At 45.2% G+C, this 72089-nt stretch overlaps 1 pseudogene; it reads left to right on the forward strand.

Moving 5' to 3' along the window:
* The first annotated feature begins 48582 nt into the window (after positions 1-48582).
* Positions 48583-49403, forward strand: LOC144495492 (large ribosomal subunit protein eL19 pseudogene; annotated as a pseudogene).
* The last annotated feature ends 22686 nt before the right edge of the window (positions 49404-72089 follow it).

Here is a 72089-nt window from a genome sequence, read left to right on the forward strand (position 1 = left end):
CTTGGGTCATTGTCTGTGTGGAGTTTGCACGTTCTCCCCGTGTCTGCATGGGTTTCCTCCAGGTGCTCCAGTTTCCTCCCACAGCGCCAGGTACCCGGGTTCAATTCCCACCTTGGGTCATCGTCTGTGTGGGGTTTGCACGTTCTCCTTGTGTGTTTCCTCCGGGTGCTCCGGTTTTCTCCCATGGTCCAAAGATGTGCGGGTTAGGTTGATTGGCCATGCTAAATTGCCCCTTAGTGTCAGTGGGACTGGCAGGATAAATATGTGGTATTACAGGGATAGAGCCTGGGTGGGATTGTTTTTTGTGCAGGCTCGATGGGCTGAATGGCCTCCATCTGCACTGTAGGGATTCTATGAAGGCAAGGCTTCTAGCAATATTAGGGGCAATTCTCCCAAAAGTGCTGAATTGGCAAGAAAACTGGTCTAGATCACAACTATTTTTTCAGTGCAACTTCAGACCCGAATCTCCCCACTCTGTGCAATGCAGAGGTCACAATTGTGAATATCATTAAAAACTCAGGGGGTGGGACCTATTCACACCAAAGAGCCTGAAATGGGTGGGATGAGCAGGAACCTGCGCATGCACACATCACTGGGAGATCGCTGAAAAGGCCTTCCAGCATCCAGATCACTACCATCCATCCTCCACAGACATCGCTGGCCTCATCGCTGGCCCCCACAACCATCACTGGCCTCATTGCTGCCCCCCACAACCCCCCCACAGACATGGCTGGCCTCATCGCTGGCCCCCATAACCCCCCCACAGCCATCACTGACCTACAACCCCCATACAGACGTCGCTGGCCCACAACCCTTATACAGATGTCGCTGGCCCCCTCCCCCTCACAGACATCGCTGCCCCCCACCCTCTCCCCCCACACACAGACATGGCTGCCCGCTCACCCCATGGATCTGGATAATGCGGGTACCCCATCCTTCCATCCCTTGAACATACTGACCTCACTGCTGCCCTGCAGAGAACTTGCGTTTTGCTGACATGCACAACCCCAGCTTGCTAGCATTCCCTCTCTTGAATGGGAGCCTTGAGTATTGCACTCCCGCCGGGCCATAGCAGCCTATTGAATGGCAACCAATCAGCACCCCAAGGGATGCATGACACTCAATTGAAAGCAGCCTTCAAAATTTCTCACAATGATTTGTTGCCAACTGGCCCTTGATTGGCCGCACTCACTGCACCTGCACTCCCCGAATAAGCCAGAGCTGTATATAAGCTGCAGGAATGGACACACAGCCAATCACGCCACAAAGATGTCTGCGCGCAAACCTACACCCAGATTCACAGAGGCCGACCTGCTAAATGCTGTGGAGAAGAGGCGTGAGCGGATCTTCCCCGGCCAATGCCTTCACCCAAGGGGTGCATCCCCCATGGCATTGTGGGAGGAGGTGGCAGAATGGTGAATGCCAGAGTCTGATACTACAGTCTGGCCAGCAGTGTCGGAAAAAAATGTACAACCTCCTTTGAGCAGCAAGGGTGAGTGAGCATCCCACTTGGAACCCTGCACATGTTTGGCACGGATCTCAAACCCTGCTTAGACACCTGAAGGGCATGCAACAAGTTACCCTTCTCCCAGAAACAGAATCTAACCCCTTCCCCTCACCCCTCAATGAGCATCCTTTCCCCGAAACTGCCAGCACAACACCCGAGACACAGCGCACGCATTGCACACCATGGACTGCAATATATTAATGCTAGCTATCTGCCTTATGATCCCACAGGAAAAGAACATTCACAACTTATGTGAGACGACACAGACTGGTGGTGGTGTGCCTGACCTGCGGCAGCTGACCAGCATCGAAGAGCGTGCCATGGAGCTGGCAGGGGGTGATGGGGCATCTTGAATGGTTACGGACAGCCAGGTTGGTGTCCAGCATGCAAGTGAGCAAAAGTGTACCCTCAACCTAGGTCCTTCTCGATGTAAGTGCGATGCTGCATAGTGTTTTACCTCCCTTCCCCTAATGTGTGTTTTTATTGCAGCTCTGGACCCAGAGGAACCCGGCCCTTTGGGTGTTGGCTGTGCTGCTCTGGAGCAAACTGCCCACGACCCCCTGGATGACACCTCAGAAGGTGGCATTGAGGAATCCTCCAAGGGCATTGGCATGTACCACACAACCCACCAACATAGAGACTATCACCATGGTGAATACTTTTAGTGTTGATACTTCTGGGTCACGAACTGGTGAGCACATCACAGACACTGATGCACATCAGGTGGAGGCAGGTACATCCAAGGGCTCGGGCACATGGAGGTCTGTCAGAGGCCAGGATTCAGCTGTCCCTAAGCCAGATGCCGGGCCTCGGTGTGTTCCTCCCAAGGCTGGTGGAAATGTATCAGCAAAACCGGGGAGTTGTGGAGTTGTCAGCAACCATGCTGTGACTGCAAGGCTGTTTAGGGGAGTCCCGATGTGGAGATGCCGGCGTTGGACTGGGGTAAACACAGTAAGAAGTTTAACACCAGGTTAAAGTCCAACAGGTTTATTTGGTAGCAAAAGCTTTTATTTGGTAGCAAAAGTGTGGCTTTTGCTACCAAATAAACCTGTTGGACTTTAACCTGGTGTTGTTAAACTTCTTAGGGGAGTCCCAACAGAGTGCTGTTGCAGGAGGTGGTGCTGACACAGCGTGCGAACCAGGCCAACACTGCAAGGGTGGTGACCGCAGTGGAAACTCTGGCTCAGGGGTCTGCCCTCATGGGTGACAGGGTCCAGGCCATCCTGGAGACACAACGGGCCAATGGCGAGTGAGTTTCCGGCATCCAGGAGGCACAGCATTCCATGGGTGAAGGGGGCATGTGGAAGACATTGCTGGCCATGGCTGGGACTCTCGCTGGCATTCTGGAGCCATGGCTATGAGCCTCGACAACTTAGCCCAGTCTCAGAGGGCTACTGCTGAGGGGCTCCAGAGGCTGGCTTGCTTACAGAATGCTGTAGCGGAGGAGCTCCAGAGCTCGGCCCAGTCTCAGAGCCAGGGATGAGGGATCACAGATGCATCTAGGCCTCCAGGCCTGGCAGAGCCAGGTGATGCTGAAACTCAGACCAGCTATCCTGGCGTCCCATGGAATGTCCTCAGGGCCTCTGGGCACCCCAAGGGAGAAGGAAGGGCTTGAGCCCATGCCGGGGCCTTCCACCCAGGAGATCCCGGACATCCCGAGATCCTCTGGATTCTCCCCCCCCCCCCACCTTCTTTCCTCACACCAGGGCATCTCAGGGCCAGCAAGATGAACAGGGTGGCACCGAAACAGTGCCATCTGCAAGTCAGCCGGGGGACTCCGAGTCCCGGCCACCCAGCAGACATCCACCAAGGGCATCAAAGGCAACAGGGGGTGCATCACAGTTGGACACCTCCACCTCCGATGTGCATCCTGGGGTAGCATCTAGAAGAAGCATTAGACGGCACAAAGTAAGAAAATTGTAGTTCACTAGGAGGGCACGGGTGAAGGTCACCAGTAGTCAGGATTTATTCATCACTAATGTTAAGAACACAAACTTTTAATTGCACCTCACAGCTGTGACTAATGAGTCTCTGATTCCCCGCACCCCACCCCTCCCTTTGGCCGCTCCGATTCAGTGGCAGGCGGGATGGTAGAATTCCGTGACATTACATCTTGCCCTTCATTGAATACTCCCTTGTCTTGTTACTACTTCCAAAGTGCATCACCTCACACTTATCAGGATTAAATACCACCTGCCGCTGTTCTGCCCATATGACCAACCCATCTATATCTTCCTGTAACCTACGACCTTCTTCACTATTAACCACCCTATCAATCTTGGTGTCCTCTGCAAACTTGCTTATCGTTCCCTCCACATTGTCATCTATATCATTTATGTGTATAACAAGCGATAGGGTCCCAACACTGAACCTTGTAGTACGCCATTGGACACTGGCCCCCAATCACTCAAACAACATTCTACCACCACCCTCTGTGTTCTATTACTAAACCAAGTTCGGATCTATCTCACCAAGTGGGGAGACTAAACACAAATCGGGTGACCACTTTGAGGATCATACTCCTCCAATTCTGCTTAACAGTAATTCTGACCAGCCGTACTTTCCTATCGGTCTGCTTCAGTGATCCTGACCTGTTGCACACTCCTCCGGTCTGCTTCACAGTGATCCCAATTCCTGCTTCACACTCTGTCTCTTCACAGTGATTGAAACCTGCTGTCCACTGCTCCCGGTCTGCTTCACATTGATCCTGACCTGCTTCACATGCCTCCCGATCTCAAGGGGATGGACTGAACATTAGTTGGAGTGTTTATATGGATGGAAAAATTTATGAAAATTTGTGAATTTGGAGGAGTGTAAGATGAATCAAGATAGTGGAATCATTTAGAATCGGGAGTTGCTTCAGTGTATATGTTGTGGGAGGATATCTCAACGAGAACCTCACTCAGCATGGGATATAAGGATGCATTAAGGGAGGGGAGTAAAGTGCAAGAAGAAATTGGAGATGCATTTGGATGTATAAAGAGTGCTTCTTTGAATTTGTGATTGGAGCAGAAGAATGGGTTCCTGTGAAGTTGGAGTATTTTTTAATCCATTAATCATCTGCTGCTAATGGGTGAAAAGTGTACAAACAATTAATTTTTACTAGCAAATCATGAACAGTTTTCAATAAATTTGAGAAAAATGTCTCTTTTTGGGTAAGACAAAAAGTTCACTGTGGATTCCAATACATTAGAAAATGCAACATTGTTTGGGGTGACATCTTACTAGATAAGATATCCTATATCCTCAACCACATATCCCTTCAGGTTATGCTATTTTTTTCTTTTCCTGTCAGTAGAAGTGAAATAATGTTGGGTCCATCTATGCCTTAAGTTACAAGTCCATGTCCCACTGCAATTTTCAATGCAATTACTTGTTTTCACATAACTTGGTTTGCAAATTGTCAGCTTTTATGGTGCTGTTGCTTAGTTTTGCTAATTTCCTGAGTTATGATAGATGTGCTGCTGCTGGATTATAATTTATTTTGTTTATTAGAAAAGGAACTACATATCAATTATGATTATATCATGAATATTATAATATACTGCAGTTCTGTCAAAGGGGCATCAACCTGAAAAACTAACTGTTTCTCACTCCTCAGATGCTACTAAATATCCTGAGTATTTCTGGCATTTAATGTGTTTATTTCAGATTTCCAGCAACTATAATGTCTTACTTTTGTACTGCAGTTAGTGCTTGACAATATACTGCTTTAGCAATGTGAACAACATAAGATTGGGTCTGCTATTAGCTTGGGATATTTATCTAATGAGTAGCAGAGCCATATAGACCAGGAAGGTTCTGAACTGACTGATCTCTGGCCTCTGCTGATTCAGTTGACGTCAGACTAAGTTGCAATAAATTTGCTATAATTGGTCTCAGAACTTCCTGTGGCATAGTGGGCTAGGTCACTGAACTGGTAAATGGCAAAGCTCTGGGGTCCCTGGCTTGACCACCATAATTTTTAAAAATCTGCACAAACTATGTTGGTATTCTTAACCTTGACTGCTCTCCAGTGACTCCTGTTGGAAGTTTAAAAGATGGCTGAGCTAATGATTAACACTCTTCTCCCGCGCCCCTCCCCCCATCAACGAGAATGCATTTATTGACATGACAACACTAAGGCAACACTCTGTGCACATGGTTCCCATTCCCCAATATTTTTAAGATGCAATAGAAAGTAAATGTGGCACCGTTGGGAGAAATAATAGTTCGGTGGGATTAGATTTAAAGGTAAATAACGAAGTAAGAAAGCGATTGAAAAATCAATAACAAATGAATCTTGGAGAAAATCCAAATCAATCTTGGACATGGCACTGGAAAAGAAGAATTTCAACTCCACCTCAGACATTCAATTTATAATTTTTTAATGAGTTGGCAAAAATCAATAAAAGCGTATTTTGACTAAAATAGCTCTTAAGAAAAAAATTTAGCACCCAAAATAGGGCTCAAAACCATGCCCCAAGGATGAAGACTTCTATTATTTACCAACCAAATCTAGACAGTTAGACAAACTATGTGCTACTTAGATATCTTTATGTACCAATTCAGTTCTCAAAGTGGTGAAAGCAATTAGTATTCTTTCACTCTCATTGACAATCTAGAACTCAGAGAATTTCAGGGATAACTTGATCATCCAGTTGTGTTAAGGTTGGGGGAAGCCATTTTCAACCATTCAACCAAACTACTTAAAAATCAGAAGAAAAAAGTAGTTTTAAAACTTGATCATTGACATTCCATTTGTGTTAACATTGCAGTATTAAACAGGCCTGTGGATACCATTTTGGTGGGAGAATCTCCATATGCACCTGCAGCAGCAGTGTGGACCGAGTGCACATGATCCAGGTGAATGGTCGGTTACGATCAAGAGTTACAATTAACCTATCAGCTTTCACTGTCAAGATTCATATTTGTTTTGTATCATAGCATTAGTGATGGAGGAGATGTTGGAGAAACTTGGGGGTTTATTCTTACTGGAACGACAGACATGGAGGGGCAACCTGATAGAAGTCTACAAGATTATGTAGGGCATGGATAGCGTGGATAGTCAGAAGCTTTTTCTCAGGGTGGAAGGGTCAGTTACTAGGGGCACAGGTTTAAGGTGCGAGGGGCAAGGTTTAAAGGAGATGTTCGAGGCAATTCTTTTTACACAGAGGGTGGTGGGTGCCTGGAACTCACTGCTGGGGGGAGGTAGTGGAAACAGATAGGATAGTGACTTTTAAGGGCGTCTTGACAAATACATGAATAGAATGGGAATAGATGGATATGGTCCCCAGAAGAACAAAGAACAAAGAATAGTACAGCACAGGAAACAGGCCCTTCGGCCCTCCAAGCCTGTGCCGCTCCTTGGTCCAACTAGACCAATCGTTTGTATCCCTCCATTCCCAGGCTGCTCATGTGACTATCCAGGTAAGTCTTAAACGATGTCAGCGTGCCTGCCTCCACCACCCTACTTGGCAGCGCATTCCAGGCCCCCACCACCCTCTGTGTAAAAAACGTCCCTCTGATGTCTGAGTTATACTTCGCCCCTTTTACCATGAGCCCGTGACCCCTCATGATCGTCACCTCCGACCTGGGAAAAAGCTTCCCACTGTTCACCCTATCTACCCTTCATAATCTTGTACACCTCTATTAGATCTCCCCTCATTCTCCGTCTTTCCAGGGAGAACAACCCCAGTTTACCCAATCTCTCCTCATAGCTAAGACCCTCCATACCAGGCAACATCCTGGTAAACCTTCTGATGCGCTATCAATAAGGCGAAAGACTACCGATATGCCAATATAAGTGTAGGCTTTTATTCACAACAGAATCAGGAGCAGATCCCAACAATTAACAGACCTGGACTGAACAAGGGGGAGGAGACAGCCACCTTTATACTAGGTGCTGAGGGGAGGAACCAAACTGGAAGGGGATGTGTCCAGGTATGACAAACACACACAACGGTGGTCCATATAGGACAAAGGCACAACTGAGGTCCACCACATTCACCCCTTCCTTTTAAAAAACAACACGGGGGTGAAGCGGAAACAATATCACAAGTCCAGACGAACCGGTGGCTTGATCCGTCGTCGCGATCGTCGTAGTGCAGGTCGCAGAGTCGACCGAGCCGGGAGCGATGTCGGCCCAGGCTCCGTACAGTGAGCGTCGAGAGAAGGCGCTGGGTGGTGTGAAGCGGACCGATCCGTCGTCCCGTCCAGTCGTCGGGTACTGCGTGGCGACGGCTCCGGCGACTCAAGTGAGCTGTACATAGGGGCGAGAGGAGCGAGCAGTGGCCCTGGTGGCGTATGGGGAACAGTGGGAACCGGAGCTGGGGGGTGGGGGGCTGCAACAGGCTCTGGGCGCACTACATTGGGGACAGGGACTGAGGGAGGAAGAGGCGTAGCAGTCTCCGAATGGACGACACCAGGGACCGTGGGGCGGAAGGACGTGGTGACCTCCGGGGCACCCGCGGGTGCCAAGTCACGGACAGAAACCGTGTCCTCCCGCCCATCAGGGTACGCTACATAAGCATATTGGGGATTAGCATGGAGCAATTGGACCTCCTCGACCAAGGGATCTGCCTTATGGGTCCGGACATGCTTCCGAAGCAGGACGGGTCCCGGGGACATCAGCCAATCCGGGAGCGAAGTACCCGAGGAGGACTTCCTGGGAAATGAAAACATCCGCTCGTGAGGGGTCGTATTGGTCGCTGTGCACAAGAGTGACCTAATGGAATGTAATGCGTCCGGAAGGACGTCTTGCCAACGGCTGACTGGAAGGCCCCTAGACCGTAACGCTAATAGAACGGCCTTCCAGACGGTTGCGTTCTCCCGCTCTACTTGACCATTGCCCCTGGGGTTATAGCTAGTGGTGCGGCTGGAGGCAACGCCTTTGGCGAGCAGGTACTGCCTCAGCTCGTCACTCATGAAAGAGGACCCACGGTCGCTATGAATATAGGCTGGGAAGCCGAACAGGGTGAAGAGCTTGTTCAGGGTCCGAATCACTGTAGCCGTGGTCATGTCCGAGCAGGGGAAGGCAAAAGGGAAACGTGAGTATTCGTCAATGATATTCAGGAAATAAACATTGCGGTTAGAGGAGGGGAGGGGGCCTTTAAAATCTACGCTAAGGCGCTCGAACGCGCGAGTGGCCTTTACAAGGTGCGCCCTACCTGGCCGGTAGAACTGCGGTTTGCACTCAGCGCAGACCCTGCATTGCCTGGTAATCGTCCGGACTTCCTCAAGGGAGAAGGGCAGGTTACGGGACTTGACAAAATGGAAAAATCTGGTGACACCCGGGTGACAGAGGTCGTTATGGAGGGACTGTAGCTGGTCTAGTTGGGCACTGGCACATGATCCACGGGACAGGGCGTCTGGGGGCTCATTGAGCTTCCCAGGCCGGTACATGATGTCATATCTGTAGGTGGAGAGCTCAATCCTCCACCGCAAGATCTTGTCATTCTTAATCTTGCCCTTTTGCCTGGTGTTAAACAGGAAGGCAACTGACTGCTGGTCCGTAATTAAGGTGAATCGTTGGCCCGCGAGATAATGGCGCCAGTGCCGGACGGCTTCCACGATGGCCTGGGCCTCCTTCTCGACCGAGGAGTGTCGAATCTCAGGGCCTTGTAAGGTCCGGGAAAAGAAGGCCACCGGACGGCCCCTCTGGTTAAGGGTGGCAGCGAGGGCAAAGTCAGACGCATCACTTTCCACTTGGAATGGGATGGATTCGTCCACAGCGTGCATCGCGGCCTTCGCGATGTCCGCTTTGATGTCATCGAAGGCCCGACAGGCCTCCTCCGCCAGGGGAAAAGAGGTCGATTTTAGGAGCGGACGGGCTTTATCTGCGTAACGGGGAACCCACTGGGCATAATAGGAGAAGAAGCCCAGGCATCTCCTCAGTGCTTTGAGGGTAGTAGGGAGGGGAAGCTGCATAAGGGGACGCATACGGGCTGGGTCGGGGCCAAGGACACCATTTTCTATCACGTACCCAAGGATGGCGAGGCGGCGTGTCCGGAAAACACACTTCGCCTCATTGTATGTGAGGTTCAGGAGAGTGGCCGTACGAAGGAATTTTTGTAGGTTGGCATCATGGTCCTGCAGGTCATGGCCGCAGATGGTGACGTTATCCAGATACGGGAAAGTGGCCCGTAGTCCGTGCTGGTCCACCATTTGATCCATGGCCCGTTGGAAGACTGAGACCCCATTGGTGACACCAAAGGGGACTCGGAGGAACTGGTAGAGGCGGCCATCCGCCTCAAAGGCAGTGTATGGGCGATCCTCCGAGCGGATAGGGAGCTGGTGGTAAGCCGATTTCAAATCGATCGTTGAGAAAACCCTATAGTGCGCGATGTGGTTGACTATGTCCGCGATACGGGGAAGAGGATATGCATCTAGTTGGGTATACCTGTTTATGGTCTGGCTGTAGTCAATCACCATGCGGTGTTTCTCCCCCGATTTAACTACGACCACTTGCGCCCTCCAGGGGCTGGTGCTGGCCTGGATAATCCCTTCCTGGAGCAAACGTTGTACCTCGGACCGAATGAAGGCCCGGTCATCCGCACTATAGCGCCTACTCTTGGTGGCTATAGGCCTACAATCCGGGGTGAGGTTATCAAATAACGGGGGGGGGGTGATCTTGAGGGTCGAGAGACTGCAGGTGGTGCGCGAGGGGCGCTGCCGTGACGGCGCCTTGCAGACGGAGAGCGGGGGATAAGGGCCATCATACTGCAGGGTGACGCTTCTATGATGGCTGAGGAAATCTAACCCCAGCAGTACAGCTGCGCAGAGTCGCGGCAGCACGAGGAGCCGAAAACGCTCGTAGACTGTGCCCTGTACTGTCAGCGTCACCAAGCAGCACCCGAGGACCTCCACTGAGTGAGAATTCGAGGCCATGGAGATGGTCTGGCTCCAGGGTCGCACGGGAAGGGCATATTGACGCACTGTGCGAGGGTGTATAAAACTTTCCGTGCTCCCACAGTCAAACAGGCAGTTTTCTGCATAACCATTTACCTTGATCTCCATTATGGACTTGGAGAGTTGATGTGGCTGCGACTGGTCCAGGCAAATCGATGCCACTGTTGAATTAAAGAAGAATCCATCTTCGTCGCCGTCTGATGACGTCACGGTTGAAGCTTCCTGCTCAGCTTGCCTTGATGCCAGTCTCAAAGATGGCGACTCCCGCACTTCCGGTGACCGCATCAAAGATGGCGATTCCCGCACTTCCGGTGACCGCATCCAAGATGGCGATTCGCGCGCAGCCGCCGCCTGCATCAAAGATGGCCGCGCCCTCGGAGCACACATGGCTCCACGAGTCTTCAGAAGCGGCTTTGCTCTGCAGACTTTAACAAAGTGGCCTAGCTTACCGCATCCGGAGCAAATCGCGTCCTTTGCCGGGCAGTGACGCCGAGGGTGCTTAGGGAGGCCACAAAAGTAACATTTGGGCCCTGCTGGAGCAGCCGTCGCAGTGGAGCCGTCGGTGGAACGGGATCCAAGGTAAGACCCGAGATTATGGGAGGCTGCTTCTAACGTTTCAGCCATCGTGGCCGTTTTCCGGAGGTCTAGGTCATCTTGTTCCAGCAGACGCTGCTGGATGTATGTAGACTCAATGCCCGCAACGTAGGCGTCGCGGATCAGATCCTCCGTGTTCTGAGCTGCTGAAACAGCCTTACAGTCGCATGCTCGGGCGAGGACTCGCAGGGCACGCAGAAATTGGGCGCACGATTCTCCTGGCTGCTGTTTGCGGGTAGTTAGGAGGTGTCTGGCGTAAACCACGTTAGGGCTCTTTCGGAACTGCCCTTTTAGGAGTTCGATAGCGTCCGCGTAAGTAGCAGCGTCCCGGAAGATTCCATAGACAGTTTCGCTTACCCGGGCGCGGAGCACGTGGAGTTTAGCAGCGTCGGTGTCGATGGCCGTAGCGGTGTCGACGAATGCTTCGAAGCAGTCCAACCAATGATCAAATTTATCAGAGGCTCCAACCTCTTGAGGGTCTAATGCTAACTTGTCGGGTTTTAGAAACTGCTCCATACTAGTAACTGTTGTGAATAAAATTGATGCGCTATCAATAAGGCGAAAGACTACCGATATGCCAATATAAGTGTAGGCTTTTATTCACAACAGAATCAGGAGCAGATCCCAACAATTAACAGACCTGGACTGAACAAGGGGGAGGAGACAGCCACCTTTATACTAGGTGCTGAGGGGAGGAACCAAACTGGAAGGGGATGTGTCCAGGTATGACAAACACACACAACGGTGGTCCATATAGGACAAAGGCACAACTGAGGTCCACCACACCTTCTCTGCACTCTCTCTAACGCCTCCACGTCCTTCTGGTAGTGCGGCAACCAGAACTGGACGCAGTACTCCAAATGTGGCCTAACCAGCGTTCTATACAGCAGCATCATCAGACTCCAGCTTTTATACTCTATACCCCGTCCTATAAAGGCAAGCATACCATATGCCTTCTTCAACACCTTCTCCACCTGTGTTGCCACCTTCAAGGATTTGTGGACTTGCACGCCTAGGTCCCTCTGTGTTTCTATACTCCTGATGACTCTGCCATTTATTGTATAACTCCTCCCTACATTATTTCTTCCAAAATGCAACACTTCGCATTTATCCGGATTAAACTCCATCTGCCCATGTGACTATCCAGGGGCTTAGGAGAGCTAGGAGGGGACACGAGAAGTCCTTGGTGGGTCGGATCAAGGAAAACCCCAAGGCTTTTTACTCTTATGTGAGGAATAAAAGAATGACCAGGGTGAGGTTAGGGCCGGTCAAGGACAGTAGTGGGAACTTGTGTATGGAGTCAGTAGAGATAGGCGAGGTGATGAATGAATACTTTTCTTCAGTGTTCACCAAGGAGAGGGGCCATGTTTTTGAGGAAGAGAAGGTGTTACAGGCTAATAGGCTGGAGGAAATAGATGTTCGGAGGGAGGATGTCCTGGCAGTTTTGAATAAACTGAAGGTCGATAAGTCCCCTGGGCCTGATGAAATGTATCCTAGGATTCTTTGGGAGGCAAGGGATGAGATTGCAGAGCCTTTGGCTTTGATCTTTGGGTCCTCGCTGTCCACGGGGATGGTACCAGAGGACTGGAGAATGGCGAATGTTGTTCCTCTGTTTAAGAAAGGGAATAGAAATGACCCTGGTAATTATAGACCGGTTAGTCTTACTTTGGTGGTTGGTAAATTGATGGAAAAGGTCCTTAGAGATGGGATTTACGACCATTTAGAAAGATGCGGATTAATCCGGGATAGTCAGCACGGATTCGTGAAGGGCAAGTCGTGCCTCACAAATTTGATTGAATTTTTTGAGGAGGTAACTAAGTGTGTTGATGAAGGTAGGGCAGTTGATGTCATATACATGGATTTTAGTAAGGCGTTTGATAAGGTCCCCCATGGTCGGCTTATGATGAAAGTGAGGAGGTCTGGGATAGAGGGAAAGTTGGCCGATTGGATAGGTAACTGGCTGTCTGATCGAAGACAGAGGGTGGTGGTCGATGGAAAATTTTCGGATTGGAGGCAGGTTGCTAGCGGAGTGCCGCAGGGATCAGTGCTTGGTCCTCTGCTCTTTGTGATTTTTATTAATGACTTAGAGGAGGGGGCTGAAGGGTGGATCAGTAAATTTGCTGATGATTGGTGGAGTAGTGGATGAGGTGGAGGGCTGTTGTAGGCTGCAAAGAGACATAGATAGGATGCAAAGCTGGCTGAAAAATGGCAAATGGAGTTTAACCCTGATAAATGTGAGGTGATTCATTTTGGTAGAACTAATTTAAATGTGGCTTACAGGGTCAAAGGTAGGGTTCTGAAGACTGTGGAGGAACAGAGAGATCTTGGAGTTCATATCCACAGATCTCTAAAGGTTGCCACTCAAGTGGATAGAGCTGTGAAGAAGGCCTATTAACAGGGGGTTGGAGTTTAAGAGCCGTGGAGTTATGCTGCAACTGTACAGGACCTTGGTGAGACCACATTTGGAGTATTGTGTGCAGTTCTGGTCACCTCACTATAAGAAGGATGTGGAAGCGCTGGAAAGAGTGCAGAGATTTACCAGGATGCTGCCTGGTTTGGAGGGTAGGTCTTATGAGGAAAGGTTGAGGGAGCTAGGGCTGTTCTCTCCGGAGCAGAGGAGGCTGAGGGGAGACTTAATAGAGGTTTATAAAATGATGAAGGGGATAGATAGAGTGAACGTTCAAAGACTATTTCCTCGGGTGGATGGAGCTATTACAAGGGGGCATAACTATAGGGTTCATGGTGGGAGATACAGGAAGGATATCAGAGGTAGGTTCTTTACGCAGAGAGTAATTGGGGTGTGGAATGGACTGCCTGCAGTGATAGTGGAGTCAGACACTTTAGGAACATTTAAGCGGTTATTGAATAGGCACATGGAGCACACCAGGATGATAGGGAGTGGGATAGCTTGATTTTGGTTTCAGATAAAGCTCGGCACAACATCGTGGGCCGAAGGGCCTGTTCTGTGCTGTACTGTTCTATGTTCTATGCCACCTCTCCGCCCAATTTTCCAGCCTATCTATATCCTGCTGTATTGCCCGACAATGCTCTTCACTATCCGCAAGTCCAGCCATCTTCGTGTCATCCGCAAACTTGCTGATTACACCAGTTACACCTTCTTCCAAATCATTTATATATATCACAAATAGCAGAGGCCCCAGTACAGAGCCCTGCGGAACACCACTGGTCACAGACCTCCAGCCGGAAAAAGACCCTTCGACCACTACCCTCTGTCTCCTATGGCCAAACCAGTTGTCCACCCATCTAGCCACTTCTCCTTGTATCCCATGAGCCTTAACCTTCTTAACCAACCTGCCATGTGGGACTTTGTCAAATGCCTTACTGAAATCCATATAGACGACATCCACGGCCCTTCCTTCATCAACCGTTTTTGTCACTTCCTCAAAAAACTCCACCAAATTTGTAAGGGTAGGGGGTTTTAGTTAAGTCGGGCAGCATGGTCGGTGCAGGCTTGGAGGGCCGAAGGGCCTGTTCCTGTGCTGTAATTTTCTTTATTCTTTGTTCTCCTTGATAGGTTAATGGAAAGTGACCAGTGCCTGTAGAATGGAACGCGAGCCTTCAGAATAGAAGTTAAATCTCTGTGATGAAATATACTTAATTTGTTCATTGTCACCATATGCCTTTGATATCATCGTGCTGCTTCTCTGGCTTTCTACAAACCTCTGTCAGTCCATGTCTCCACATTATTTAAAGATGATCTGCATGTTTTTTCCATTAGTTCCATAAGGGACGATGCTCCTCAGAGGGAATGACATTGTTTCCCATGTTCATCTAAATAAGAACAGAAAAACTGTTGCTGTGAAAATACAGTGAGCTCAATTTTTCACTCACAAAGCACAAAATATTTGTCTTTGTTAAGCTGCAATAATCTTTACCAAATAATTGTGTGAACTAAAAAGCTCACAAAAATTGTGGGGTGGCACAGTGGTTAGCACTGCTGCCTCACAGTGCCAGGGACCCAGGTTCGATTCTAGACTTGGGTGACTGTCTGTGTGGAGTTTGCATCTGTGTAAGTGTGGGTTTCCTCCAGGTGCTCTGGTTTCCTCCCGCACTCCAAAGATGTACAAATTAGGTGCATTGGCCATGGTAAATTGCCTCTGTGTCCTCAGATGTGTGGGTTAGGGGCATTAGTGGGGTAAATACATGGGGTTACAAGGGTAGGAGCTGTGTGGGATTGGAGAGCCCAACAAGTGAGCTTCATCCATTGAGTTTCAGTACTGCTTTTGGAGACACCCTCCCCCACCACAAGGTTCTGTTATACACAGACTGAAAGACCTCTCCCACTCCCCATCATTGCCAACATCCTCCCTCTTCCCCGTGATCATCGTTGGCATCCCCACAGCTCCCTCGTCCGCTCCCCCCCACCAGCACAAATAAATGAGTCCCTGCACTGAAACTCCCTCCAGGACCCGCCGCTGGCAGTGCCAACATGTGTTAAGGGGTGTTGCCAGGGCATTGTCTGGCCATGTCCCTCTCCTCCGACCTTCATGTCGGCAAGGTACAAAAATTTAGTGAAGGAAAGATCTGGAAAGGGGAGTGGTTAATCATATTTTAATTTATTAAAATGAATGTAAATCAGTTTCTCGTCCATTATGGGCATGATCCATTGTCAGGGGGGTGGAAAAATCAGAAATTGCAATATTGCTGGCGAGATTCACTATTTCTGGGTTTCACTGGATCATAGAATCCCTACAGTGCAGAAGGAGGCCATTTGGCCCATCGAGTCTGCACCAACCACAATCCCACCCAGGCCCTATTCCCACAACCCCACATATTTACCCTGATAACCCCCTGACACTCAGGTCAATTCAGCATAGCCAATCAACCTAACCCGCACATCTTTGGACTGTGGGAAGAAACTGGAACACCCGGAGGAAACCCATGCAGACACGGGGAGAATGTGCAAACTCCACACAGACAGTGACCCAAGCCGAGAATCGGACTGGGACCTTGGCGCTGTGAGGCAGCAATGCTAACCACCGTGCCACCCAAGAGAGAATGTCGGGGTGCGTGGGGTCCTTAATTACACTGGCTGCTTGGTGATGATTTGTAGCCTTCTGGAACTGTGATCATTCCCAAAACCAAAATAATCAGGTTGTCATAAGCTTAAAGATTCTCTGCCACAGGAGTGAAAGGAAGTTGCAAAAATACCTCTGTAGAGTTTACTACTCAATAAAGATATTTTTACACCAACATTGCTGTGAAGCAACACTGAGATGTTCACAATCTCGACTGAGCATTCCTTAAAATGACCTAATGCTTTACTGTGAGTGTTGGTATACACAAACTCTCAGGAGCTTGTTGAGCTGATGAAGTCCTCTGCATCAACTTGCATGCCTTTGCAAAGTGATTTAAGCATGAGTTACACTTTTCTCTCAAATTGCACATGCTGCCATGAATCGATGAGCATTTTTACAAATATGGCACAGTTTAACATTTTCTGACTATGATGAGTCATGGGTTAATGAGATTGAGAAAGTCTTTTTGTCCATAACCCATGCACTTGAACTATTTGGGCAAGTTGTGTCTGCAACCATGAGACCGAGGGCGTATTTCCATGTAATCTCTTTTAATCTAACAAGGCAGATTTGATTTGGACTGCCAAGGAAATGGCTTTTTTCATGCCTAAATCACCATCCTCCATGAGGAGATGTTCCTTAATTCATGGAATTGAAATTGTTTGGTCACAAATTAGTTTGTTGGCTAGTGTACATATAGAAGCTAATTGCCACAACATATATTGTTTTGTAAACTCACCATTTTCCTGGGATGTCTGATGAAATGTATGTGGTTCCATCATCACACTTTTCTTTGGCCCAGATTACGTTTTGAGAGCACTTAACACCATATCAAACCTAGTTGTGTCTTCTGTGAGCTGCTTTAATATTCACTGGTCGCCCACTCCAAAGCAATAGATCAGCATTGCCTTCTTGAGGATCATTGCTACACCCTGATTGTCCACCCCTGTAGTGAGAAATTAGTTTCTGATCTCTGAAACTAATTGATTCCACGGCATTGCTGGATCTCCCAGTGAAAAAAAGAAAGGTGATGGGGCCAATAAATTTAAACTTTTCTCCATCATCCTCATTGTCAGTTGTCGTGTTTTCTGCCTTGGATAGATGCAGAGATGATACACTAGCTCCTATGTGTGTAACAGGAGCTTGATTCGATGCTTTTAAAATGTTTGCTCTTTTCATTTTTACAGCAGCTTACCTCAGTTTAGTTTATTTTTCTCAGTGACCACACCCAGGTTTAACTAATACAAAGTGAGTAGTTAACAGACACACATGATCAAACATCTGAGCACTATATCCCTCAGTACTACATTGGAATGTCAGCCTTGATTTGTGCTGAAGCCCTGGAGTGGGACCTGAACCGAGAACTTTGTAGCTCAGAGGTGAGTGCTACCAATTGAGCCCCTGCTGATAATCTGACTTCATGACTGGTGTATTACAAGACATTTTCAGTTGCATTTTACAGATTGATATCTTTCACAGTGAATATTATCTGGATTTATTTTATTCTGTTTAGCTTTTGTTAAATATGCAATGATGGAAAAGATTAAAGGCTATTAATACTAATAGTATTGTCTTGTCAATCCACATCTCCAAAGATTTAGGACCATTTTGCAGTTTTCCATCTTCTAAAAGAAAATAATTTATATTTATATCTCACTTTTCTTAACCGCATGATGTCCCAAAGGGCTTTAAAACTAATGAAATATTTTTGAAGTGAAATCACTGTTAAATAGAGACACATTTGGCAGCCAATTTACATACAGCAACTCACATTCAACAAACAGTAACTCTCTGCAACACATTTTTTTGTTCTTTATGCTGTTGGCTAAGGATTTAACCAGGTCAATTTTTTTTCGAACGATACATAGGATAATTAGCTGGCAGGCAGTGCAGTTCTCTCTCAGTACTGCATTGAAATATCAGCCTAAATTATATGCTTGCTGAAATTGGGCTTGAACTCTCTGTAGTTCTGTTCCATTTCTGGTATCACGTTGGGCTTCTCCTCATCGCTACTTATTGTTTCTGGCCTGATGCGCTATCAATAAGGCGAAAGACTACCGGTGTGCCAATACAAGTGTAGGCTTTTATTCACAACAGAATCAGGAGCAGATCCCAACAAATAACCGACCTGGACTGAACAAGGGGGAGGAGACAGCCACCTTTATACTAGGTGCCGAGGGGAGGAACCAAACTGGAAGGGGGTGTGTCCAGGTATGACAAACACACACAACGGTGGTCCATATAGGACAAAGGCACAACTGAGGTCCACCACATTCACCCCTTCCTTTAAAAAAAACAACACGGGGGTGAAGCGAAAACAATATTACAAGTCCAGACGAACCGGTGGCTACATCCGCCGTCGCAATCGTCGTAGTGCAGGTCGCAGAGTCGTCCGAGCAGGGAGCGATGTTGGCCCAGGCTCCGTACAGTGAGCATCGAGAGAAGGCGCCAGATGGTGTGAAGCGGACCAATCCGTCGTCCTGTCCAGTCGTCGGGTACTGCGTGGCGACGGCTCCGGCGACTCAAGCGAGCTGTACACAGGGGTGAGAGGAGCGAGCAGTGGCCCTGGTGGCGTATGGGGAACAGTGGGAACCGGAGCTAGGGGGTGGGGGGCCGCAACAGGCTCTGGGCGCACTACATTGGAGACAGGGACTGAGGGAGGAAGAGGCGCAGCAATCTCCGAGTGGACAACACCAGGGACCGTGGGGCGGAAGGACGTGGTGACCTCAGGGGCACCCGCGGGTGCCAAGTCACGGACAGAAACCGTGTCCTCCCGCCCATCAGGGTACGCTACATAAGCGTATTGAGGATTAGCGTGGAGCAATTGGACCTCCTCGACCAAGGGATCTGCCTTATGGGTCCGGACATGCTTCCGAAGCAGGACGGGCCCCGGGGACATCAGCCAATCCGGGAGCGAAGTACCCGAAGAGGACTTCCTGGGAAACGAAAACATCCGCTCGTGAGGGGTCGTATTGGTCGCTGTGCACAAGAGTGACCGAATGTAATGGAATGCGTCCAGAGGGACGTCTTGCCAACGGCTGACTGGAAGGCCCCTAGACCGTAGCGCTAATAGAACGGCCTTCCAGACGGTTGCGTTCTCCCGCTCTACTTGACCATTTCCCCTGGGGTTATAGCTAGTGGTGCGGCTGGAGGCAACGCCTTTGGCGAGTAGGTACTGCCTCAGCTCGTCACTCATGAAAGAGGACCCACGATCGCTATGGACATAGGCTGGGAAGCCGAACAGGGTGAAGAGCGTGGTCAGGCTCCGAATCACTGTAGCCGTGGTCATGTCCGAGCAGGGGAAGGCAAAAGGGAAACGTGAGTATTCATCAATGATATTCAGGAAATAAACATTGCGGTTAGAGGAGGGGAGGAGGCCTTTAAAGTCAATGCTAAGGCACTCAAACGTGCGAGTGGCCTTTACAAGGTGCGCCCTACCTGGCTGGTAGAACTGCGGTTTGCACTCAGCGCAGACCCTGCATTGCCTGGTAATCGTCCGAACTTCCTCGAGGGAGTAGGGCAGGTTACGGAAAAATCTGGTGACACCCGGATGACAGAGGTCGTTATGGAGGGACTGTAGCTGGTCTAGTTGGGCGCTGGCACATGATCCACGGGACAGGGTATCTGGGGGCTCATTGAGCTTCCCGGGCCGGTACATGATGTCATATCTGTAGGTGGAGAGCTCAATCCTCCACCGCAAGATCTTGTCATTCTTAATCTTGCCCTTTTGCCTGGTGTTAAACAGGAAGGCAACTGACCGCTGGTCCGTAATTAAGGTGAATCGTTGGCCCGCAAGATAATGGCGCCAGTGCCGGATGGCTTCCACGATGGCCTGGGTCTCCTTCTCGACCGAGGAGTGTCGAATCTCAGGGCCTTGTAAGGTGCGGGAAAAGAAGGCCACCGGACGGCCCCTCTGGTTAAGGGTGGCGGCTAGGGCAAAGTCAGACGCATCACTTTCCACTTGGAATGGGATGGATTCGTCCACAGCATGCATCGCGGCCTTCGCGATGTCCGCTTTGATGTCGTTGAAGGCCCGACGGGCCTCCTCCGCCAGGGGAAAAGAGGTCGATTTTAGGAGCGGACGGGCTTTATCCGCGTAACGGGGAACCCACTGGGCATAGTAGGAGAAGAGGCCCAGGCATCTCCTCAGTGCTTTGAGGGTAGTAGGAAGGGGAAGCTGCATAAGGGGACGCATACGGGCTGGGTCGGGGCCAAGGACACCATTTTCTATCACGTACCCAAGGATGGCGAGGCGGCGTGTCCGGAAAACGCACTTCGCCTCATTATATGTGAGGTTCAGAAGAGTGCCGTACAAAGGAATTTTTGTAGGTTGGCATCATGATCCTGCAGGTCATGGCCGCAGATGGTGACGTTATCCAGATACGGGAAAGTGGCCCGTAGCCCGTGCTGGTCTACCATTTGATCCATGGCCCGCTGGAAGACTGAGACCCCATTGGTGACACCAAAGGGGACTCGGAGGAACTGGTAAAGGCGACCATCCGCCTCAAAGGCAGATGGGCGATCCTCCAAGCGGATAGGGAGCTGGTGGTAAGCCGATTTCAAATCGATCGTCGAGAAAACCCTATAGTGTGCGATGCGGTTGACTATGTCCGCGATACAGGGAAGAGGATACACATCTAGTTAGGTATACCTGTTTATGGTCTGGCTGTAGTCAATCACCATGCGGTGTTTCTTCCCCGATTTAACTACGACCACTTGCGCCCTCCAGGGGCTGGTGCTGGCCTGAATAATCCCTTCCCGGAGCAACCGTTGTACCTCGGACCGAATGAAGGCCCGGTCATCCGCACTATAGCGCCTACTCTTGGTGGCTATCGACCTACAATCCGGGGTGAGATTATCAAATAAGGGGGGGTGTGATCTTGAGGGTCGAGAGACTGCAGGTGGTGCGCGAGGGGCGCTGCAGTGACGGCGCCTTGCAGACGGAGAGCGGGGGATAAGGGCCATCATACTGCAGGGTGACGCTCCTATGATGGCTGAGGAAATCTAACCCCAGCAGTACAGCTGCGCAGAGTCGCGGCAGCACGAGGAGCCGAAAACGCTTGTAGACTGTGCCCTGTACCGTCAGCGTCACCAAGCAGCACCCGAGGACCTCCACTGAGTGGGAATTCGAGGCCATGGAGATGGTCTGGCTCCAGGGTCGCACGGGAAGGGCATATTGACGCACTGTGCAAGGGTGTATAAAACTTTCTGTGCTCCCACAGTCGAACAGGCAGTTTTCTGCATGACCATTTACCTTGATCTCCATTATTGACTTGGAGAGTTGATGAGGCTGCGACTGGTCCAGGCAAATCGATGCCACCGTCGAATCCAAGAAGAATCCGTCTTCGTCCCCGTCTGATGACGTCACGGATAAAGCTTCCTGCTCAGCGTGTCTTGATGCCAGTCTCAAAGATGGCGATTCGTGCGCAGCCGCCGCCTGCCTTAAAGATGGCTGCGCCCGCGGAACACACCTGGCGCCACGAGGCTTCGGAAGCGGCTTTGCCCAGCAGACTTTAGCGAAGTGGCCTAGCTTACCGCATCCGGAGCAAATCGCGTCCTTCGCCGGGCAGCGACGCCGAGGGTGCTTGGGTAGGCCGCAAAAGTAACATTTGGGTCCCGCCGGAAGAGCCGTCACGGTGGAGCCGTCGATAGAACGGGATGCAAGGTAAGACCCGAGATTGTGAGAGGCCGCTTCTAGCGTTTCAGCCATTGTGGCTGTTCTTCGGAGATCTAGGTCATCTTGTTCCAGCAGGCGCTGCCGGATATATGTAGACTCAATGCCCGCAACGTAGGCATCGCAGATCAGGTCCTCCGTGTTCTGAGCTGCTGTAACAGCCTTACAGTCACAAGCTCGAGCTAGGACCCGCAGGGCGCGCAGAAATTGGGCGCACGATTCTCCTGGCTGCTGCTTGCGGGTAGTTAGGAGATGTCTGGCATAAACCACGTTAGGGCTCTTTCGGAACTGCCCTTTTAGGAGTTCGATAGCGTCCGCGTATGTAGCAGCATCCCGGAAGATTCCATAGACAGCTTCGCTTACCCGGGCGTGGAGCACATGGAGTTTAGCGTCGTCGGTGTCGATGGCCGTAGCGGTGTCGACGAATGCTTCGAAGCAGTCCAGCCAATGATCGAATTTATCAGAGGCTCCAACCTCTTGAGGGTCTAATGCTAACTTGTCGGGTTTTAGAAACTGCTCCATGCTGGTCAACTGTTGTGAATAAAATTGATGAGCTATCAATAAGGCGAAAGACTACCAATATGCCAATACAAGTGTAGGCTTTTATTCACAACAGAATCAAGAGCAGATCCCAACAAATAACCGACCTGGACTGAACAAGGGGGAGGAGACAGCCACCTTTATACTAGGTGCCGAGGGGAGGAACCAAACTGGAAGGGGGTGTGTCCAGGTATGACAAACACACACAACGGTGGTCCATATAGGACAAAGGCACAACTGAGGTCCACCACATGGCCCACATCCCTCGATTATTGTCTTTGGTGGATCTTTTTTCTGCACTCCAATATTTTCACAAGTAAATGACTTTCAAAAATCCCTGCAAATTAAAGGCTAGAGACTGCAGGCTAGGACAGGTCAGGCTAATTAGCATGCCGTTCCTCCATATTTGTATTCCTTTTCTTGTGATCAGTTAGGTTGTCCTGCTGAAGCAATTCTATTAATACAATATTATGTTTTATGGTCAGCATTTGGTTAAAAACCATAAAAATCACATAAATAGATTACTACTGGTTGTGAGGAGATTTAATAGAGGTATTCAAAATCAATAGTGAGGAAGGTCGTAGATTACAGGAAGATATAGATAGGTTGGTCATATGGGCAGAACAGTGGCAAATGGTATTTAACCCTGATAAATGTGAGGTGATGCACTTTGGAAGAAGTAACAGGACAAGGGAGTATTTAATGAGTGGCAGGACACTAGGAAGCTCAGAGGAACAGATGGATCACAGATCGCTGAAGTAGCAGAGCAGGTGAATAGGTTAGTTAAGAAGGCATATGGGACATTTGCTTTTATCAGTCGTGGCATAGAATATAAAAGCAAGGAGGTAATGTTGGAGCTGTACAAGATGCTGGTCAGGCCATAGCTGGAGTACTGTGTGCGGTTCTGGTTACTTCACTACAGGAAGGATATGATAGCACTAGAGGGGGTACAGAGGAGATTCACCAAGATGTTGCTTGGGATAGAGCATTTGAGCTGTTAAGAGAGACTGGATAGGCTTGGATTATTTCTCTGGAGCAGAGAAGGCTGAGCGGGGTCATGATTGAGGTGTATAAGATTATAAAGGATATGGACAGGGTGAATAGGAAGCAGCTGTTCCCTTGGTTGAGGGATCAATCATCATGAAGGAGCATAGTTAAGTAACACTTAACTAGCAAATCTGTTCATTCTACCTTTCAATGTTCTTGATATGCAGCTAGGGAACTGCTGCTCAAAGTCCATTCCCTCTTGTTCATCAATGTGATATTCCAGTAGTCTCCTCATGTAACAGTGAAGAAATCCGCACATTACTGTTTGCCTTTGGTTTGGTCTTTGCAGGAATGTCATCACATCAATCTCAGGAGTTTTAAAATTTATTTGCAATGCTTGCCTGGCCAGTTTGATGTCCAACCTTTAGATTCAGCGATCCACCTATGCCATGGGCAGCATGGTGGCACAGTGGTTAACACTGCTATCACACAGCGCCAGGGACCCAGGTTCAATTCCAGCCTCAGGTGATTGTCTGTGTAGAGTTTGCACGTTATCCCGTGTCTGCGTAGGTTTCCTCCGAGTGCTCCAGTTTCCTCCCACAGTCCAAAGATGTGCAGATTAGATGGATTGGCCATGCTTTGAAGAGCATCTCTTCATGAATAAAAGGGATTGTGAAAATTATGCTCCAGAGGCTGGAGTTGGTCATCTATGCTAAAGGAGGAGGTGACTCAACTGAATATTTTTGAGAGATTCAACCCCAGGATTATTCAGCACATGTTTCAATTTGAGGTGGTCGCTGGTTATCATCTAATACAGGTTTATGAAGCAAAGCATCAATGGTCTGGTTGCTCAGAAATTGTTGTTTGACAGTTTCTTACAACAGTGTAGGTGACAGCCCACCAGTCACAGTATTCACTTTTGTTGTTCTCATGATGATTGAATGTTAAATCGAGATTTTTTTTAGCATTCTTGTACATTAAGTAAATAGAATGATCTGTACTTTCCGCCCATGTTTTCATTATTAATCACCAGTTAAAACAGAAACATCCCATCAAATATGTATTTCCACAAATGCAATTCCACAAACAAGTCATATCCAGCTACATTTGGGGATATACTAGGGCAGAAGTAGTCTGGGACCTAAAATTGCATCTTGGTTTCATTAATTTTCTGGATGAACTGCTGAGGCCTATAACACTTCCACAGGCAGCTCACCCATTTCAAAATGTGAAGAGGTCAATGTGAAGCTGGTGGTAAGTTCCATGAAGAGGTTGAAGTAGCTATGGTGAGGAGGTGGGTGAAGGGGGTGCTATGATCATGAGTGCTGTGGAATCAGGGGACCACTGCTGCTATCCCTGACTCCACAGCAAGAATTTCTGCTGGATAACTTAAACTTAACTCACATTTAGTTGGCAATCGCACAGGCAACTGAACAATCTGGTACTTCCTCCTCTGATTGGCAATCACTGAGGCAGCATGAAATAGGCATTGAGTCTATCATTCTCATATGTAAACAACCTATTGCCTGTTTTAGGCCAAGCAACATTTACAAATATGGTAGTTTCTATGACTCAGGAACTGTGCCCCTCTTTTTTGCCCCTGTTTTCTGATTAAAAAAACAAATGCAACAAGGACCAATTTTTAACCCCTTATAATTTTTAAGAATTGACAGTAAAAATGTTCACTGTATATTTATAAGAGTAATCATTATGTTTTCAAGCCAAACTAAAACATCAGGTTTTGTCCCTCATGGCATTGCTAATTGTAAATATTATTTTAATTACTATCCCTGCCTTGTTGAAAATTCCACTCCCTTATTTCCCATGATTTCCTGGGAGAAGAGTTTTGCAAATACAATGTTTGCAACCAGAAGTTAGTCCACGCCCAAGTAGTAATAGAAAAAGCCAGAACAACCTATTTTGAACATATCCTTTGATCAGTAAAAAAAATACTTGTTGAAAATATGCAATGAACCAGCTTCAGAGTGGGAGGTATTCCCCCCCTCCCCATCTAGTTCACAACCAAAAGTACTGCAATCTTCTGGCACACAGTCACTCTAATGCTTTAAAAACAATTTAGAAACTGTCATCTCTGTAATTACAATAACTAATTACCATCCTCAGCAAACAAATTGCTGAACATAATATGCAAGCTGAATCAATTTTGAAAAAATGCAAATTTCTAGGCAAAAAAGGACATTTTGGCAAACCTGAAAGGGAAATGGGAAAATAATACACTTTGTTTTATCCTCAGATAATTCCAAGGGAATATCATATCATAAATATTTGCATTCAGTTCTTATCAAAACATTTGCATTTGCTTCTTATCCGGCTGCAGACTGGACTCTGCCAGATACTGAGAGGAGCTGAACATCATGCACATATTTCTAATGAAACATGTCTCAAGCTGATATATTTTGGCTAGAACTTTATCATCACAATGGAGAGGTCAGTTACTCTCAGCAATGTCTCATTTTCCAACTGTTCTGTAATGTGATTCATCCAGCATTAATTCTAGGAAACAATATATAAAACATATATATGTTGATTAGTCAATCACCCAAGATAACAATGCTTGAATTCCTGAGCACTTGTTCATATTGTTTCACTATACAAACAAAGAACAATACAGCACAGGAACAGGCCCTTCGGCCCCCCAAGCCTGCGCCGCTCATGTGCCCAACTAGACCATACTATACATAGTAAAAGTTGCTTTTATCACTTTTTTGAATGGTTTGTGTTTGGTTGGGATTATATCCTGTAAGAGAATACGCTATGATTAATATTGAGACAGATTTTTTTCTTATCCCTGCTGTCAGTACTTTGAGAGGCTTTGCACACACTTAGGTCTTTATCTATAGCTGGGAGATTGTGCACAGAATCTGTGGAGGGCTTTTTGTTAACTTACTACTATCAGGGCCAAGGGATGCAGGAAATCCAAAATATTTATAATCGCAAATTGTACAGAGACGTGGGCAGGGCTTCAAGAGGGGACTTGTCTGATTAAATGATGGGAAACATTCAATGCTGAAGTAATGGCTCCGAGTTTCACATTTTTTTGTTTAAAACTTAGCATTGATTCAAAGAAAATAATCTGACAGCTTCATATTTATATCTTAACTTTTGTGTGTTCCCTCCTGACATTATTTGTATTATCACTGATATTAGTACTATATATCTCTTAGTGGAATCTTTGCACTTATATAACATAACATCCTTGAAAGTGACAACACAAGTGGTCAAGAAGGCATATGGCATGTTTGCCTTCATCAGTCGGGGCATAAAATATAAAAGTTGGCAAGTCATGTCGCAGCTGTGTAGAACTTTAGTTAGATCATATTTGAAATATTGCATTCTGATCGGCAGACTATCTGAAGGATGTGGGGGCTTTGGCGAAGGTACAGAAAAGGATGTTGCCTGATTTGGAGGGTATTAGCTATGAGGAGAGATTGAACAAACTTGGTTTATTTTCACTTGAATGTCAAAGGCTGAGGGGTGACCTGATAGAAGTTTACAAAATTATGAGAGGCATGGATAGAGTGGATAGTCGGAATCTTTTTTCCAGGGTAGAAATGTCAACTACTAGGGGAAAGAAAAAAGGGGGAAAGTTTATAGGAGATATGAGCGACAGGGTTTTTAACCAGAGGGTGGTAAGTATCTGGAATGCGAAAGCAAATAGTTTAGCAATGTTGAGAGGCATCTTGACAGATACATGAATAGGCAGGGAATGGAGGGATAAGGTCCACCTAGGGGTAAAAGGTCTTTGGTTTACAAAGGCATCATGTGTTGGCGCAGGCTTGGTGGGCCGAAGGGCCTGTTCCTGTGCTTGTACTGTTCCCTGTTCTTTATTACACAATTAAAGCAGTAATTAAAAGAGAAAATGCTGGAAAATCTCAGCCGGTCTGGCAGCATCTGTAAGGAGAGAAAAGAGCTGATGTTTCGAGTTCAGACGATCCTTTGTTGAAACAGCTGCCAGACCTGTTGAGATTTTCCAGCATTTTCTCTTTTGGTTTCAGATTCCAGCAGCCGCAGTAATTTGCTTTTATTAAAGCAGTAATACTAGGTTGCTTATTACACAGCTCACTAGTAATATTCCTTTTTGTCACCACTGTTTACTGTTATCATTCTGATTATTATTTGGCAGTAACAATTTAAGCTTTTCCAATGTTTTCCCTTTATACAATAAGAACTGTGCAAGTTGAACATTTACCTTACAAATGTTATGGGGCAATAAAATGAAATAAAGCAAAAATTAAAATATTTAAAACATTTAGCTTATTTGAAATAATGTTCCTCTTTAGTTGTGAACAGTTTATTATGAAAATCTCTGATTGCTCACTCTACAAACCTATCGGGCAATGTTTCAATTGCAAATATGTTTTAAGGGAAAGAAAAGTCTTGCAATTGGGTACATGTGATGCTTTATGTGTCCTTAGGACATCCTAAAAAACTTCATAACTGATTGGTTACTTTTGTCACTGTTGTTATGTAATTAACAGACCACGCAATTTGCAAACACCAAATATTAGTTTTTGGTGAGAGGAATACTGGCCTTGTCCCAAGATGAACATTTGGCTCTTCTTTGTAGAGTACCATTGAACATTTAACATCTACTCTAACTGACATTTATTTCTTCACAAAGCCAGTACCTCTCCCTGACAATGCAGAGCTCACTTAGTGCTGCACTGAAGTGTCAGCCACAAAATCACCCACAGTGATTTTGATACAAGTTACATAAATGGCCAATTTTAAGTGCAAAATCATCATGAATAAAATACGGGGGAAGGAAGTTTGGGGGATGGGAAGTATTTGTTACATAGGTTGTCTACTACAAATTAATAGTTATAAAAAATACCTGTTGTTAGCTTAAAAGTATTTATGACTGGAATTTTAACTAGAAGTAGGAAGACATGTATTTCACAAAAAAAGTTCCCCATGATTTATCTTCCCCTTTAGGAAGTAGCTGAGGATTATTTGCTGCATTAATTTGTGGTTTTTTTCTGGAAACCAGTGTAGCCTTGTAAAGATGGTTCAAATTCTAATTTATTGGGAGAAAAGTTAATTATACTTCCGTTCTGGTTATACATACAATTAGCACAATGAAACAGAGGAAGTACTGCCTGAACAGATCAGATGGGTACCACATTGCACCCAGATAACAAATCTAAAATTATTAATGTCTGTTATATTCTGCAGATGCCTGAGCTGCTGTTTACATATCTGGATTGCTCCATGGATACATACATGTGTTGTCAGGTTCCTTCCCAGGTAACTTATTCTCACAATGTCTTGGGTGGTAAAAGCTCCAACAGGAATTGCCGCTTACTTCCAGCATTTTGATTTTTATTCTTTTTGCTAACATTATAAGTCAAGCTTTAACACATTACATTTAACCTTTGTATAATTTATATAATTTAAATCAACATATGAATAAAACTAATAATGATAGTCTTTACTATAAAGATAATATTAGATTATTAATTGCATTGAAATGTAGGCACCCATTTTTGATAATGTTTATAATTTTGCTACAAACGGAGATCCTCCCTTTCAAACCCTCTCCTGTATATCCTTCAGTGATCCCCTTTCCCCCACTGATTTAATTTTATGACTTTGGGGAGAAAAGCATGCCCTGAACTGTTACATTATTTTCAATAAGAATCTCTGCATCTCTAAGAGTCCCATCACCATGTCAGTAAATAGGTCCTAACTCTCAAATCCTTCCATCTGGCTGCAATCATGGTGAAACAGGCAGACACAGAACAGTATTTCACCATTTTCTAATAATCCAATTGAGAAAACAAAAGAAGCATTTGGTGAATATTATGTTTCCAGGTCCTCAGGACTGAAATAAAGTCAAAAAGGATGTTCTTTAACTCGTTAAACACTATCAAATATAAAATGTAACATGAGTCCACAAGCATGCTTAGGTTGTTGTGCTGTCACATAATAACATTTGTAAATTAGAAGTGGAGCAAATGATGAAGAAGCTTTGAATTTCAGAAATGCACCTCCAGCTCAGTAATACAACACTCTCATCCAAGAGTGGAGTTAAGAATCCGCTGGGAAGCTCCAAGTCATTTCCAGTTGACGTTAGGATTGGATTTAGTATTCACTAGAAACTACTTTGAATGTTTAATTTTTTTAATAAGAACCAGCTCGTGAATGCTTCATAAAAGAGAGCTCGTTCAAATGAAAAAAGTATAAGTAGTATAAATGGAATTATTTACCTATAGGCCACCCCCATTTTTCTTGCAACTATATTTATCAATCGAGGGATTGAGGGAGCTCGGTCTTTTCTCCTTGGAGAGATGAAGGATGAGAGGAGACCTAATAGAGGTGTATAAGATGTTGAGAGGCATAGATCGGGTGGACTCTCAGAGGCTTTTTCCCAGGGTGGAAATGTCTGCTACGAGAGGACACAGGTTTAGGCTGCTGGGGGGTAGGTACAGGGGAGATGTTAGGGGTAAGTTTTTCACACAGAGGGTGGTGGGCGAGTGGAATCGGCTGCCGTCAGGGGTGGTAGAGGTGAACTCAATAGGGTCTTTTAAGAGATTCCTGGATGAGTACATGGAGCTTAATAGGATGGAGGGTTATAGGTAGGTCTAGAAGGTAGGGATGTGTTCGGCACAACTTGTGGGGCCGAAGGGCCTGTTTGTGCTGTAGTTTTTCTATGTTTCTATTCTATGTTTCTATATACATTACTTTGCCAGTATGAAGACCCCAACTGTTTCACACACACACTGTGCACACACGCATGCACACACATGCATGTACATATGCACATATACACACACACCACTAGGTCACACACCCTTCCTAATAGCACTTTGTGTGTACTTACACCCCAGGGACTGCAGTGGTTTAAGGAAGCGGCTTTCCAACACCTTCCCAAGGGCAATTAAAGATGAGCAATAATTGCTGGCCCAGCTAGCAATGCACATAGAAACATAGAAAAACTACAGCACAATACAGGCCCTTCAGCCCACAAAGTTGTGCCAAACATGTCCCTACCTTAGCAATTACTAGGCTTACCTATAACCCTCTATCTTACTAAGTTCCATGTATTTATCTAAAAGTCTCTTAAAAGACCCTATCGAATCCGTTGCTGGCAGCCCATTCCACGCACCCACCACCCTCTGAGTGACATCTCCTCTGTACCTACTCCCCAGCACCTTAAACCTGTGTCCTCTTGTGGCAACCATTTCAGCCCTGGGAAAAAGCCTCTGACTATCCACTCGATCAATACCTCTCAACATCTTATACACCTCTATCAGGTCACCCCTCATCCTTCGTCTCTCCAAAGAGAAAAGGCCGAGCTCACTCAACCTATCCTCATAAGGCATGCTCCCCAACCCAGGCAACATCCTTGTAAATCTCCTCTGCACCCTTTCTATGGCTTCCACATCCTTTACATATCTTGTAAATGAATAAATAAATATGCTGACTGCTTATATATGAGACGTCAGTTGGAACAAGTGATGTGTGGGTTCTGCAAAACGTGGTCAAAGTGTCAGCTGCCTGGATCCACCAGGGTTTATCCAATGCCTCAAAGCATGTCATAGAGTCATAGAGGTTTACAGCTTGGAAACAGGCCCTTTGGCCCAACTTGTCCATTCTGCCTTTTTTTTTAACCACTAAGCTAGTCCCACTTGCCCGCATTTGTCCCATATCCTTCTATACCCATCCTACACATGTAACTGTCTAATTGCTTTTTAAAAGACAAAATTGTACTCGCCTCTACTACTACCTCTGGCAGCTTGTCCCAAACATTCACCACCCTCTGTGTGAAATAATTGCCCCTCTGGACCCTTTTGTATCTCCCCCCTCTCACCTAAACCTATGCCCTTAGATTCCCCTACCTTTGGGAAAAGATGTTGACTATCTACCTTATCTATGCCCCTCTTTATTTTTTAGAAGTACTAATAATAAAGAGGTCTTAAGCAGATACCAAAATATGCCTAAAGTCTGTCTAAGAAACAAGTCTCACACCTATGCCGGGGTTTTATGACCTCGCTCGGGCGAGGCTTGTAAAATCCAGCCCGAGGCCAAAGGAGAATTCCGTTCTGCGAGCGGGGCGGCATGCTGGTACAATTCCAAGTCTCCAAGACAAATCACAACACTCCCAAGGTCCCCAGTCCCACCCTCCAACTCCCTTGGGTGTCAGACAAATACAGTTGATTGTTTTTTTAAACTTCTGTGGCAGGTGTTACAACTTTTTAAAAATGTCCAAAGAGGTCAAGGACCTATCCAACAGGGTACCCTACCTCTCCAAAGAACTTGGAAAACTCTAGACATTCTCCTAAAACTACAAAGCCCGCAATTTGTGTTTCATATTCCTTGCTGATGAAGGCAGTTGCAGTTCTATATGCACAGTGAAACTGACACCCACCAGACAAGGTGGAAAATTGCCTGGGTATATCTCACCCATGAAAAACAGAACAAATCCAATCCACCCAAATACAGCCACAGTGGATTACTCATGATCATCAGCAAAGTGATGGAAGGTGTTATCTACAGTGCTATCAAGTGGACCCAGACTGAATTGGGAATCCCCAATTTCCCACGGGATCCCCCACCCCCCCACCTCCTTCCCCTAACTAATCAGACCTCTAAGGTATTCCTCACCCCCAGTGACCCAACTGGACCGCCTCCTCCCCTCCTTTCCCAGGCACAACAGCCCCTGATCTGACTGGACCCTCCCCCATCACAGGGCGGCAGCTTCAAGCCCCAGGCACCTCAGGTCCAACAATGCCTCAACCTCCAACCTACCCCACCCCACCCCAACCCAGAAATCCAACCCTCACACCTCAAGCCCTCTGCCTCCTCATGCCCCCCCCACCTGCTGAGATCTGACCCTTCCCCTGAGGTCCTATATCTTTAACAATTTACCACTCTAATCCCTAGTCTTTTCCTCCCGAAATCCCAGTGCTGGGGGATTCAATCTCAGTATTCTTGGCCCTCAGGGAAGACATCTTGGAAACATGAGAGCTTTCTTCTGCATCTGTAGGAAATCATCATCTACAAAATGGGACAATACCAGCAAAGCTGCTGCCAGCATAGCTGGGAAGCTGATAGTCCTACAGCCTATACCTTGTGAAGTAATTGTCACCCAAGCCAGGGAATTCTTCAGAAGTTCAGTGGAAAATTTTCAGGAAATTCAGTGGAAATTCTTCAAGTCTCTTTGCGAAATAAAGAGGCCAGGGCAATGCTTTAAGTGGCCATTTGCACTGCTTCCCTGATCATTCCACCAGTTCCCCACCATCAAAACCGGGTTGAACCCCAGTGGAATTTCAGGGCTGTTACATCTTTAAATTTATTTTTCCTTTCTATTTCTGTGGAAAAAAGTAAAAACTGGCTGCCATTTAGTGGCTTTCCTTGGCGGTGAGATTGGGAACTCAATGCGTGAGGAATGGCAGGATACGATTTAGATCCTTCAGATCTAGCACAGCTACTGAAAGCTCCAATGGTCTGCATTAATATATTTCACATGGCAAGTAAGTTTTACTACTCAATAATACTCTGTTCTTTGGAGAATTCCCAGTCTGAAGTATGTGAGCTGTTTCATTGCAAACTGAGTAGTTAGCCAGTTGTTAATAGTGACTTCAAAGGTATTGTAAGATATTCTGCAAATGTACAGGTGCACAAATAATTATGGTTATTTGAACTTGTGATGGCTATGTAACCCTACCCTTCATCTATTGTTCACTGAATGAGTAGACTGATCATAGAGTGGGCTTTGTCCAAAAGAAAATCAAACACTTCACTGTCCTTAAAGAACTGGATACCAAACCCAAATGGCTCTTTATATCCTGCAATGAATTATGAGTACGCATTTTTATAAAGGAATCACTGTGTGAAACATTCCAATCTGTCAGGAGAGCTGTGAAAAGAAACTCTCATTCATTATCTAGAATTTCCCAGTCTCTTCCTGCTGCAGTGAGTAATTCAGTAATAATTTGTAAATAAAGAAGTATTGCAGAGTTGGTCAAGATTAACTGTGGATGACAAAACACCAACTTCCTGTTTCTGGCTGCATTGACATTATTAGTGTGCGTTTGTCAAGGTGGTTAATTTTTGCTGTGTCCACTTTGATAACATAGTGCACAATCTGCCTGACTTACAAGAGGGATTAGCAAAGAATAGGGAAATATTAGAACTACTTTTTCAGCTGGTCAATTTAACCCCTTGAAGTACCTCTCTGATCAGCAGTTTACTAGTGCAGGTTTCTATCTGGCATACCGGATTAGAGAAAAATCAATGAAAGTACAAATATGATTGTTTGTATTATTGTATCTATTGTGTATGTTACATAGAAACATAGAAAACTACAGCACAAAACAGGCCCTTCGGCCCCACAAGTTGTGCCGAACATATCCCTACCTTTTAGGCCTACCTATAACCCTCCATCCTATTAAGTCCCATGTACTCATCCAGGAGCCTCTTAAAAGACCCTATTGAGTTTGCCTCCACCACCACTGACGGCAGCCGATTCCACTCGCCCACCACCCTCTGTGTGAAAAACTTCCCCCTAACATTTCCCCTGTTCCTACACCCCAGCACCTTAAACCTGTGTCCTCTCGTAGCAGCCATTTCCACCCTGGGAAAAAGCCTCTGAGAGTCCACCCGATCTATGCCTCTCAACATCTTATATACCTCTATTAGGTCTCCTCTCATCCTACGTCTCTCCAAGGAGAAAAGACCGAGCTCCCTCAGCCTATCCTCATAAGGCATGCCACTCAACCCAGGCAACATCCTTGTAAATCTCCTCTGCACACTTTCAATCTTTTCCACATCCTTCCTGTAATGAGGCGACCAGAACTGAGCACAGTACTCCAAGTGGGGTCTGACGAGGGTCTTGTATAGCTGCATCATTATCCCCAGACTCCTAAACTCAATCCCTCAATTGATAAAGGCCAGCACATCATATGCCGCCTTAACCACCTCCTCCACCTGCGGGGCCGATTTTAGAGTCCTATGGACCCAGACCCCAAGGTCCTTCTGATCCTCTACAGTACTAAGAGTCTTTCCCTTTATATTGTACTCCTTCATCCCATTTGACCTGCCAAAATGGACCACTACGCATTTATCTGGGTTGAAGTCCATCTGCCACTTCTCCGCCCAGTCTTGCATCCTATCTATGTCCCTCTGTAACTTGTGACATCCCTCCAGACTATCCACAACCCCACCGACCTTCGTGTCGTCGGCAAACGTACCAACCCATCCCTCCACTTCCTCATCCAGGTCATTTATGAAAATAAATTAAATTGAATTAAAACACATTATATCATGTACAGGTAAGCATCCTGACGGACATTAGTACCACGAAACCATTAAACAATTGCGGGGTAGAAAGAGGCCATTCAGCCCGCTATGTCTGCGCCTGCTGAAAAGTTGAAAACTAGCTGCCCAGGTGGCAGTACTTTAGATGCAGATCCAGGTACCTTTTAAATGAGTTCAGGGTTTCTGCCTCAACCACCAAAGCAAACAGTGAATTCCAAACACCCACCACCACCCTCTGGCTGAAGAGGGTTTTCATCATGTCCTCTTTAATCCATCAACCAAACACCTTAACTCTCTGCCCTCTGGTAATTGACCTCTTCATGAGGGAAACAGGGCATTCCTGTCTCCCCCATCAAGGCCCCTTATAATCTTGTACACCTCATTTAGGTCACCCTTCAGTTTCCTCAGTTCCAAGGTAAACAAACCCAGCCTATCCAATCATCCCTTATAGCTACAACTTTCAAGCCCTGGCAATATTCTTGTAAATCTCCTCTGTACTCTCCCCAGTGCAATTATGTCCTTCCTGTAATGTGGTGACCAGAACTGCACACACAACTCCAGCAGTGACCTAACCAGCGTTCCATACGGTTCCATCATTTCCTCCTGCCTTTGTATTCTATACCTCAATAAGGAAAACTATTCCACATGTTTTTTTAATGTATGGTGGCACAGTGGTTAGCACTGCTGCCTCACAGTGCCAGGGACCCGGATTCAATACCCCGTGACTGTCTGTGTGAAGTTTGCATGTTCTCTCCGTGTCTGTGTGGGTTTCCTCCGTATGCTTTAGTTTCCTCCCACACGCCAAAGATATGCAGGTTAGGTTGATTGGCCATGCTAAATTGTCCCTTAGATATATAGGTTAGGGGGGATTAGTGGGGTTACGGGGATAGTGCCTGGGTAAGATGCTCTGTTGATGCAGACTCGATGGGCCGAATGGCCTCCATCTGCCCGATTTACCACCTTATCCACCTGTCCAGCCACCTTCAGGGACAAATGGGCACACACACCAAGGTCACCCATTTCCACTACCCCTCTCAATTGTCCTCCCATTTATTATGCATTCCCTAACTTTGTTTGCCCTCCCCAAATGCACATTTCTCTGGACTGAATTTGATTTGTTACTTTTCTGCCCACTGAACCAAAAGCTTTGCTATCATTCTGGAGACAACAGCTATCTTCTTCACTATCAACTAAAGGACCAATGTTTCCCAATCATGCCATCCAGATTTAAGACCAAATTGTTAATATATGCAACAAAAAGCAAGGGGCCGAATACTGAGCCCAATGGAATGCCACTGGAAGCTGCTTCCCTTTCACAAAAAGATCCATCCAACCATTGCACTTCATTTCCTATCACTGAGCCAATTTTGAATCCAACGTACCACCTTCCCCTGTATCTCATGGGTTTTTACTTTCTGACCAGCTTGCCTTGTGGAACCTGTCAAATGTCTCACGAAAATCCATGTAGATAACATCTACTGCACCACCCTCACAAATCCTCCTTGTTACATCCTGAAAGAATTTGATTAAATTGGTGAGACACAACCTACCCCTAACAAAGTTATGCTGATTATCCATTCCATTAATCCATTTCTTTCTCAGTGACAGTTTATGAAAGACACTCAGAAATGATTCTAATAATTTGCCCACTACTGAATTTTGGTCCATTTGGTTTATCCCTCGCACCCATTTTAAATAATGGTACAGCATTGACAGACTTCCAATCCTCTGATACCTCACCTGTACCCACTGAGGATTGAAAAATGACCCTCGGAGCATCTGCCATTTACTCCCTGGCTTCCTTTAGCAGCCTGAGATAAAATCTATCTGGCCTTGGAGATTTATCCATGTTCAAGGATGTCAATTCCTCTAGCTCTTCCTCTCTCACTTTGCATATTGTATCTAATATTTCAAACTCTTTTTTAACTAAAACATCTGCATCCCTCTCCTTAATGAAGACAGGGACAAATAACTCATTTTGAAAAATTATGATGTGGAGATGCTGGCGTTGGACTGGGGTGGGCACAATAAGAAGTCTCACAACACCAGGTTAAAGTCTAACAGGTTTATTTGGTATCATGAGCTTTCGGAGCGTTGCTCCTTCATCAGATGAGCCAAAAAAAGATTTTAAAAATTATTTCATGAGATATGGGCATCACTGGCTAGGCCAGCATTTATTGCCTATCACCAGTTGCCCTTGAGAAGGTGGTGGTGAGCTGCCTTCTTGAACTGCTGCAATCCCTGGCATGTGTGTGCACCCACAGTGCTGTTAGAGGAAGTTCTAGGATTTTGACCCAGTGACAATGAAGGAATGGCAATACATTTCCAAGATATGGAGATGCCGGCGTTGGACATTTCCAAGCCAGGATGGTGAATGATTTGTAGGGGAACCTCCAGGTGGTGGTGTTCCCCTTGTCCTTCTAGATGGTCATGGGTTTAGAAGGTGCTGCCTAAGGAGTCCTAGTGAGTTCCTGCAGTGCATCTTGCTGCTACTGTGGATGGATTGAATGTGGAAGGAATACCAGTCAAGTGGTCTGCTTTGTTCTGGATGATATTGAGCTTCTTTGAGTGTTATTGGAGCTGCACTGAATCAGGCAAGTGGGGAGTATTCTATCACACTCCTGAATTGTGCCTTGTAGATGATGGACAGGCTTTGGGGAGTCAAGAGATGAGTTACTAATCTCAAATCGTGGTTCCCTTGCACCTGTTCATTTGCCAAAGTATGCTTTTGCTTTACCTTGTTGCTTTGAGATTGCATCTGCCTTTGCTCTGACATTCTTGTTAACAGGTGGTGACAGTTTAAGAATGACCGGTGGTATTCAGAAGTTATGACCTGTGATAAGTTTGGCTGCTGTCTTTCTGGTCAGAGAGCGTGAGATGGATCAATATTGTGAAGCAGGATGTGAATGGATTGTTCAAACATTTTCCACTCTGACTTAATCACTCACAGACTGTCATTTATCACCCTGTTCAGTTGTTCTACTCCTCCATTCGATTGTGGATCATAATGCAATGTCAGATGGTAATCAATTCCATAATTTGCTAGGAAGTCCATGAACCATTGGAAACAAACAGCAGTCCATTGTCTGTGGTGATAGTCTCTGTCAAATCCTATTTTATTATTTATAAACAACTTGTCTAGAACGTCAATGATTGAAGTAGTTGTCATGGTATTTGTGAGTCCAGCCATTGGTTCTGTTGATCATGAACAACAAGCAGAAAATGTTGACTCCAAGGGGCTGCTTGCACTTCTCCAAAAATATCAACTTGGAGTTTGTTGGCCAAGGGGTCAGTTGTAGAGGCGTGGGACACAATTTAACTGATTTCTCACTGAGTGTACAAGCTACACAGTTTCTAATCAACTCTTCTTTACAACAATATATTGCTGAACACCAGATTAATTCACAAGATCATTATTTTATCTTCACACCTGATGTCCTTCATAGGCACAGTATAATACACATTGCTGTATCACTTTTCCATTCTCCCCCACATCAGACCATTCCTGTCTTACTTACTGTGTCCAACTCCACTCACATCACCAGATTTATGGTTGTGCAAATTCACTGCAATCATGTCGTCTTCAAAATTGCAACTTGCTTCATTATCACTGATGCTGTCTGCAATAGTAATATGGTTCATCATGTTAGCCACTCAGTTGCATAAACGTACAAGATATTTTACCTCAAAAGTATATCGATAAAAATGATTTGACCATCATTACAGAGCTCGATGACTTGTTCCTAATTTAGCTAACAATGTAGTCAGCGCCTAATGATCAGTGCAGAGAGTGAACTTTCTATCATAGAGTTTCATATGTCAATGTTCACATGCATAGATGCAGGCTGGTGCTTCCTGCTGTCCAGTAGTGTATTTGTTCAGTTTCTGTCAATGGGCATAACGTGCACAAGATTGATCATTCACTTCTCTCAATGTACATTTCCAGTTGCAGCTCCTGACAAATATTTCCACTTGTGGGCTGAAATGCACAAGGACTAGTGGAGATGCTGAGTGGGAATTCTTCCATCTGGGGGCTAAGACCTGTGGCGGGTCCGGGAACATAGAAGTGTTTCCCGCTTTGGAGGCCAGCGGAAAAGCACACCAAACCTTCTGGTCCTGACCTAATTAATCATGCAACCGAGTGTTTTGTGCCATAATCCATGGTGGGGCAGACCTGATGGTACATAGGCCAGTGTCCTCTCTGGTGCCATGTTGAAAAGTGCTAAACATCATTGACCCACTATTGAAGAAAGAATGTGGATCTCCTGAAAATGAAGGAAGATCTCAAGGAACACTCTGAAACCATAAGGTGGACCTCCTGAGAATGAGTTGGATCTCCAGGAACATTCTGAGGCTGGAAGATGTACGTCTTCAACAACACCACATCTGGAAGATCCACCTGCAATCCAGGATTACCAAAGGCTTCTAACCCAAACTCCAGAGGCATCCCATGCATTTGTTCCTGTTGATCATCAAGTAGTGTTGTCTGAGTCGAGTGAGCACCATTGATAATCATTGATTGGGTTTTGCTTTGTCCCTTCCATAGACAACAATGTCATCAAGTAGATTGTGGGACCCAAAGCAGTAGGGAGACAGAAGAGAAAGTTGAGGACAGCACAGAAGTTAAAGAGAGCACATTAAATAGTAAAGGCAGTCTCAGTAATCCTAATCCAGACAGATCAGGCAAAAGCAAGACAGAGAGCAAGGGAAGTCCAGATTAAACTGCATTTATTTCAATGCAAAAAGCCTGACGGGCAAGGCAGTTGAACTCAGGGCATGGATGGGTACGTGGGACTGGGATATTATAGCAATTACTGAAATATGGCTAAGGGAGGGACAGGGTTGGCAGCTCAATGTTCCAGGGTACAGATGCTATAGGAAAGATAGAACAGGAAGTAAGGGAGGAGGGGGAGTTGCACTTTTGATTAAGGAAAATATCACAGTAGTACTGAGAGGGAATATAACCGAGGGTTCACCCACTGAGTCCATATGGGTAGAACCGAGAAATAAGAAGGGGGAAATCACTTTGATAGGGTTATACTATAGGCTCCCAAATAGTTGGCGGGAAATTGAGGAGCAAATATGTAAGGAGATTACAGATAGCTCCAAGAAAAATAGGGTGGTAATAGTCGGAGATTTTAACTTTCCCAACATTGACTGGGACAGCCTTAGTATTAGATGGTTGGATGGAGAGAAATTTGTTGAGTGTATTCAGGAGGAGTTTCTCATTCAGTATGTGGATGGCCTGACTAGAGAGGGGGCAAAACTTGACCTCCTCTTGGGAAATAAGGAAGGGCAGGTGACAGAAGTGTTAGTGAGGGATCACTTTGGGACCAGTGACCATAATTCTATTAGTTTTAAGATAGCTATGGAGAATGATAGGTCTGGCCCAAAAGTTAAAATTCTAAATTGGGGCAAGGCCAATTTTGATGGTATCAGGCAGGAACTTTCAACAGTTAATTGGGGGAGTCTGTGGGAAGGCAAAGGGATGTCTGATAAGTGGGAGGCTTTCAAAAGTGTGTTAACCAGGGTTCAAGGTAAGCCCATTCCTCTTAGTGAAGGGCAAGGCTGGTAGAAGTAGAGAACCCTGGATGACTCGGGATGTTGAGGCCCTGGTCAAGAAGAAGAAGGAGGCCCATGACATGCATAGGCAGCTGGGATCGGGTAGATCCCTTGAAGAGGGTGTAACAGTAGATTTAAGAGAGAAACAGGAGGGCAAAAAGGGGACACAAGATTGACACAGATAAGGCAAAGGAGAAACCAAAGAGCTTCTACAAATACATAAAGGGCAATAGAGTAACTAGGGAGAGAGTAGGGCTTCTTAAGGATCAACAAGGTCATCTATGTGTGGATCCACAAGAGATGGGTGAGATCCTACATGAATATTTCTCATCAGTATTTACTGTTGAGAAAAGCATGGATGTTAAGGAACTTGGGGAAATAAATCGTGATGTCTTGAGGAGTGTACAGATAACAGAGAAGGAGGTGCTGGAGGTCTTAAAGTGCATCAAGGTAGATAAATCCCCGGGACCTGATGAAATGTATCCCAGGACGTTGTGGGAGGCTAGGGAGGAAATTGCGGGTCCTCTGGCAGAGATATTTGATGTGGAGATGCCGGCGTTGGACTGGGGTAAACACAGTAAGAAGTTTAACAACACCAGGTTAAAGTCCAACAGGTTTATTTTGCTACCAAATAAACCTGTTGGACTTTAACCTGGTGTTGTTAAACTTCTTACAGAGATATTTGAATCATTGATAGTCACAGGTGAGGTGCCTTAAGATTGGAGGGTGGTAAATGTTGTGCCTTTGTTTAACAAGGGCTGCAGGGAAAAGCCTGGGGACTACAGGCCAGTGAGCCTCACATCTGCAGTGGGTAAGTTGTTAGAAGGTATATTGAGAGACAGAATCTACAGGCATATAGAGACACAAGGACTGATTAGGGACAGTCAGCATGGCTTTGTGAGTGGAAAATCATGTCTCACCAATCTGATTGAGTTTTCTGAAGGGGTAACCAAGAAGGTAGATGAGGGCAGTACAGTTGATATTGTCTACATATTGTTTAGCAAGGCCTTTGACAAGGTATCACATGGTAGGTTGTTGCATAAGGCTAAATCTCACGGGATCCAGGGTGAGATAGCCAAACGGATACAAAATTGGCTTGATGACAGAAGCCAGACGGTGGCTGTCGAGGGTTGTTTTTCAAACTCGAGGCCTGTGACCAGCAGTGTGCACAGTAAGAAGTTTAACAACACCAGGTTAAAGTCCAACAGGTTTATTTGGTAGCAAAAGCCACACAAGCTTTCGGAGCTGCAAGCCCCTTCTTCAGGTGAGTGGGAATTCCCATTGGAATTCCCATTGGAACACTAGGCCCGATTTTACCAACAATTTGCGCCCTTTTTCGGGCGCGGAATCGCGGTAAATTCGGGTGTCGGGCCTTTAACGCGATCTGCACCTGAATCTGAGCAAATCGAGACTTTAATCCATGCCCGAATCGGGCGGCCCGACGATTTAAATGCATTAGCATGCATTTAAATTGATTTAATGAGCTGCGCGCCCAACTCTACCATCAAATCCCACTTTACCACCGCGCGGCCCGATCCGGATCCGCGCTTTTAGCGACCTGCTAAATAAAAGTCCGAAGCGGATTTCTATTCTGCAGGGGAACCTCTGAAGCTCTCTCTGACCTTGTGAAGTCAGTCTGCGGCCACCATCCTTCTCGACCATGCTTCTCAGAGCGCCCCGATATCCAGCCCACGCCCCCCAGCAGTGGCAATCCCTCCACCCCCCTCACCCTGGCAGACCCCTGGCTAACCATCCCGGCAGACCAACCCCCCTCCCCTGGAGGCAGATTCCCCCGACTGGAGGCAGACCCCCCCGGCAGAGCACCCCACCCCCTGCTGACCACACCCCGGGATCAGACTCCCTTGGGAGGCAGGCCCCCTCAGCAGACCACACCCCCAACCTGCCTCGATCCCTCCACCATCCTTCTCGACCATCTTCAGTCCTTCGAGAGCCTGCAACACCTTCCTGGCCACAGACTTGGAGCCACGGCTAAAGTGACCGGACTTCACACCGTTCCACTGGTGTCCGCCGGAGGAGGGGGGCGGGCTCAGATGGATCGCTGGTTGGGGGGGGGGGGAGGAGGGGGGCGAGGATGGATCTCTGGTTGGGGGGGGTCTGCTCTGTGGGGCCTGCCTCCCAGGGGGGTCTGTATTATTAAACTGGCCAAAAAGTTAGGTGTCCTGGGTCATGTGACCTTGCTTCTCCACAAAACCTTCAGAAGGGATGTTTATCTAATGTCTGGAATAGGGGGCATAACTCAGAAGACTGACCGCACATATATCACAGCATGAAAAGCCAGCATTCTTTTAGATGAAATATACAGTTACCATAGACTTTTCTTCAACTGCAGTAATGACTCAAGTGGCCAACATAGGACAAGTTGGAAGAGAGCTGACAACCTCCAGTGTAAAGTGCAGCAAGACATTTCAGAGTCTGGTGAATGGTGAGATTTTTATCGCAGCATCAAAGGCAAAAAAGATAATTTATTGACCAAATTCAGTGGTTCCAGATGAGACTCGATGATTTCCAGGCAGCTGGACAGAGATATTGGTACGGGATGGATCAGTGGGAGCACTGACTGACAGACTAGTCCATGGAAATCTTTCGGCACCCACTCATTATCTGTGTTTAACAACACAGATTTGTGGCATCATGGAAATATTAAAAGTTACTTCTGATCAGCAAGAATGATGCAAATTGCAAATGTAGTTAAATACATGCAGCTGTGTTTATTGCTTCTGAGTGGCTTGCACAGGAACAGGTTATATTTTTAAACTAACAAATAATTGTCCTTCTGAGTGAGAAATTTACTCGCAGGTATGATTTTAAATCAAGGCATCATTTCTACTCCTCAGATCTGCGATCTGACACGGGTGCGCTTTTTCAGATTTTTTTCAAACTGCGCATGCGCAGTTCAGAGCTCCGATCGTCCCGGCAGCGCTAAGCCCCGCCCACAGCGCGGATCAGACTGGAGCCAGCAAAACGCGTATGGGCGCGCTGCAAAGGGGATTCCAGGCTTGGATTTATTTGACGCCCAGATTCGGCACTTAGACTCAAAATGGTAAAATCAGGCCCACTGTGTACAGTTCTGGTCACCCTATTATAGGTTTTGATTTGATTTGATTTATTATTATCACATGTAATTATCATACAGTGAAAAGTATTGTTTCTTGCGCGCTATACAAACAAAACATACCGTTCATAAAGAAAAAAACGCGAGAGCGCAGAATGTAGTGTTACAGTCATAGATAGGGTGCAGAGAAAGATCAACTTAATGCAAGGTAAGTCCATTCAAAAATCTGACAGCAGCAGGGAAGAAACTGTTCTTGAGTCGGTTGGTACGTGACCTCAGACTTTTGTATCTTTTTCCCGAAGGAAGAAGGTGGAAGAGGGAATGTCTGGGGTGCGTGGGGTCCTTAATTATGCTGGTTGCTTTGCTGAGGCAGCGGGAAGTATAGACAGAGTCAATGGATGGGAGGCTGGTTTGCGTGATGGATTGGGCTACATTCACGACCTTTTGTAGATCCTTGCGGTCTTGGGCAGCGCAGGAGCCATACCAAGCTGTGATACAACCAGAAAGAATGCTTTCTATGGTGCATCTGTAAAAGTTGGTGAGAGTCATAGCTGACATGCCAAATTTCCTTAGTCTCCTGAGAAAGTAGAGGCTTTGGTGAGCTTTCTTAACTATAATGTCGGCATGGGGGGACCAGGACAGGTTGTTGGTGACCTGGACACCTAAAAACTTGAAGCTCTCGACCCTTTCTACTTAGTCCCCATTGATATGGACAGGGGCATGTTTTCCTTTATGCTTCCTGAAGTCGATGACAATCTCCTTCGTTTTGTTGACATTGAGGGAGAGATTATTGTTGCCGCACCAGTTCACCAGATTCTCTATCTCGTCATTGTTTGAGTTCCAACCCACTATGGTGGTGTCGTCAGCAAACCTAAAAATCGAATTAGAGGGGAATTTGGCCGCACAGTCATAGGTGTATCAGGAGTATAATAGATGGGCTGAGAACACAGCCTTGTGGAGCACCGGTGTTGAAGATGATCATGGAGGAGGTGTTGTTGCCTATCCTTACTGTGAGTTAGGAAGTTCAGGATCCAGTCGCAGAGGGAGGTGCCGAGGCCCAAGCCACGGAGTCTGGAGATGAGTTTCATGGGAATAATAGTGTAATAATGATAATAGAAAGGATTAAAATTAAACTAGAAAGAGTGCAGAAAAGATTTACTGGGATGCTACCAAGACTTGATGGTTTGAGTTATAAGGAGAGGCTGGATAAACTGGGACTTTTTTCCCTGGAGCGCAGGAGACTGAGGGGTGATCTTATAGAGGTCTATAAAATAATGAGGGGCATCGACAAGGTAGATAGTCAATATCTTTTCCCAAAGGTAGAGGAGTCTAAAACTAGAGGGCACAGGTTTCAGTTGAGTGAGACATTTACTCGCAGGTATGATTTTAAATCAAGTGTGAGGGGAGAGATACAAAAGGATCCAGAGGAGCAATTTTTTCACAGAGGGTGGTGAGTGTCTGGAACAAGCTGCCAGAGGTAGTAGTAGAGGCGGGTACAATTTTGTCTTTTAAAAAGCATTTAGACAGTTACATGGGTAAGATGGGTATAGAGGGATATGGGCCAAACGCGGGCAATTGGGACTAGCTTACTTGTTTAAAAAAAAGGGCGGCATGGACAAGTTGGGCTGAAGGGCCTGTTTTCATGCTGTAAACCTCTATGACTTTATGATTGAACATCCACTCAACACCTGACAAAACTGAAGAAATGATCTTCTGGAATGACCTCGGAGCTGAACTTAATCCATCGGGATAAAAACAGAAAAACTCAGCAGGCAGCATCTGTGGAAAGACAGAGTGCGATTTTACCATTCCCCCCTCCCCAGAGTTCTCATTTGCCCCTCCCCCATTAACCATGCCCCCACTAGCCCCTCCCCTATTACTGCCTGGTGGGCATTGCCCAAGTGCCAGACTGGTATTGCCCAGGTGCCAGGGTGGCACTGCCAGTCTGCCACTGCTCAAGGGGCAACCTCCTTACCCTTGGCCTCCCCGGAGGGCCTCAATGGCCTCCGGTTCCACCAGTGAGGCTAAGTCGACTGCTACCCGTTCATGGGGAGCATGTCTATTCCTCGTCGGCGAGAACCTTTCCCGGCAAGGTCATAAAGGGGGGCCGAGCCCAGGCGATTGTGCGCCGGGCTCGGTAAGCAGATGTTAAACAGCATTATAATAAGTTTAGATACATTAACCTGCCTCTCGCCCATTTCCAGCTTCTAAAATGGTGCCAGTGGCGAAAACCAGCGCTAATCGCACAAAGTGCTTTACGCCCCACTTTATCACCCCCTCACGCCTGAAAACGTGCGCAATGCGTTGGTAAAATCACCCCCACCAGAGTTAATGTTTCGGGTCCAATATGTCTCCTCTTCAGAGCTACAAGTTTATAGCTGATGGGGAATTCTGTGAAACTGAAACACACCTTCAGGAGTAACAAAACTGTAAGATATTTGCTTTGCTCTTCCAGAGGTGTCTGAAGGTAGCTCAGTCGCATATCAATATTTCTGAAGACTGGAGTCATGAAATAATGCTGACAGCTCTTCAATTGTAGGAAGCAGATATTTGTACAGACTGATAGCATTCTTGACTGCCTTGTGGCAGATAGTCAAAGTTCACCATTTTTTCCCTCAGCAATGACATTGCTGTCAGACATTGGCAGAAATGCAAGGGGTCCATGTTGTGAAGGAATTCTCAAACTGGTGTTTGTGCAATTCTTGAGGCCAAGTGTTATGCTGGTGATGGTTCAAGCTATATTCATGTAACTGACTGAAATTCTTTGATTTTTTTTTCCCTTATTGAAGATAGTCATTTCTCTGAGGAACTGCGACTTCCATATTAAAGGTTTATTATGTGGAAGCTGCTTGCCAGGGATTGGCTGCTGTTAAGTATGCAAATCTATTTTGTATTAGGACGCTTCTGATGATGACCTCCCTCCTGCAAAGAATCAGACATGGCTATCTGGACTTGCCTCTAGGTTGCTCTGTCATTATCATCCTCTCCTTCCTTCTTCATGTCAGATCCTTGAACATAGCCATCGGCCACCTCATCATCATCATTATTCTCCTCCCCCTCAGATGTTGCAGTTTTGGGCTTGGCTTCTTCCCATTCCAGTTGTAGGCCTCTCTGCTATTCAATATTGTGCAGCATACAGCAAGCCATGACTAAGACACTCTTGCTGGGGAATACCGTAGAGTTCCTCCTGAAGCAGATTTTGTGACTGCCCAATGATCCTGGGTCATCACATAGCCGTTGTTATAGTTCCATTCAGGCTTCATTTGCTGCTCCATTAGCCACCTCCTTGTCTGCCAGAGGCCAACAATGGATCTGTGTCAATGTCTGAAAAAGTTGAGAGAGTTGGGAATTCCTCAGGATGAATGAGTTGTGGCAGCTATGAGGGTACCATACACAAATGTGGTCACCAACTACCTCCACATTCAGAGACTGAAATGACTTTCTGTTCACTAAGGTGTCAGGTTGATGATTTAGTACCCTTATGGTGATATGGGTGCAGTTGATAGCCCCTGCACCTTAGGGAAGCCAGCCAATAGTGTAAAGTTGTGGCTCTCTGTGTCTGTGATGCCACATCCAGCAGGAAGTTAATGTGCTTCCCCACCCTGAGCATACGGATATCAATGACTGCCTTGGTGCACTAGTGTGCATTTGATTATGAGATTTTGCAGGGATCTCCTGTTCAGCCCTGGAAAGAGTTGGATGCAAAAAAATTCTGAGCCACAGTAACCTTGACAACCACTGGCAGGACATGAGGGTTGGCAGACTGTGGTTCAAGGTGTGGTTTATCATGCCACATGTTGTTGACAATTCCTGGCTTAACCTGAGTGTCCTTCTGTATTGTTCAGTCATATTGAGATATGACCTCCGCAGTTGTTAGGCCTTTACCTCAGGATAAAACCTAGTTGTCTTCCTCCTTCTCCCTGGTGTGAGCTGCGCTGCCTTGACCTCCTGGTCTGGTTCCCTCCCTCTGGCCTCATGTTGGTCGTGTTCATTTTCCTCTATTGCACAAATGTGTGAAGATGCCATCTGCATTTTGGCTTCTCTTTGGCACAGTGCGCACTGCTTCTTTCTTTGGCTGACTCTCCTTCCTGCCAGCTGGGTGTCCGAGTAACTAGGAGCAAAACCTTTGGGTTAGCAGATGGCATATGTTAATATTTGATGTAAATGATGATGTATTGCTGAGGAACAGAAAGAGAGAGAGGTTAAAGTTTAAACTTTATTTATTATTGTCACAAGTAGGTTTACATTAATACTAAAATGAAGTTACTGTGAAAATCCCCTCGTCGCCACACCCTGTTCGGGTACACTGAGGGAGAGTTTAGCATGGCCAATGCCCCTAATCAGCATGTCTTTCGGACTGTGGGAGGAAACCAGAGAACCCAGAGGAAACCCGTGCAGACTCCACACAGACAGTGACCCAAGCTAGGAATCGAACCCGGGTCCCTGACACTGTAAGGCAGCAGTGCTGACCACACGCCTTAGAGCATGTCTAGGAGCTTCGTGCCTGTTCTGCAAATTGTTTAGATACCAGAATACGTCCATAGTCTGTCTAAGAACCATATCCCATGCCTGAAATCCAAGACAGAAGGATCCAATCTCAGCACATGGCGACAGCCTTGAAGACATTGGTGTTATCAAAGCAACCTGAATGAAGAAGCCTTTGAAAACAGCTGGAGAAATTTTGGTGCAGGAAGGAGACACACTGGAGAGAGGTAACAATGACTGCATCTAGTGAACAGTTCCTGCCCTTGCCCTGTCCATTGGACTGCCTTGAGGACTCACAGAAAGACCGGCAATTGGAAAATTTTTCCCTGTACTGAGCAGTGTCAGGTTTCACAAAAATAACCAAATCTTCAAGTTAGCTCCTTTCCTTATGTAGTAGGTGCATTTGCAGACAATACTCTCCTAAAGCAGGAGCCAGAGGGACTTTAATTTTATTATTAAAACCATCTACACCTATTTTAGCCTGAAGCAAAATTTAGTAATTCAACAAGTGTGTTTGAATTAGCACTCACAATGGCCTAGGGAGCCGATTGAATTATTCCTTACTGATCTATATTGCAAAGCCAGTTCTTGCAGATATGGGGTGCGGAAAGACGAGCTATTCCATGATTGTCAGGATGAATAGCTTTCTGACTTTCTGCTGATCAAAATGATCTTACATGCCACCAATGGTGGCACGGTGGATCAGCTACTCCAGGGTGTGAGACAGGCCGAGCTTCAAACGTTTATTCAGGTTAAAAGTTGTGGTGACTCCAAGGTTTTATAGGACTGTAGATTAGGTAGGCGTATGTTCAGTGGCCCACATGTATGAAGGCTTACCAAACAACTGAAAGGGTGGGAAACTCCACACTGGCAGCCATTTTGAAGTGCTTGCATTGAGGCACGAAAACCCAGTATTAATGCCAGACAGCTCACGCAGCAGGAGTGTATAATGCCACCAGTGACAAAACTAGACATTTCGAGCATTTCTGCTAATCCAGCAGTTTTATTTGAGGCCAAAAATCAGAAAATATTTTTGAAACACATTCTTTCCAACAAATGGAAAATCAAGAAACAGACAAAACTATGGAGTTACAGGAACCAGGTACTCTTAATCCAGGCTATTGATCAGTTACAGTCCAAGTTCATGACTTCGATATTACTTTTAAAATATTAGATGACTTTGACTGGCTTCAGCTATTGATCCTTTATCTACCGGACACCAAGTTACAAGGTCCAGGCAGCACTGATCTTCCAATCAAAGGCAGAATTATTGCTGTTCTTAACTACAAGGGGTGACTCCATCAATAGATCAGAAAATTAGTTAAAGATGGCCTGATTATCCACAAGCTGTAGACTCGCGTGCTTGATGCAGGAAGCACACCCTTGCACGCAGGAGGGGCCGGTACGTGGACATTGGTAAGTGAAAGGGTACAGCTAGTGCCCATAAGCTGGAGAAGCTGGCCTGGATAATGAGAATGAGAATTCTGAGGGTTCTGCTTCGCAGATACAGGCACTCCAAGAAGATCAATCGCCACATATATCACAGTCTGTATCTGAAGGTGAAGGATAATGTCTTCAAGAATAAACGTATCTTGATGGGGCACATTCACAAACTGAAGGCAGGCAAGACTTGCAATGAAGCCACTGGCTAACCAGGCTGAAGCTTGCAGAACCAGGACCAAGGAAACTTGCAAACATTGTGAAGAACATCTGCAGGCTAAGAATGGATCATTAAGATGCTGTTGCAAGGAAGAAGAGTCTAAAAAATAAAACGAATTCTCTTGTACAGACTTACAAATTAATTAAAAATTGCTCATACCAAAAAGAAAAAAATTGCAAGGAGCGATAGATCATTGATTCTCTCTGTGTTATAATCAATGTACATCCCTGTGGAGTGGTAATGTTGGCATACCTCTAGAAATCACAGATAAACCAAATGATATCTACCACTTGGTTGATGTCTGTGTGGAGTTTGCGCATTCTCCCTGTGTCTGTGTGGGTATCCTCCGAATGCTCCGGTTTCCTCCCACGTTCCAAAGATGTGCGGGTAGGTTGATTGGCCATGCTAAATTGGCACTTAGTGTCCTGGGAGCGTAGGTTAGAGGGATAGTGGGGTAAATATGTGGGGTTACGGGGTTCGGGCCTGGGTGGGATTGTTGTCGGTGCAGACTTGATATGGGCAGAATGGCCTCCTTCTGCACTGTAGGGATTCTATGATTCATTGTCTTTCAACCAACAATCTTCGTCTTTTTGTTTAGAAGCCATGAAAATTCAGCATTTAGAAACAGAGGAAGTTTATACACTCAACACTAAGTTCCTTTCTTTCACAGAGATACCATTAACTAGACCCTGGGCAGAGATTGAAGTTATGAATCTTTCCATTCTTACCATACAATCCATAGAATCCCTAGGGTGCAGAAGGAGGCCATTCGTCCCCTGTTCTCTGAAAGAGCATCATGCCGAGGCCCACCAGAAGCCCCCCACCCCCACTCCCACCCCAATCCACCTATCCCCATAACTCCCCATATTTACCATGGTTAATCCACCTAACCTAAAGTTTACTTATAAATGTCACAAGTAGGCTTATATTAACACTGCAATGAAGTTACTGTGAAAATCCCCTAGTCGCCACACTCTGGTGCCTGTTCATGTACACTGAAGGAGAATTTAACATGGCCAATACACCTAACCAGCACATCTTTTGGATTGTGGGAGGAAACCGGAGCACCTGGTGCTAGATGTTTATCATAGATCCCCAGATAATCAATGGGAAATTGAAGAGCAAATATGCGTGCAATTCGCGAAGGGGTGTAAAAATAATAAGAGGGTAATTATATTTGGTGATTTCAACTTTCCCAACATTGAATTGGGATAGCCATCATGTTAAGAGCCTAAATGGAGTAGAATTCTTAAAATGTATACTGGAAAATCTTTTATGTCAATATGTAGAGGACCCAACAAGGGATGGCGCAGTGCTGGACCTAATTCTGGGGAATTAAGCCAGACAGGTGGTTCATGTGTTGGTGGGGGAGTATTTTGGTGAGAATGACCACAATATGGTTCAATTCAAATTTATTATGGACAAAGAAATAGACAAGTTGCAGAAAAAGGTTTTGGATTGGGGGAGAGTAGATTCTAACAAAATAAGACAAAATCTGGCCAAGTTAGACTGGAACAAGTTACTTGTGGGGAAATCGATGAAAGAGCAGGGGGGGCCATTCAAAGATGAAATGGGGGGCAGCAGTGCTAACCACTGTGCTGCCGTGCCGCTGCACGGAATATTGATGATAGTCATGAAGAATGTTATTCGTCACATCCTTTTTTTTTGCATTCCGTCACATACAAAGCATCCCCATTCAGCTAATATTTCCCGCTTCCACTCTGACAAGATGCAAACTGCAGTGTTAACCAGTGAGGATGTTATGTGACCCCATCTTCAGGGTTATCTATTTTTATTTTCCTTTCCATGTCTGCTACCATGCCTCTAAAGAGGCCACCACTTCTTCCTTTTCCAGTGCTGTCTCTATCAGTTCTGAGGCTGCTACTCCCTTTTTTCCCACACATACATAGTCACTATCAAAAAGCACAGAACTCCTTATCAAGTGCAGCAGTCATTGATGAGTCTTGAGACCTTCACACATCTGCAAGTATATCATTGAAGGTTTTTTGTTCATACGTAAATGTTTTCAATCTACAAATTACTCACAGAAAATGTATCCCAGATTGCTTAATCTCTAATCATATCAATGCACATGATAAATTTGCAGTGTTTCCAGGTTGTTCATTAACTTTCTTGGGTTTTTTAATTGTCAGTTTAATACTTTGTAATTTTAATGTCTGTACTACTGAATGTGTTTGTACATTTGGTAAAGTAAGTGGGATTGGTGTTGTACTCATAACAAATGTGTTTGTTTAAGTAGTTTTGCTGATTTGGGCTGTTTTGCGGCAGGTTGAATTCTTGGAACAGCCTATCTAACAACTCCAACACACAGCTGGCGTTGATTGTTATGGCAAATCTCAATAACAAATAACATATCTGGCACTGCAAAATGTTTAAAATACACTTTTCATATTTATCTTCAAAAAGATAAAAATAAGACATTGGTGACACAACAGCTTATCTCATCACTGAAGTTTGTTACATTTTTATCTGTTTTTAACAACGTATATTCATTGAAATTAAATTCATCAGCTATCCTTCTGTTTGATTTCAGTATTTTACTACTTAATTCATTTGAGCTTTCAGGATGTATAGATTTTTGAAATTACAGACAACAGTAATGCATGGAGTTCTCCCATCTGGGACTAAATCCTGTGGCGGGAGGAGGAATATGGAGTGTTTCCTGCTGCAAGGGCCAGTGGGAAACCACACCACATCTTCTGGCCCTGACCCCATTAATTATGCGACCAGGTGATTCATGCCAGCCATATTCCATGATGGGACAGGTCTGATGGTGTCGAGTCCACCATCATATCTGGGTGCCACATTGAAAAAGCTTCCAACATCACTGCTCCCCCGATTGAAGAAGGAAGATGAACCTTCTGAAAATGCAGATGGATCTTCAGGAACACTCTGAGACCAGAAGATGGATCTCCTTGATGACAATGAATTTGGAAGATCCACCGATATCCACTCACCCACTGCTCGAAACTGGTATTCCGAGGTTCAGGGTTGCTGGCAACCTCTATTCCAAACTTTGGAGGCAGCCCCAGGTAGTTCAGGTGAGTCACAACATCTGCGCACCATTTTGTTCCAGGCATTTTTTGCACTGGCATATTTTCCAGCTGCCGTTGTGGAGAATTGGGTGTGGGTGGAAAATTCTGGTCGGGCCTTCACCTGCATCTCATTTGCACAATGCATGTTCGTCTCACAAAGACTTCAAAGGCTGTCAATGAACTTGCTCTTTCTAGGAAGGCTCAGAGACTTAAAAATGTACAGTGTTACAAGAATGGGTCAGAGTGAACAGCTGTGGAGAAGGGAATCACCTCCTTGTGAAACCGAGTTCTGTGAGTTAGAGGACTTCAAAACCTGCAGTTTTTAGAGAGAGAAAGGAGATTCCCTTCTGCAGAATGGAGTGCTGCTGGGATTTGGAAAACTTCCATGTGTCTCGGGGGCATGGAGATTAAATTGACCAGGCCACTTCAAAGTTTTCTCAGTGCAAAGAGAAGAATTAAGATTTTCATCAGAGAGCTGCCTGAAATCACCATGCTAAGAGTGACCTTCAGGTATCCCAGGGCTAGAAAGGGCAGGCCAGCCATCTTGGGAGAGAGTCCCAAGGTCAGCCCCTAGGCCCCGGCCTGAGCGCTCCAAGGCCCTTTGAAGGATCCTCCCTCTGCAGCCTGGCAGCGGCAGAGGGGTATCTGGGCACATGGGCACTGCGCTTACTTCCTTCGGCATCCATGGCGCCAGATCCATAATTGTCAAGACCATCACCTGGTGCAGTTCCCGTTCAGGAAGTTGGCACATTGGGGGAGGCCGCTGAATCAGATGTCCAGTCCACTAATGTAATGCAAATCAGGTGATTTGCATAATTATCGGGTTCTCATCTGGTCCTGGCGGGAACCTGATCGGTGCCGTCAGGGTGGGCTGGATGAATGGCGGCTCGTTTGCTGCCCAGTGGGAATCCCATTTTAGCCCTAATTCTTGGGGCTCGCAGACAGTGGGACATCGGGATTTCTGCTAGTGGCGAATGTGACCGGTAAACGCCCCCCCCCCCCCCCCCCCTTTACATAGTAGTCTGTTACGTGAGACCTTGTTGAAAGCCTTCTGAAAGTCTAAATAAAACACATCCACTGGTTCTCCTCAGTCAACTCTACTAGTTCCATCCTCAAAAAATTCCAACAGATTCTTTAAGCATGATTTCCCTTTTGTAAATCCATGCTGACTTTGTCTGATTATACCACTGCCTTCCAAATGCTGAGTTATGAAATTTTTGATAATGGACTCCAGCAACTTCCCCAGTACCAACATTAGGCTCACTGGTCTATAGTTCCCTGTTTTCTCTCCCCCTTCCTTTTTGAATAGCGGGCTTACATTAGCTACCCTCCAATCTGTAGGAACAAGTCCACAGTCCAAAGCATTTTGGAAAATAACCATTAATGGATCTACTATTTCCAGGCCACTTCCTTAAGTACACTGACATGAAGATTATCAGGACTTGGAGATTTATCTGCCTTCAATCTCATCAATTTCCCAAAACCATTTCTCTACTAATACTTATTTCCTTCAGCTCCTCACTAAAACCTGTTTCTCTCAGAACTTCTGGTACATTACTCATGTCTTCCTTTGTGAAGACTGAAGCAAAGTACGAATTTAATTCCTCAGCCATTTCTTTACTCCACATTATTAATTTCCCGTTTCTGACCGTAAGGGTCATTCGTTTTTGTCAATCTTTTTCTCTTTCCATTCCGATCGAAACTTTTAAAATCAGTTTTTATGTTCTCCGCTAGCTTACTTTCATACTCTAATTTTCCCTTCTTAATCAATCCCTTGGTCCTCCTTTGCTGAATTTTAAACTGCTCCCAAACCTCAGGCCCATTGAGGATTGTTCAATGTTCCACGTTGACTGCCTTTATTCATCTGGAAAATCTTTTGGTAGCTCTGAAATCATTTTCTTGACAAAGGCTGCAGGCTCAGGTCTTCTCCAGACAAGAACTTGTCTTTTATAAATGGGCTTGGTGCTTGAGGAGAAACTTCTGTGTTTTGTTGGAGCCTGGTCAGTGAGCCACTTTTAGGGTTAGTTATCCTTTAAATAAACATCTTGAAAATAATTAACGGCAGCAATTCCTTCATACTGATGATGGGAAATTGTAAAATATCATCAGTCCAATTACAATGTAATGAACACTATTAATTAACAACTTTAAGGGACATAGCTGATTTGTGGAATAGACAATGCTTGTGTGAATTAACCTTTTACATTGATGTAGAAACCCAGCTAAATTATATACCAGACCATCTGCCAAACATGCATAGACCATAGAACATAGAACAGTACAGCACAGAACAGGCCCTTTGGCCCACGATGTTGTGCCGAGCTTTATCTGAAACCAAGATCAAGCTATCCCACTCCCTATCATCCTGGTGTGCTCCATGTGCCTATCCAATAACCGCTTAAATGTTTCTAAAGTGTCTGACTCCACTATCACTGCAGGCAGTCCATTCCACACCCCAACCACTCTCTGCGTAAAGAACCTACCTCTGATATCCGTCCTGTATCTCCCACCACGAACCCTATAGTTATGCCCCCTTGTAATAGCTCCATCCACCCGAGGAAATAGTCTTTGAACGTTCACTCTATCTATCCCCTTCATCATTTTATACACCTCTATTAAGTCTCCCCTCAGCCTCCTCCGCTCCAGAGAGAACAGCCCTAGCTCCCTCAACCTTTCCTCATATGACCTACCCTCCAAACCAGGCAGCATCCTGGTAAATCTCCTCTGCACTCCTTCCAGCGCTTCCACATCCTTCCTATAGTGAGGTGACCAGAACTGCACACAATATTCCAAATGTGGTCTCACCAAGGTCCTGTACAGTTGCAGCATAACCCCACGGCTCTTAAACTCCAACCCCCTGTTAATAAAAGCTAACACACTATAGGCCTTCTTCACAGCTCTATCCACTTGAGTGGCAACCTTTAGAGATCTGTGAATATGGACCCCAAGATCTCTCTGTTCCTCCACAGTCTTCAGAACCCTACCTTTGACCCTGTAATCCACATTTAAATTAGTCCTACCAAAATGAATCACCTCACATTTATCAGGGTTAAACTCCATTTGCCATTTTTCAGCCCAGCTTTGCATCCTATCTATGTCTCTTTGCAGCCTACAACAGCCCTCCACCTCATCCACTACTCCACCAATCTTGGTGTCATCAGCAAATTTACTGATCCACCCTTCAGCCCCCTCCTCTAAGTCATTAATAAAAATCACAAAGAGCAGAGGACCAAGCACTGATCCCTGCGGCACACCGCTAGCAACCTGCCTCCAATCCGAAAATTTTCCATCGACCACCACCCTCTGTCTTCGGTCAGACAGCCAGTTGCCTATCCAATCGGCCAACTTTCCCTCTATCCCACACCTCCTCACTTTCATCATAAGCCGACCATGGGGGACCTTATCAAACGCCTTACTAAAATCCATGTATATGACATCAACTGCCCTACCTTCATCAACACACTTAGTTACCTCCTCAAAAAATTCTATCAAATTTGTGAGGCACGACTTGCCCTTCACGAATCCGTGCTGACTATCGGATTAATCCGCATCTTTCTAAATGGTCGTAAATCCCATCCCTAAGGACCCTTTCCATCAATTTACCAACCACCGAAGTAAGACTAACCGGTCTATAATTACCAGGGTCATTTCTATTCCCTTTCTTAAACAGAGGAACAACATTCGCCATTCTCCAGTCCTCTGGCACCATCCCCGTGGACAGCGAGGACCCAAAGATCAACGCCAAAGGCTCTGCAATCTCATCCCTTGCCTCCCAAAGAATCCTAGGATACATTTCATCAGGCCCAGGGGACTTATCGACCTTCAGTTTATTCAAAACTGCCAAGACATCCTCCCTCCGAACATCTATTTCCTCCAGCCTATTAGCCTGTAACACCTTCTCTTCCTCAAAAACATGGCCCCTCTCCTTGGTGAACACTGAAGAAAAGTATTCATTCATCACCTCGCCTATCTCTACTGACTCCATACACAAGTTCCCACTACTGTCCTTGACCGGCCCTAACCTCACCCTGGTCATTCTTTTATTCCTCACATAAGAGTAAAAAGCCTTGGGGTTTTCCTTGATCCGACCCGCCAAGGACTTCTCATGTCCCCTCTTAGCTCTCCTAAGCCCCTTTTTCAGCTCATTCCTTGCTAACTTGTAACCCTCAATCGAGCCATCTGAACCTTGTTTCCTCATCCCTACAGAAGCTTCCCTCTTCCTTTTCACAAGACATTCCACCTCTTTTGTGAACCATGGTTCCCTCACTCGGCCATTTCCTCCCTGCCTGACAGGAACATACCTATCAAGGACATCCAGTATTTGTTCCTTGAAAAAATTCCACTTTTCATTAGTTCCTTTCTCTGACAGTTTCTGTTCCCAACTTATGCCCCCTAATTCTTGCCTAATCGCATCATAATTACCCCTCCCCCAATTGTAAACCTTGCCCTGCCGTACGGCCCTATCCCTCTCCATTGCAATAACAAAAGACACCGAATTGTGGTCACTATCTCCAAATTGCTCTCCCACAACCAAATCTAACACTTGGCCCGGTTCATTTCCCAGTACCAAATCCAATGTGGCCTCACCTCTAGTCGGCCCATCCACATATTGTGTCAGGAAACCCTCCCGCACACACTGCACAAAAACTGCCCCATCCAAACTATTTGACCTACAAAGGTTCCAATCAATATTTGGAAAGTTAAAGTCCCCCATGACAACTACCCTGTGACCCCCACACATATCCATAATCTGCTTAGCAATTTCTTCCTCCACATCTCTATTACTATTTGGGGGCCTATAGTAAACTCCTAGCAACGTGACCGCTCCTTTCCTATTTCTAACTTCAGCCCATATTACCTCAGTGTGCAGATCCCCCACGAAATTCATATTTGGACAAAATTGAGCATTTCTGGTTCTTGAAGCTTGTCCTAAATAAACTGTTTTTCCATAACTGCTTAAAATTACAAAACAAATAAGATAGGTATGTATTTATAAATTTATAGTTTTATTTACATTGCCAGTATAATGCAAATTAGTATAAACACACTCAATGTATGTGAATGTTATTTACTGCAAATATGAGTTCAAAATTAGAAAAATCATTATTTAGATTCTGATTGAGAATCATTTTAAGTAGTCTCACAACACCAGGTTAAAGTCCAACAGGTTTATTTGGTAGCACGAGCTTTCAGAGCATTGCCCCTTCATCAGGTGAGTGAGGAGTTTGGTTCACAAACAGGGCATATAAAGACACAAACTCAATGACAAGATAATGGTTGGAATGCGAGTCTTAACAGGTGATCAAGTCTTTACAGGTGCAGACAATGTGAGTGGAGAGAGGGTTAAGCACAGGTTAAAGAGGTGTGAATTGTCTCCAGCCAGGACAGTTAGTGAGATTTTGCAAGCCCAGGCAAGTCGTGGGGGTTACAGATAGTGTGACATGAACCCAAGATCCCGGTTGAGGCCATCCTCATGTGTGCAGAACTTGGGTATCAGTTTTACCAGCCAATGGTGGGCCATCTCCCACCACCGCGAAACACGCAGTGGGTTGCTCGGTAAATCCCACCGAGCATCTCTTTGCCAGTCTTATTTTCCTCTTCAATTTGCCTCTCAACTTATTGGATTTTGCCTGATTCTTACTTAAAGAACTCACCTAACATGCAAAATTCATCCTCTTTATTTGTTTCATCAAAGCCCTGCTTTGGTTTCCTTATTTGTCATCCTTGTTTGAATGTATCTAGCCTTTATCTGAAATATCTGCTCCTTAGAGATCATCCATCATTCTATTTTTGTTTTTACTGTCAGTTTTGGTTCCTTTTCACCCTGGCCCTTTCACCCTATTGAAGTTGGCTCTCTTCCAATTTAGAAGTCCTACTTTAGATTGTTCCTTGGTCTTCTCCATTAATGATTTAAACTTTGTGATATGATGATCATACTTACCCAAATGTCCTCCACAAACACTCAGTCCATTTGGCTCACCTTATGCTCGAGGAACAGATCTAGCATTTCCTCCTTCTGAGTTGGACTGAGAACATTCTAATCAAGAAAGTTTGAATGAACATATTTTAGAAATTCTGCCTGCTTCTTTGTCTTTTATCTAACATTATCCCAATCGATATTGGACTAAGTCTTCCTCCAACTTCACAATGTTCCACGTTTTATCTCATTTACAAATTTTGAGATTGGGCCCTTCATGCCGAAATTTGGGTCATTAATATGCATCAAGAAAAGCAATGGTCTCAGTACCGATTCCTGGGGAACCCCATTGTACCATCCCTTGCTACAGACTAAAGTAAAACACCATTCACCACAATTCTTTATTTTCTGGCACTCAACCAACTTTGTATCCCATCTGCCACTGTCCCTTTTATTCCATGGGCATTGACTTTGCTGACAAGCCTATTATGTGGCATTTTCTCAACTATTTCTGGAAATCCAACTGAATTACATTCATCAACCCTCACTATTATCTGATCAAAAATATTTAATTTAGATAAATACCATTTGCCTTTAACAGATTTGCGCTGGCTTCCCCTAATTAATCCGCACTTGATTGTTAATAATGACCCATATTTTCATCTTAGAAAACTTTCTCACAATCACAATCATACCTACTGGTCAACATTATACCTTTATTGAACAAAGGTATAATATTTGCAGCTCTGTAATACTCAGGCAATACCTTTGTAACAAAGAAGGATTGGAAGATTATGGCCTGTACCTCCACAATTTCTAGCCTGAATTTGCTTACCATCCTCAGATGCATCCTATCTTGTCATGGTGTTTTATCAGCTTGAAGTACAGCCAGTCTTTCTAATATTTCTTCTTTATCTACATTTAGCCCATCCACTTCCTCAACTGAAGGCTCAGCTGGTTAGAACATGGTGCTTATTAATACTGACGGCACTGTTTCAATCTCCATACTTGCTGAGGTAGTCTTGTGATCTCCACACCTGCATGCTAGCTTTCTGGGTTTCATGAACAACAACCCCCAAGCTAAAGCTTTCTGTAGTCTCTGTTCATTTAAATAATAATCTGCCTTCTCATTCTTTCTTCCAAAATGGACAATCTTCTTCAGCTCCCTGCGCTTTACCTCAGGGCTTTACAAACAACCAATCACCTACCTACTATTCTGTGTCATTACTCCTTGATTTATTTGTTAATTTGTTCCTGCACTGCTCCCTCCTATTGCCGGCTGCCACTTTTACTTGTTGCTCTCCAGCATTGTGTCACTCAGGTTTGCTCTCTCTGATACCTGCTGACTTCCAGCCACCATTTTTAACCTGTCGATTTCTCACACTGTTGTCTCTGATTTTCCTGAGGTTTACTGTCTCTGATTCATTGCTGCCCCTATCCTGACTCTTATAAGTTCCATTCATCAGTCGTCCCTTTGCTCACTAATTGGACTTGTGGTTCCCAAATACTTCAATCTTACATTCAAGCATTCCTCCGTGACCCTTCTCTTCACTATCTTTGTGACCTCCTGAGGCCTTATGACCCTACAAAAATTCTACATTCTTCAGATTTTGGCCTCTTGTACACCCCCACTCCATGCAGCAGAAAACTTGAAACCTTCAACCATCCAGGCCCAAGGTCTGGAATTCTATTCCTAAATCTCTCTTTCCTTTCCAATTGTCCTCCTTTAAGACACTCTTTAAAAGTTACGTCTTTAACCAAGCCTTTGACCACATATTCTAATGGTTCCATTTTTGTCCTGGTGTCAATTCCTTTGATTCTTCTCTTGTGAAGCACTTTGAGGTGTTTTACTGCATTAAGAGTGCTATATAAATGCAAGATTTTGTTTCATAGAATGTTGCCAAGTGGTTGATCACCAAACAATCCCAAACATCCATAGTTCTAAGCATGAAGATATTCAACATTTTGCACACACAAATATCAGGAAATATGTTGCAGGACTGAATGATAATATCGGTGCTTCATTTAACTCTTACCCTTATTTTTTTTTGATAGCACGATTTCAAAAACGGGTAGTGGTCCACTGTTCTAGATTTCCAGCCAATCTTCCAATCAAGTTTGGTTGTTTTTCACCTGTTTATCAGTTACACTCAAAGGGAAAATCCACACCATTGTCTTAATGGAAACGTATTTGACAAACCTCTTATCGTTTGAAGGAAGAACTGTTATTATTTTTGTGATAATGATAACAGCCAAAGTTACATCATTTTAATGACATTTTTGTCATTGCCTCTGCAAACTAACAGGGGAAAACTTGTTGCCTCTTGTTCATCAATGTGCTATCTGTTTAAATTAAAAATCAGATGTTGCACACAGCAGGAATGTTGGGAAAAGGAGTTATTTTGTAATGTGATATTTCTCAGAATGTTAAACTAGGTATTGTGTAAGCAGCTTTACTCTAGCTTGAGGTCATGTGGCATCTGTGAGATCAGTTCCAGGATAAAAAAAATTGTAAATTAACAATTTTGGTAATCAGTACCATATGCTAATCTTCATACAAGCAAATTAAACAAGTATAATTTAAATTAAACTTCAAAATACATGAAATATCAATGAACTGAATGATATTGTCATGAGAGGAAGTATAGGGTAAAGATTACAAGTTATGTTCTATGCTTGCAAACAAAATGTTTAACAATGCTTTCTTCTCCCACAAAGTAGCATTTCTGTGAGGGTGGTCTGCATGGCCCCTTCAAGAAAAAGGCTACAGCTTTCATTATCTTCTCTACCACCCAGGGCTTTTCATGAAGAATGGCATGATAGTGGATCATCAGTGCGGATCATCAGATCACTGGTTGAGGCAAGACAACGTAAGGGAACTTTCATCTTCCGTTTGTTCTGTACTCTTTGAAATGCATAGGAGTGATTCTGTTAGGACTCCCTAACAATGTTAGGGATAAGTAAACTTGTGAACAGCCAGCTACATAAACTGTTATTTGTTGGGTCTGTAGGAAATGTTAGAATGCCAGTTTGGCAGAAGTGGAGTAAGTCTTTAAACATTGAAAACTAGGCTGCTGAAAGAAATAGGGAACTGCAAGGAACTTGACCACAATTTCTCAATCCTCCTATGATGTGAATCATGCTGGGGGTCTGGAGATTAGGTAGTGCAGCACTTATTTACAAAAGTAAGATAAACATAATAATAATAAAACAGCTTTAAAACAGCTGGTGATCAAACATAAACTGGGGGAAAAAAAATTATAGGAATAATTTTGATGTGCATATTGGTTCGGTTCCTGTCAACTCCAACATATTTAATGGATTGACTGAACCAATATCACATATTTTATGCTACTGTCTAAAGTCACTAAGAATCCATAATTTAAAATCAAAATTCACAAGCATTCAAAGATATATGACATAATCAACAACAATCAATACATGTTAAAGGTAAAAGTAAAATCGTACAGATGTTGGAGATCTGAAATAAAAACAGGAAATGCTAGAAATACTCAATGTGTCCAGCAGTATCTGTGGAGAGAGAAAGAGAGTTAATGTTGCACGTCGATTACATTTTAACAGTTCTGCTCAGTATTTTCCAGTATTATCTGTTCTTAGTTATTAAAAGGAAAGTTGTGTTGACAGATTTAACAGTGTTTTTAAAGAACCATTTGACTGTATACTTAAAGGAAATGCAGTAAGCATAATAGAATCATAGAATTTCTACAGTGCAGAAGGAGGCCGTTCGGCCCAATCCCACCCAGGCCCTATCTCCGTAACCCCAAGTATTTACCCTGCTATTTCCCCTGACACTATGGGCCTATGTAGCATGGCCAGTCAACCTAACCCACACATCTTTGGACTGTAAGAGGAAACTGGAGACCTGGAGAAAACCCATACAGACACGGAGAGAACGTGCAAACTCCACACAGACAATGACCCAAGGCAGGAATTGAACAAGGGTCCCTGATGCTGTAAGGCAGCAGTGCTAACCACTGTGCCACCATGCCGCATGCAGTAAGGTATGTCACGCTGCTGGTGTATGGTATAAGAAAAATGTAGCAGTACATTTAAGAAGCTGACTCGTTCTCAAGAATGATATGGATGTAGCTCAGACTGTTGAAAGGTTGGAAGTAGATTCAGTATCATGTCCAGTTTTGTTCTCTTTCTCCTACAATAGACCATTTAGCCATTCAAGCCCGTTACATCATTCAGTTAGATCTTGTCTGATTTATATCTATCTAGTTTGTTTCTGAAACCTGTAATGCAATGCCTAAAAAAAAATCCATCAATCGTAGTTTTGAAATTTTTAATTGATCTAGCTTCAATTGCTTTTTGTAGAAGAGATTTTCAGATTTCCTTGTACTTCAGCCTTCTTGAGATAAAGGCCAACATTCCATTCGTCTTTGCAATATCTTTTGGGCCTGTTCATTAACCCTTAGTGATTCAGTACTTGGATCTTCTCTCTGTTCTGTCACAGTTCATAGCTTCTCATCATTTAGGGAAATCCAACACCAGCAGTACTTTGCTCCAGACAAAACGCCTAAAACATGGCCATGTCATAACTAACATCTTGTTCCGTCAGAGACACGGGTACAAGACCTCATGCCAACACCTGTACTTCGAGACTGGCACCTGCTTGACTACCTCACTGTCCAAGTGAGGGACTGCAAGATTTTAAAGTCCATTATTAAAGATGAGAATGCGGAGTATTTGGAAGTGCAAGATAAAATGCATATCACCCATGACATGACAGTAACTGATGACAGCAACTCAAACTGAGAGTAAAAAAGCAACTCTACTGCTAAAGGCTGAGATCCATCAAAATACTCGCCATTTAAAAACAGATAGTGGGTGGAGAAGGTGCAGGCGATCCAGTAGTTAGCTGCTAACCATGATGTGTGAGATTTCTTCAGCGCATTCTAGACCACCTATGGCCCAAGTACCCAAAGCCTCACCCCATTGCTGGCCAAGAACAGAGAGGTGCTCATCAAGAGTGGAGAGGTAGTCAGCCCCACTGGAAGGAGCACTTCCAAGACCACCTTAGCAGAGATCCTGGGTTTGATTTTCCGGTCCCCCCACAGTGATGAACACAGTTCACCATTGGAAACTGACAGGATCAGAAGGGGAAACAAAAGGGGTGGGAGAGTTGCATTGCTGATTAGGGAGCACATCACAACTATGTTGAGGGAGGACACATTGGAGGGATCTTGTGGTGAGGCATTATAGGTGGAGCTCAGGAATAGGAAGGGTGAAATCACAAAGTTGGGAGTATACTATAGACCTCCCAACAGCCTTCAGGAGACAGAGGAGCAAATGTGTAGTCAGATACTGGAAATGTGTGAAAAAGCAGGGTAGTTGTGCTGGGTGACTTTAACTTCCCCCAGATTGACTGGGACTCTCTTAGAGCCAGGGACTAGGATGGAGAGCAATTTGTTAGATGTGTCCAGGAGGGCTTTTTGACATAGTATGTTGACAATCCAATCAGGGAGGGGGCCATACTAGACTTGGTATTAGCAATGAGCCGGGCCAGGTGATCAGTGTTTCAGTAGGGGAGCATTTTGGCCTTAGTGACCATAATTCCATAAGATTTCGAATAGTCATGGCTAAGGACAAGAGTGCCCTCGAGTGAGGGTGCTTAATTGGTGCTTAATCCAAATCAGACAGGAACAGTGGAATGTGGATTAGGAACAGCTATTTGAGGACAAATCCATGTCTGACATGTGGGAGGATTCTAAAGACCAGTTGATTGAAGAGCAGGACAGGCATGTCCCCGCAAAAATGAAATGGCAGGATTCAGGAACCATGGTTGACAAGGGAAATTGTAAGCTTAGTCAAAAGGAAAAAGGAAGCAGACAATAGATCTAGGCACCTAAAAACTGACAATGTCCTTGAGGAGTACATTGAAAGTAGGAAGGAACTTAAACTCAGAATAGGAAGGCCAAAAGGGACCATGAAATGTCTTCAGCAAACAGAAAGAATCCCAAAGCTTTTTATGCATGTATTAAGAGCAAGAGGAACCATAGAAACCCTACAGTGCAGAAAGAGGCCATTTGATCCATCAAGTCCACACCGACAATAATCCCACCCCAGAACCTATCCCCACAACCCCACACATTTACCTTACTAATCCCTCTAACTTCCACATCCTGGGACACTAAGGGGCAATTTAGCATGGCCAATCAACCTGACGTGCACATCTTTGGACTGTGGGAGGAAACCGAAGCACCCAGAGGAAACCCACGCAGACACGGGGAGAATGTGCAAACTCCACACAGACAGTGACCCAACCCAGGAATCGAACCCAGGTCCCTGGAGCCATGAGGCAGCAGTGAACAAAGAACAAAGAACAATACAGCACAGGAACAGGCCTTTCGGCCCTCCAAGCCTGCGCAGCTCCCTGGTCCAAACTAGACCATTCTTTTGTATCCCTCCATTCCCACTCCGTTCATGTGGCTATCTAGATAAGTCTTAAACGTTCCCAGTGTGTCTGCCTCCACCACCTTGCCTGGCAGCGCATTCCAGGCCCCCACCACCCTCTGTGTAAAATACGTCCTTCTGATATCCGTGTTAAACCTCCCCCCCCCCTCACCTTGAACCTATGACCCCTCGTGAACGTCACCACCGACCTGGGAAAAAGCTTCCCACCATTCACCCAATCTATGCCTTTCATAATTTTATACACCTCAATTAGGTCACCCCTCATCCTCCGTCTTTCCAGTGAGAACAACCCCAGTTTACCCAATCTCTCCTCATAACTAAGCCCTTCCATACCAGGCAACATCCTGGTAAACCTCCTCTGCACTCTCTCTAAAGCCTCCACATCCTTCTGGTAGTGTGGTGACCAGAACTGGGCGCAGTATTCCAAATGTGGTCGAACCAACGTTCTATACAACCGCAACATCAGACCCCAACTTTTATACTCTATGCCCCGTCCTATAAAGGCAAGCATGCCATATGCCTTCTTCACTTCCTTCTCCACCTGTGCCGTCACCTTCAAGGATCTGTGGACTTGCACACCCAAGTCCCTCTGCGTATCTACACCCTTTATGGCACAGTGCTAAGCACTGATGGAATCCAGATGGCGCCAGATGGAATCTATCCCAGGTTACCGCAAGAGGCAAGGGGAGAAATAGCTGAAGCCTTAACAGATAGCTTCACATCCTCTTTGACCACAGGCAAGATTCCAGAGGACTGGAGAATAGCCAATGTTGTTCTCTTGTTTAAGAAAGGAAGCAGGGATAATCCAGGAAATGGAGGTCTGTGGTGGGGATGCTTTTGGAGAGGGTACTGAGGGACAGGATGTACGCACAATTGGAAGAAAATGGACTAGTTAGTTAGTATGGTTTTGTAAGGGGAAGGTCATGTCTCATCAACATGATTGAGTTTTTTGAAGATGTGACAAAGATAATTGATGAGGGAAGGGCTGTGGATGTAGCTTATATGGACTTTAGTAAAGCATTTGACAAGGTCTCACATGGCAGACTGCTACAAAAACTAAAATCACATGGGAATTGGGGTGGGCTGGCTAGATGGATACAGAACTAGCTTGGTCATGGAAGACAGAGAGTAGTGGTGGAAGGGTATTTTTCAGAATGTGGGAACAAGTGGTGTTCCACAGGGATCAGTGCAGTAAATGATCTGGAGGAAAATGTGGGTGGTCTGATTAGTAAGTTTGTGGATGACACCACGATTGGTGGAGTTGCTGATAGTACCAGGGATTGTCTGAGGATTCAACAGGACATAGACAGATTGGAGACTTAGGCACAGAAATGACAGATGGTGTTTAATCTGGACAAATGCGAGGTGATGCATTTTGGAGGATCAAATTTAGGTGTGAATTATACTGTAAATGGCTGAACCCTTAGGAACATCAACATACAGAAGGATTTGGGCATGCAGTTCCCTAAAAGTGGCAACACAGGTTTCTAAGATGATTAAGAAAGCATATGGCATACTTGCCTTCATCAGCTGGGACATTGAGTTCACCAGGATGTTGCCTGGCCTCGAGGATGTTGACTATGAGGAGAGGATAAATAAAATAGGATTGTTTTCACAGGAAAGACAGAGGCTGAGGGGGGACCTGATAGCGGTCTACAAAGTTATGAGAGGCACAGACAGGGTGGATAGTCAGAGGCTTTTTTCCAGGGTGGAAGTATCAATTACAAGGGGGCACAGGTTCAAGGTAAGACAAGGAAAGTTCAAGGGAGATGCATGGGGAAGGTTTTTCATGAAGAGTGTGGTGGGTGCCTGGAACGCACTGCCAGAGGAGGTGGTGGAAGCAGGCACATTTGTGACATTTAAGAGGCACCGGGATGGGTATGTGAATGGGAGGGAATAGAAGGATACAGACCGAGTAAGCGCAGAAAGTGGTTTTTTTAGTTTAGTTAGGGCACATACTTTGCTCTGTCTTCACAAAAGATGGCACAAATAACCTGCTAGAAATGTTAGGGAACAAGGGTCTCGTGAGAGGGCAGATTTGAAGGAAATAGTGTTATGGCACCAAGCTCATGGTCTTGGGGTTAAATCACCAGAATTGGATAACATATATCCCAGAGTGTTAAAGGAAGTGGCCCTGGAAATATTGGATGCATTGGTGGTCATCTTCCAACTTCTATAGACTCTGGAGCAGTTTCTACAGATTTTGGAGGATGGTAAATGTAATCCCACAATTTAAAAAGAGAAGGAAAGATAAAAGGCAAAATTACAGACCAGTTAGCACCTTCCCCATCAGTAGTGGAGAAGATATTAGAGTCAGTTATAAAAGACGTGGTAACAGAACATTTGGAAAGCGTTTGGGCATTGGAAAAAGTTAGCATGGATTTATGAAAGGCAAATCATGCTTGACAAATCTACTTAGTTTTTTGAGGATGTAACTAGTAGAATAGATAAGGGATGTGGAGTATGTGGACTTTTGAAATGCTTTTGACAAAGTACGTTGTAAGAGGTTATTGGGCAAAATTAAAACACATACGACAGGGGATAATGTACTGATGTGGATCGAGAATTATGTAACAATATTTATAAATGACCTAGATGAGGGAACTAAATGTATCATCTCCAATTTGCTGAAGACACAAAACTGGGCAGAACTATAAATCGTGAGGAAGATGCAAGGAGGCTTCAAGGTGAATTAGACAAGTTGATTGAATGGGAAAACGCATGACAGATGCATTATAATGTGGCTAAGTATGAGGTTATCCACTTTATAGAGTCAGAGTTATATAGTGCAGAAAATACAGCACCATACCAGTGGCACGGTGGCACAGTGGTTAGCACTGCTGCCTCACAGCGCCAAGGACTCAGGTTCAATTCCTGGCTTGGGTCACTGTCTGTGTGAAGTTTGGACAGTTCTCCATGTGTCTGCGTGGGTTTCCTCCAACAGTCTGAAAGACGTACTGGTTAGGTGCGTTGACCCAAACAGGTGCCAGAGTTTGGCGACTAGGGAAATTTCGCAGTAACTTCATTGCAGCGTTAATGTAAGCCTTACTTGTGACTAAAAAAATATTTAAAGTTTAAATTTTTTTAAAACTCCTTTGGTCCATCAAGTCTGCACTGATAATAACCACCACTAAAAGCACGCTAATCCCATTTTCCTGCATTTGTCCCATAATCTTGAATGTTTTGACGTTTCAAGTGCTCATCCAAATACCTTTTAAAGGTTGTAAGGTTTCCGGCCTCCACTACCTTACCAGGCAGTGTATTCCAGATTCCCACTACCCTCTGAGTGAAAATGTTTTTTCTCAAATCATAGAAATCATAGAAACCCTACAGTACAGAAAGAGGCCATTTGGCCCATCGAGTCTGCACCGACCACAATCCCACCCAGGTCCTACCCCCATATCCCTACATATTTTACCCACTAATCCCTCTAACCTATGCATCTCAGGACACTAAGGGGCAATTTTTTAGCATGGTCAATCAACCTAACCCGCACATCTTTGGACTGTGGGAGGAAACCAGAGCACCTGGAGGAAACCCACGCAGACACGAGGAGAATGTGCAAACTCCACACAGACAGTGACCCAAGCCGGGAATCGAACCCAGGTCCCTGGAGCTGTGAAGCAGCAGTGCTAACCACTGTGCTACCGTGCCGCCCCAATCTCAGGACACGAAGGGGCAATTTTAGCATGGCCAATCAACCTAATCTGCACATCTTTGGACTTTTTAAACGCTTTTTAAAAAAACAAAATTGTACCCGCCTCTACTGCTACCTCTGGCAGCTTGTTCCAGACGCTGACCACCCTCTGTGCGAAAACGTTGCCCCTCTGGACCCTTTTGTATCTCTCTTCTCTCACCTTAAACATATGCTCTCTAGTTTTAGACTCCCCTACCTTTGGGAAAATATATTGACTATCGAGCTGATCTATGTCCCTCATTATTTTATAGACCTCTATAAGATCATCCCTCAGCCTCCTATGCTCCAGAGAAAAACATCCCAGTCTATCCAGCCTCTCCTTATAACTCAAACCATCAAACCCCGGTAGCATCCTTGTAAATCTTTTCTGCACTCTTTCTAGTTTAATAACATCCTTTCTATAATAGGGTGACCAGAACTGTACACAGTACTCCAAGTGTGGCCTTACCAATGCCTTGTACAACTTCAACAAGACATCCCAACTCCTGTATTCAGTGTTCTGACCAATGAAACCAAGCATGCCGAATGCCTTCTTCACCACTCTGTCCACCTGCGCCTCCACTTTCAAGGAGCTATGAATATGTATCCCTAGATTTCTTGGTTTTATAACTCTCCCCAACACCTTACCATTAACTGAGAAAGCCCTGCCCTGGTTGCATTGACCAAAATGCATCACCTCGCATTTATCTAAATTAAATTCCATCTGCCATTCGTCAGCCCACTGGCCCAATTGATCAAGATCCCATTGCAATCCTCGATAACCTTCTTCACCATCTACTATGCCACCAATCTTGGTGTCATCTGCAAACTTACTAACCATTCCTCCCAAATTCTCATCCAAATCATTAATATAAATGACAAATATCAGTGGACTCAACACCGATCCCTGAGGCACACTGCTGGTCATAGGCCTCCAATTTGAAAAACAACCCTCTACATCCACCCTCTGGCTTCTGTCATCAAGCCAATTTTATATCCATTTGGCTACCTCACCCTGGATCCCATGAGATTTAACCTTATGCAACAACCTACCATGTGGTACCTTGTCAAAGGTCTTGCTAAAGTCCATGTAGACAACATCAATTGCACTGCCCTCATCTACCTTCTTGTTTACCCCTTCAAAAAACTCAATCAAATTTGTGAGACATGATTTTCCACTCAAAGCCATGCTGACTGTCCCTAATCAGTCCTTGTGTCTCTAAATGCCTGTAGATCCTGTCTCTCAAAATACCTTCCAACAGCTTACCCACTACAGATGTGAGGTTCACCGGCCTGTAGTTCCCAGGCTTTTCCCTGCAGCCCTTCTTAAACAAAAGCACAACATTTGCCACCCTCCAATCTTCAGGTACCTCACCTGTGACTATTGATGATTCAAATATCTCTGCTAAGGGACTCGCAATTTCTCCCTAGCCTCTCACTGTGTCATGTGATACACTTCATCAGGTCCCTGGGATTTATCTACCTTGATGCACTTTAAGACCTCCAGCACCTCCTTCCCTGTTATAAGTACACTCCTCAAGACATCATTATTTATTCGCCCAAGTTCCCTAACATCCATGCTTTTTTTCAACAGTGAATACTGATGAGAAATATTCATTTAGGATCTCACCCATCTCTTGTAGATCCGCAAATATATGACCTTGTTGATCCTTAAGAGGTCCTACTTTCTCCCTAGTTACTATTTTGGCCTTTATGTATTTGTAGAAGCTCTTTGGATTCTCCTTTGCCTTATCTGCCAAAGCAATCTCGTGTCCCCTTTTGCCCTCCTGATTTCTCTCTTAACTCCACTCCTACACCCTCTATACTCTTCAAGGAATCCATTTAATCCCAGCTGCCTATGCATGTCATGTGCCTCCTTCTTCTTCTTGACCAGGACCTCAATATCCCGAGTCATCCAGCCAGTTCTACCAGCCTTGCCCTTCACTCTCAGATGTACATGCTTACGCTGAACCCTGGTTAACACACTTTTGAAAGCCTCCCACTTACCAGATGTCCCTTTGCCTTCCCACAGACTCCCTTCATTGACGGTTGAAAGTTCCTGCCTGATACCAATAAAGTTGGCCTTGCCCCAATTTAGAATTTTTACTTTTGGGCCAGATCTATCATTCTCCATAGCTATCTTAAAACTAATGGAATTATGGTCACTGATCCCAAAGTGATGCCTTTTGGCACCTGCCCTTCCTTATTTCCCAAGAGGAGGTCAAGTTTTGCCCTCTCTCTAGTCGGGCCATCCACATACTGAATGAGAAATTCCTCCTGAATACACTCAACAAATTTCTCTCCATCCAAGCCTCTAATACTATGGCTGTCCCAGTCAATGTTGGGAAAGTTAAAATCCCCTACTATTACCACCCTATTTTTCTTGGAGCTATCTGTAATCTCCTTACATATTTGCTCTTCACTTTCCCACCGACTATTTGGAGGCCTATAGTACAACGTTATCAAAGTGATGTCCCCCTTCTTATTTCTCAGTTCAATCCATATAGATTCAGTGGGTGAACCCTCGGATATATCCCCTCTCAGTACGGCCGTGATGTTTTCCCTAATCAAAAGTGCAACTCCCCCTCCTCTCTTTCCTCCTGTTTTATCTTTCCTATAGCATCTGTACCCTGGAACATTGAGCTGCCAGTCCTGTCCCTCCCTTTGCCATGTTTCAGTAATTGCTATAATATCCCAGTCCCATGTACCCATCCGTGCCCTGAGTTCATCTGCCTTGCTCATCAGGCTTCTTGCATTGAAATAAATGCAGTTTAATCTGGACTTCCCTTGCTCTCTGCCTTGATTTTGCCTGATCTGTCCAGTACTTGGATTACTGATACTGCCTTTACTATTTAATGTGCTCAAGGAGAACAGCTGCTCCCTGCTCACCCTGTACATACCCCTCATAATCTTATACACCTCAATCATGTCTTCCCTCAGCCTTCTCTGCTCTAAAGAAAACAGTAAGTCTCACAACACCAGGTTAAAGTCCAACAGGTTTATTTGGTAGCAAATACCATAAGCTTTCGGAGCGCTGCTCCTTCGTTAGATGGAGTGGAAATGTGCTCTCATTTCCACTCCATCTGACGAAGGAGCAGCGCTCCGAAAGCTTATGGTATTTGCTACCAAATAAACCTGTTGGACTTTAACCTGGTGTTGTGAGACTTCTTACTGTGTTCACCCCAGTCCAACGCCGACATCTCCACATCATGACTACTAAAGAAAACATCCAAGCCTATCCAGTCTCTCTTTATAGTTCAAATGCTCCACCTCAGGCAATATCTTGGTGAAACACTTCTGTACCTCCTCTACATCCTTCCTATAGTGAGGTGCCCAGAGTGCACACAGTACTCCAACTGTGGCCTAACCACCGTTCTATATAGCTCCAACATCACCTCGCTGCTCTTATACTCTGTGCCACTTCCTTGTTTTATTATTTCCTGCAAAGTACATCACCTCACACAGGGTTAAATACCACCTGCCACTGCTCTGCCCATCTGACCAACCCATCTATATCTTTCTGAAACCAATGAACAACTTCTTCATTATTAACCACCCTACCAATCTTAGTGTCATCTGGAAACCTGCTTATCATTCCCCCCACTTTATCATCCATATAATTAATGTATACAACAAACAATAAGGGTCCCAGCACTGATCCTTGTGGTACGCCACTGGACACCAGCCTTCAGTCACTCAAACAGCT

Source organism: Mustelus asterias, chromosome 7 (genome assembly GCF_964213995.1).
Source record: "Mustelus asterias chromosome 7, sMusAst1.hap1.1, whole genome shotgun sequence".
Lineage (NCBI taxonomy): Eukaryota > Metazoa > Chordata > Chondrichthyes > Carcharhiniformes > Triakidae > Mustelus > Mustelus asterias.